The sequence below is a fragment of the Cololabis saira genome, chromosome 4 (genome assembly GCF_033807715.1).
Source record: "Cololabis saira isolate AMF1-May2022 chromosome 4, fColSai1.1, whole genome shotgun sequence".
Taxonomy (NCBI): Eukaryota; Metazoa; Chordata; class Actinopteri; order Beloniformes; family Belonidae; genus Cololabis; species Cololabis saira.
This window is the reverse complement of record NC_084590.1, coordinates 49,294,115-49,347,240: the sequence shown is the minus strand read 5'-3', so window position 1 is coordinate 49,347,240 and position 53,126 is coordinate 49,294,115. Positions and strand designations below refer to the sequence as shown.

The window sequence follows — 53,126 nt, the reverse complement described above, 5'->3', positions numbered from 1 at the left end:
CCTGATAAGAAAACAAGACCAAACAAAACAACTAAAAACACAGAAACATTAACACAGATCAAACCACAGAAATATAAAGATAAAACTCAAATGTCAAGTGGGCAGGTGTAATTTCAGGTGGAATTTAAAGCTCCTCTCATTTGAGATCAGTTTGAGGGTTAGGGTTAGGGTATATTATTATTATTATTATTATTATTATTATTATTATATATTAGGGTTATATTAGGGTGGGCAGCTCATATGAAAAAGTGTTTTTACCTAAATGATTTTTAAAGCTCAAAGGAATGAAACGTACCAGGCTGCCTGTAGTGCTGTGTGTGTGCACGGCTCTCACGGGGTTAGAAAGGTCAGCCAGACAGGGACGCGCACTTCTGTTTACTATTTTATGTGCAATGACCATTTTGGTCTGCACTGCCTTCTGTTTAACATTTAAGTAATTTACTTTTTTTTTAAATGTATTTATTTATTTTTAATTTTTCTTAAATTTAATTAATTGTTTTTATTATTTGTTTCTTTTACATTTTTTGTACATTTAAGTTATTTACTTTTTTTAAGTTATTTATTTTTAATTTATTTATAATTTTTTTTATCTATCTATATTTTTTATTTATTTATTTTTGTACATTTAAGTAATTTACTAATTTAAAATGAGCGATTTTCAAATGAGTACAAGGATGTAGTTTTAAAATGACTAACTTATTTTGAGCGGTCTGCAACTTGTTTTTAAGACTGCGCCGAATTACTGCACCAGATTCAGTCAAAGTTAAGGTATTACGAGTCACGGAAGTCTGTGTAGTTTATCTGAGTGGGCAAGAAAATTAGAACTTATGCTGGCGAGCTGGGCCGGGCTCCACGGTGGAGCTGGTCCGGGCTCCACGGTGGAGCTGGGCCGGGCTCCACGGTGGAGCTGTGCCGGGCTCCACGGTGGAGCTGTTGGGCTCCACGGTGGAGCTGGTCCGGGCTCCACGGTGGAGCTGGGCCGGGCTCCACGGTGGAGCTGCTGGGCTCCACGGTGGAGCTGGACTGGGCTCCACGGTGGAGCTGCTGGGTCACCATCCTCACCACGAGACACGGAAAAAAACACGTAAAACTAACACTAAACTAAACTCAAACACAAAATTCACAAACAATTATGATCCAAAAAAGAACATTAGGAAAAGAAAAAACTAACAAAGTTTGCAGACACACCTCCACCACCGAAGAAGAAAGAAAGAAAGAAAGAAAGAAAGAAAGAAAGAAAGAAAGAAAGAAAGAAAGAAAGAAAGAAAGAAAGAAAGAAAGAAAGAAAGAAAGAAAGAAAGAAAGAAAAAAAGAAAGAAAGAAAGAAAAAAAGAAATGACAGAAAGAAATGACAGAAAGAAAGAAATGACAGAAGGAAGGAAGAAATGATGAAAGAAAGAAAGGAATGACGGAAGGAAGGGAAGGAAGAAAGAAAGAAAGAAAGAAAGAAAGAAAGAAAGAAAGAAATGAATGATTGAAGGAAGAAAGGATGGAAGAAAGAAAGAAATGACAGAAGGAAGAAAGGATGGAAGAGAAAGAAAGAAAAAGAAAGAAAAGAATAGAAAAAATTCAATTAAATGAAAAAATAAATAAAATGAAATGATAGTGATTAAAGTTTAATCAGATGTTTAGTTTTATAAACTGGTACCGAGGATCATCAAGCCCCGCCCCCTCTACCCTGGCCCCGCCCCCTCGGCCTCTCATTGGCTGAGCCCGGGCCGGTGGGCGGGGCCTCGGTTTGAACCGGGTCCCGCCTCACGGAGGTGTCAGGTTTCAGCCGCGGCTCCAGCTGTCGACACCGTTAGTTAGACGACCATTAAACAACAAAAACAACCAATAAAACCAATAAAACCCTCCAGCGGTCGATGGAGCCGGAGAACCGCAGCTAATCCCGGTGTCATGGCGGAGGGAGCGGACTGTGGAGCCCCCGGAGCCCCCGGGGGGAGGAGGCGGACAGCCAGGAGGAGCCAGCCGAAGAGGAGCTCCGGCAGCCGGGTAGCGTCGCCGCTCCGCCCCGCTCTCCGTTCCGGGATAAAACATCACTTTTTACTGTGTTTTTGTTGCACTTTTTGGATTTTCTCCCCAAGGGAAACCTGTATTAACATAAATCTTTAAACTGTGGGAGTTTTTTTCGGCTCTAAATGGGCTAAACTCCCAGCGACGCAGCAAAAGTTTTCCCAGCAACAAGCTAACTAAACGCTGTAAAGCTGATTTATGGTTCCGCGTCACACCAACGCACAACCTACGTGCGCCTCGCCGCGTTCCGTACGCCGTCGATTTAACGCGGAACCGTAAATCAGGCTGTAGACGGGAGACAAAACAAAACATGACACCGGTGTCGCGGAGGAATCTGCGACCTCGCGACATTTCAACAAACACCACGTTTGTTTAGTGAATTAATACTAAAGACATTAACACACTTTCACGTTTACTTTTTTTTTAAATTATTTTGTGTTATTATTTTATTTTTTTATTATACACAGAAACGGTACAAAACTTGAGGATAAAATGCAGTTACAAATTAAGGACAGTAAATTTATATATAAACATAAAATAGAAGTTTTGAATTTTAAGGAGGAAAGAAAAAAGTAAAATAAATAAATATGTAAATTATTTTTAAGTAAATTATTTTTTAATTATTTCCCTATTTAATTATTTCAGTATTTAATTAATTAATGACACATTTAATTAATTAATGATATATTTAATTCCCATTTTAATTAATTAATTATATATGTATTTATAATCCTCCATAGGGAAAAACGTTAACACACCTTCACGTTTCCTTTTTTTAAATGTTTTTTAATTATTATTAACAGATGTATACAGAAAAGGATAAAATGCAGTTACAGGTTAAGGACAGTAAATTATATATCAAAATAAAATAGAAGGCTTGAGGTATAAAGAGGAAGGGGGAAAAAAAATTGAAAAAAAATTAGAAGGAAATATGTCATTATTTAATTAAAATACAATTCATTTTAAGTAAAAAAATTTTTTTTTAATTATTTCACTATTTAATTATTTATTTCAGTATTTAATTAATAAATTACACATTTAATTAATTAATGATATATTTAATTACCATTTTAATTAATTAATTATGTAGTTATTTATTTAATTTTAGCACTAGAAATTCTCCATAGGGAAAAACGTTGACACACCTTCACGTTTACTTTTACTTTTTTTTTAAATTATTGTTATTTATAAATATATACAGAAAAGGTACAAAACTTCAGGATAAAATGCAGTTACAAATTAAGGACAGTAAATTATATCTCAAAATAAAATAGAAGGCTTGAGGTTTAAGGAGGAAAAAATAAATAAATCTGGAAATATTTTTCACATAAGCTTCTGGTTTTAACTGCTTTGGGGTTTCTGCTGTTTAAGACTGTCTGAATATGATATTCAGTGTTTCCTCTAGGAATTTTTTCAGCAGTGGGGGCATGCTTCCCGGGGGGGTGGCGGCGGCGTAAATGTACGGCGTACACAAATAACCACTTGACAGCAAATGTAACTTTCAAAACCTATTTATTGGCTTTTATCCCTGAACTTTTGAAGAACAATCCCTGAACAAAAAATAAATGTTACTTCAACTTCAACTCTAACCAGTTGAAAATGTAAAAAATAAATAAAAACAATAACATTAAATAAATAACATGTAAACATCAGCTAGATGAGGCTGTGTAGACTCAATGACCAATGCCGCGTTCCATTTGTCCTTGGAAGTCGGAATTTCCCAGTTCCCAGTCGGAATTTTCAACTGGAACGCCCCTCGAAGTGGGATTTCCTACTGGGAAAGTGGGAGAAGCTTCACCACCATGGATGTATTATAGAACTAGATGGGATATTGAAAATGGCCGCCCATTCATTTCAATGCATTTTGCTCAGCGGCGCATACGCCGAAAAAATTTCTGACTTCCGGGTTTACTTCCGCGTTAAGGGGCTCATAGAGCATGCTCAGTTGAGTCACCTCCCATGATGCTCTGGGGCCTCCCATCATGCCCCGGGGCAATGACGCGAGTATTAATATAATATGTATTAATATAATATATTAATTAATGTATATTATTACATGTATAGTATTACATATATTATTAATGTATTAATATAATATAATTACATAATATATATTAATATAATACGTCCGTGGAATGCACGGACACGGCTGTGACGTCAGGCCCAGAAAGAAACTTTTCTTTGACTTTTCTGGCCGTTATAAAACATTTTTGACGGATATAAAGTCCATGACTTAAAAATATAGAATACAAAGATTAGTAATTGCCGGTGATTACAGCTGGAGGTTCCTGTGAACAGTTTTAGAGGCTTCTCTTTTACTATTGCGGTCTATGGGAAAAAAGCTTTCTGGGCCCCACGGGATTTTTGGTTGCAGTACCGCGGTTGGCCACTGGGGAAAATCGGCGCGCCTTCTGAGTGGGAGATTCGGGGGCTGTTCACCACCCCCGAGTTACCATTCCAAGATGGCTGCCATTCCTAGTTCCCAGTTCCGATTTCCGAGGTAAATGGAACGCGGCAAAAGTTTGCACCCAGGCTCAGAGCACTTAATTTTCCTTGGCTTTTTAAAGAAGAGCTCTAAGGCTCTGTTGTAGGGAAATTCTCCCAGAGGTGGGCCATTGATGCTGAGCAGCATACATGCTGCAAGATGATCCCCCTCGCGAGTAGTTAACTCCAATAGGATCCCCCAAACACCCCACTCCCTCCCTCCCCTCCCCTCCCCCCGCCGTTGCGCTCATCATCACACAGGCTGTGCTGTGAAGGTGGAGAAATGCGGCGATGGTGCATTTGCACAATTTTTTTTTTTTTTTTTTTTTTAAATAAAATAAAATTTTCAGGCGTGGCGGCTATGATTTAATGAATGAATGTAGAGGAAACACTGATATTAATATAGCTTTGAGAACAATTATATTTGGACGTTGGCTAGCACATTTAGTACAGTGATTATGATATTTAGCAATAAATAAGAGAAGGTTGATTTAAATATAGTTTGTCTGGGCTTGTCATATCATTTTTTGGCAAAAAAGGTAAGTTTATTTGTACAGCACAATTCAACACGAGGTAATTCAAAGTGCTTTACATCAACATTAAAAACAGCAAGACACAATTAAACAGTAAATAACAAATACAATTATAAGAAAAGAGGTAAAATAATAAGCACCAGTTGTTAAAAAGTAAGGGCAGTAAATCCAGCAGGTTCATCTCATTCTTACAATGGTAAGAATTACGTTTCTATACGGTCAAAACGTACAAAGACCGGGTCAATGGCAAAAATTACATTCCTATACGGTCAAAATGTTTTATGGTAAATGTGGACCGTCTCTGCTCTTGGTCCTCTTTAAAGTCCTCCTCTGCTACCTCCGAGTCCCCCCCATCCTCCCGTCACAGTCCTAGCTAGTCCTAGTTAGTCCTAGCTAGTCCGCCGGTGCCGCCAACCCGACGTCTGACGGCCCGTTGGTCGGTGTGTTTTCCGTTTCCAGGTGACTCTGGAGAAAGTCCTGGGCATCAGCACCGTGAGCAGCTGCGGCGTGACCTCTGACCCCAACTCCGGGCTCATCGCCTACCCTGCAGGGTAAGCCCCGCCTCCTCCGAGCTAGCCTGAGCTAGCTGTTGGGAGGTGCTAGCGTCGTCCTTGAACCTCCCGTCTGGTTTCAGGTGCGTGATCGTGCTGCTCGACCCCAAGAAGAACAAACAGAGTCACATCGTCAACGCGTCCAGGAAACCGTTCTCAGCTCTGGCCTTCTCTCACGACGGGAAACACCTGGTCACCGGTGAGGTGAGTCTGGTTACCGTGGCAACGCCGGGTCACCGGCGAGGTGAGTCCGTCTGGTTACATGTGTCCATGTGTGTCCATGTGTGTCCGTGTCCGTGTTTGTGTGCGTGTTTGTGTGCGTGTTTGTGTGCGTGTTTGTGTCCATGTTTGTGTCCGTGTTTGTGTCCATGTGCGTGTTTGTGTGTCTGTTTGTGTGCGTGTTTGTGTCCATGTTTGTGTCCGTGTTTGTGTCCATGTGCGTGTTTGTGTCCGTGTTTGTGTCCGTGTGCGTGTTTGTGTCCGTGTTTGTGTGCGTGTTTGTGTGCGTGTTTGTGTGCGTGTTTGTGTGCGTGTTTGTGTGCGTGTTTGTGTGCGTGTTTGTGTGCGTGTTTGTGTCCGTGTTTGTGTGCGTGTTTGTGTCCGTGTTTGTGTGCGTGTTTGTGTGCGTGTTTGTGTGCGTGTTTGTGTCCGTGTGCGTGTTTGTGTGCGTGTTTGTGTCCATGTGCGTGTTTGTGTGCGTGTTTGTGTCCATGTGCGTGTTTGTGTGCGTGTTTGTGTGCGTGTTTGTGTCCGTGTTTGTGTCCATGTGCGTGTTTGTGTGCGTGTTTGTGTCCATGTGCATGTTTGTGTCCGTGTGCATGTTTGTGTCCGTGTTTGTGTCCGTGTGCGTGTTTGTGTGCGTGTTTGTGTCCGTGTGCGTGTTTGTGTCCATGTGCGTGTTTGTGTCCGTGTGCGTGTTTGTGTCCGTGTGCGTGTTTGTGTCCATGTGCGTGTTTGTGTCCGTGTGCGTGTTTGTGTGCGTGTTTGTGTGCGTGTTTGTGTGCGTGTTTGTGTCCGTGTTTGTGTCCGTGTGCGTGTTTGTGTGCGTGTTTGTGTCCGTGTGCGTGTTTGTGTCCATGTGCGTGTTTGTGTCCGTGTTTGTGTCCGTGTGCGTGTTTGTGTCCGTGTGCGTGTTTGTGTCCGTGTGCGTGTTTGTGTCCGTGTGCGTGTTTGTGTGTGTGTTTGTGTCCGTGTCCGTGTTTGTGTCCGTGTGCGTGTTTGTGTGCGTGTTTGTGTCCATGTGCGTGTTTGTGTCCATGTGCGTGTTTGTGTCCATGTGCGTGTTTGTGTCCGTGTGCGTGTTTGTGTGCGTGTTTGTATCCATGTGCGTGTTTGTGTCCGTGTGCGTGTCCGTGTGTGTGTTTGTGTGCGTGTTTGTGTCCATGTGCGTGTTTGTGTTTGTGTGCGTGTTTGTGTGCGTGTTTGTGTCCATGTGCGTGTTTGTGTTTGTGTGCGTGTTTGTGTGCGTGTTTGTGTCCATGTGCGTGTTTGTGTCCGTGTCCGTGTTTGTGTCCGTGTGCGTGTTTGTGTCCGTGTGCGTGTTTGTGTGCGTGTTTGTGTCCATGTGCGTGTTTGTGTGCGTGTTTGTGTCCGTGTGCGTGTTTGTGTCCGTGTGCGTGTCCGTGTGCGTGTCCGTGTGCGTGTTTGTGTCCGTGTTTGTGTCCGTGTGTGTGTTTGTGTCCGTGTGCGTGTTTGTGTGTGTGTGCGTGTTTGTGTGCGTGTTTGTGTCCGTGTGCGTGTTTGTGTCCGTGTTTGTGTCCGTGTGCGTGTTTGTGTGTGTGTTTGTGTCCGTGTCCGTGTTTGTGTCCGTGTGCGTGTTTGTGTGCGTGTTTGTGTCCGTGTGCGTGTTTGTGTGCGTGTTTGTGTCCATGTGCGTGTTTGTGTCCGTGTGCGTGTTTGTGTGCGTGTTTGTATCCATGTGCGTGTTTGTGTCCGTGTGCGTGTTTGTGTGCGTGTTTGTGTCCATGTGTGTCCATGTGTGACCATGTGTGTGTCTGTGTCCGTGTGCGTGTTTGTGTGCGTGTTTGTGTCCATGTGTGTCCATGTGTGACCATGTGTGTGTCTGTCAGAGCAGCCACCAGCCCTGCGTGTGTGTGACCATGTGTGACCATGTGTGTCCATGTGTGACCATGTGTGACCATGTGTGTCCATGTGTGTCCATGTGTGTCCATGTGTGTCCATGTGTGTCCATGTGTGTCCATGTGTGTCCATGTGTGTCCATGTGTGTCCATGTGTGTCCATGTGTGTCCATGTGTGACCATGTGTGTCCATGTGTGTCCATGTGTGACCATGTGTGACCATGTGTGACCATGTGTGTCCATGTGTGTCCATGTGTGACCATGTGTGTCCATGTGTGTCCATGTGTGACCATGTGTGACCATGTGTGACCATGTGTGACCATGTGTGTCCATGTGTGACCATGTGTGACCATGTGTGTGTCTGTCAGAGCGGCCACCAGCCCTGCGTGCGGGTCTGGGAGCTGCGTGGGGGTCCGGTAGCCGAGCTCCAGTCACACAAGTACGGCGTCTCCTGCGTGGCGTTCTCCTCCAGCGGCTGCTACATCGTCTCCGTGGGCTACCAGCACGACATGACGGTCAGCGTGTGGGACTGGAGGGTGAGCACGCGCACACACACACACACACACGCTAGCGGGGCGTTGCCCCGGCAACAATGACCCGGTCTCTTCGTCTCTCCGAGCAGAAAGGTTCCGTCATCGCCACCAACAAGGTGTCCAGCCGGGTCTCGTCCGTGTCCTTCTCCCAGGACGACAGCTACTTCGTCACGGCCGGACACCGACACGTCAAGTTCTGGTACCTGGACGCGTCCCGGGAGAGACGGGTAAACACACACCTTTATTTTTGTGTGTGTGTGTGTGTGTGTGTGTGTGTGTGTGTGTGTGTGTGTGTGTGTGTGTGTGTGTGTGTGTGTGTGTGTGTGTGTGTGTGTGTGTGTGTGTGTGTGTGTGTGTGTGTGTGTGTGTGTGTGTGTGTGTGTGTGTGTGTGTGTGTGTGTGTGTGTGTGTGTGTGTGTGTGTGTGTGTGTGTGTGTGTGGATAAGTAAATTAAGAATATTAATTTAAAAATAAAATATATATTTTATAAAATAATAATGTAATAATATATCTATATAATATGATAATGCCGAGAATAATTAAGAGAATTATTAATATATATATTGCAAAGAGAGGCAAGCACCCACCTGATGTCAGATATCCGTCGGTCCTCCGGTCTCCGTGGTAACGGCCAGTCTGTGTCCTAGCGTTGCCATCCGTCCCTTGAAATACGGAATTGTTACTTAATTAAAAATGGTTGTCTGTCTGTACAGTCATGCTAGTACAACGCTATTAAAGCAGTTTAAACTTTAAAGCATTTTGTTTTTTCATATAAAATAAACACATTTCTATGCAGTTTAGAAGTTTTGTGGATGTCCCGTTTTTTGGCGCCTGCGCTGCTGAAAATCGGGGGGTGTCGCTTATTTCTATTTTCTGAAAGGTGGCGACCCTAACCGCCGGTTCCTCCGGTCCCCGTGGTAACCGCCGGTTCCTCCGGTTCCTCCGGTCCCCGTGGTAACGGCCGGTTCCTCCGGTCTCCGTGGTAACGGCCGGTTCCTCTGGTCTCCGTGGTAACCAGTCTGTACCCCCCCCCCCCCAGGTGAACAGCACGGTGCCCCTGATTGGCCGCTCGGGTCTCCTGGACGACCAGAAGAACAGCGTGTTCAGCGGCGTAGCGTGTGGGCGGGGCCTCGCGGCGGCTAACACCTACTGCATCACCAACGCCGGCCTGCTCTGTCAGTTCGGACGCAGCCGCAACCTGGAGGCCTGGGTGGAGGTGAAGGTGAGGACCTGGAGGAGGAAATAATACCTAGAAATAATACCTAGAAATACTAACAGGAACACCTCTAGAAATACTGCCCAAAGATACTAACAGGAATACTTCCAAGAATACTGCCAGAAATACTACCAGAACTACTACCGTAAATACTGCCAGAAATACTACCAAGAATACTACCTGAAATACTACCTAGAATACTACCAGAAATACTACCAGGAATACTACCTGAAATACTACCAAGAATACTACCAGAAATACTACCAAGAATACTACCAGAAATACTACCATAAATACTACCAAGAATACTACCAGAAATACTACCATAAATACTACCAAGAATACTACCAGAAATACTACCAAGAATACTACCAGAAATACTACCAAGAATACTACCAGAAATACTACCATAAATACTACCAAGAATACTACCAGAAATACTACCAAGAATACTACCTGAAATACTACCAAGAATACTACCAAGAATACTACCAGAAATACTACCAAGAATACTACCAGAAATACTACCAAGAATACTACCTGAAATACTACCAAGAATACTACCTGAAATACTACCAAGAATACTACCAAGAATACTACCAGAAATACTACCATAAATACTACCAAGAATACTACCAGAAATACTACCAAGAATACTACCAGAAATACTACCAAGAATACTACCAGAAATACTACCAAGAATACTACCAGAAATACTACCAAGAATACTACCAAGAATACTACCAAGAATACTACCAGAAATACTACCAGAAATACTACCAGAAATACTACCAAGAATACTACCAGAAATACTACCAAGAATACTACCAGAAATACTACAAAGAATACTACCAAGAATACTACCAGAAATACTACCAAGAATACTACCTGAAATACTACCAAGAATACTACCAAGAATACTAACAGAAATACTACCTAGAATACTACCAGAAATACTACCAAGAATACTACCTGGAATACTACCAGAAATACTACCAAGAATGCTACCGGAAATACTACCTGAAATACTACCAAGAATACTACCAGGAATACTACCAGAAATACTACCAAGAATACTACCAGAAATACTACCAAGAATACTACCAAGAATACTACCAGAAATACTACCAAGAATACTACCTGAAATACTACCAAGAATACTACCAGAAATACTACCAAGAATACTACCAGAAATACTACCTGAAATACTACCAAGAATACTACCAGAAATACTACCAAGAATACTACCAAAAATACTACCAAGAATACTACCAGAAATACTACCAAGAATACTACCTGAAATACTACCAAGAATACTACCTGAAATACTACCTGAAATACTACCTGAAATACTACCAGAAATACTACCAAGAATACTACCTGAAATACTACCAAGAATACTACCAGAAATACTACCTGAAATACTACCTGAAATACTACCAGAAATACTACCAAGAATACTGCCAGAAATACTACCAGAACTACTACCGTAAATACTGCCAGAAATACTACCAAGAATACTACCAGAAATACTACCTAGAATACTACCTGAAATACTACCAGAAATACTACCTAGAATACTACCAGAAATACTACCAAGAATACTACCAGAAATACTACCAAGAATACTACCTGAAATACTACCAAGAATACTACCAGAAATACTACCAAGAATAATACCAGAAATACTACCAGAATTACTACCATGAATACTACCAGAAATACTACCAAGAATACTACCAGAAATACTACCAAGAATACTACCAGAAATACTACCAAGAATAGTACCAGAAATACTACCAAGAATACTACCAAGAATACTAACAGAAATACTACCTAGAATACTACCAGAAATACTACCAAGAATACTACCAAGAATACTAACAGAAATACTACCTGGAATACTACCAGAAATACTACCAAGAATACTACCTGAAATACTACCAAGAATACTACCAAGAATACTACCAGGAATACTACCATAAATACTACCAAGAATACTACCAGAAATACTACCTGAAATACTACCAAGAATACTACCTGAAATACTACCAGAAATACTACCAAGAATACTACCAGAAATACTACCAAGAATACTACCTGAAATACTACCAAGAATACTACCAGAAATACTACCTAGAATACTACCAGAAATACTACCAAGAATACTACCTGAAATACTACCAAGAATACTACCAAGAATACTACCAGGAATACTACCAGGAATACTACCATAAATACTACCAAGAATACTACCAGAAATACTACCTGAAATACTACCTGAAATACTACCAAGAATACTACCAAGAATACTACCAGAAATACTACCAAGAATACTACCAGAAATACTACCAAGAATACTACCTGAAATACTACCAGAAATACTACCAAGAATACTACCTGAAATACTACCAAGAATACTACCAGAAATACTACCATGAATACTACCAGAAATACTACCAGAAATACTACCAAGAATACTACCAGAAATACTACCATGAATACTACCAGAAATACTACCAGAAATACTACCAAGAATACTACCAGAAATACTACCTGAAATAATACCAAGAATACTACCAGAAATACTACCAAGAATACTACCAGAAATACTACCTGAAATACTACCAGAAATACTACCAAGAATACTACCAGAAATACTACCAAGAATACTACCTGAGATACTACCAAGAATACTACCTGAAATACTACCAAGAATACTACCAGAAATACTACCAGAAATACAACCAGAAATACTACCAGAAATACTACCAGAAATACAACCAGAAATACTACCAGAAATACTACCAGAAATACTACCTGAAATACTACCAAGAATACTACCAAGAATACTACCAGAAATACTACCTAGAATACTACCTGAGATACTACCAGAAATACTACCTGAAATACTACCAAGAATACTACCAGAAATACTACCAGAAATACTACCAGAAATACTACCAGAAATACTACCAAGAATACTACCAGAAATACTACCAAGAATACTACCAAGAATACTACCAGAAATACTACCAGAAATACTACCAGAAATACTACCTAGAATACTACCAGAAATACTACCAAGAATACTACCTGAAATACTACCAAGAATACTACCTGAAATACTACCAGAAATACTACCTAGAATACTACCAGAAATACTACCAAGAATACTACCAGAAATACTACCAAGAATACTACCAGAAATACTACCAGAAATACTACCAGAAATACTACCAAGAATACTACCAGAAATACTACCAAGAATACTACCAGAAATACTACCAAGAATACTACCAAGAATACTACTAGAAATACTACCCAAAAACACCAACAGGAATACTAGCAGAAATACTACCAGAAATAATACCTAGAAATACTACCAAGAATACTACCAGAACTACGACCGTGAATACTACCAAGAATACATCCAGAAATACTACCAAGAATACTTCCAGAAATACTACCAGGAATTCTACCAGAAATTCTTTCCAGAAATACTACCAGAACTACTACCGTAAATACTACCAAGAATACTTCCAGAAGTACTTCCAGAAATACTACCAAGAATACTGCCAAAAATACTTCCAGAAGTACTTCCAGAAATACTTCCAAGAATACTTCCAGAAATGGACTATTTTAATGGATTTGTCGACTCATCGTTGCACCGTAGTGGTTAGTGGAAATAAACATATTTACAGTCTGGACAGGAATAGTTTTGGTTTCCATGGTTACGCTTCACATCAAGGGAAGCGTAACCATCCTGAACAAGCCTGAAGGAGCACCCGAAGGAGCACCTTAAGCTGCTCCAGGGTCCGGTCCTGCCGGCGGCGTCTCACCCTCTCCCCGTCTCTCTCCTGCAGACGGCGTCGGCCAGCTGCCTGGCCGTCAGCGAGGACTTCATCTTCTGCGGTTGCTCCAACGGTCTCGTCCGGGTCTTCAGTCCGTCCAACCTGCAGTTCATCACCACGCTGGAGCGGCCGCACCGGCTGGGAGTCGACCTCACGCAGAGGTATGAGTAGCCGCCGCCATGCCGACGACACCACACTAAAATATACATTTGTTTGTTTGGAGAACCGTCCATGTAGTACCTGGATACTACAATGAAATAGTACTACTATAGTACGTAGACCTCACCAGAGTGGGTAGGACTACACAGCGACCGCCGCCGCCACAACGCAAAAATATACGTCTATATTCGTTTGTTTTCCTGCTAAATTCATCTGCGTTGAGTCGCTCTTTCAGTAGCTACCGATCACTTCCTGTTACGATGCGTTGCCATGGTGAACCGCGGTAACTGCCCTGTTACTCACTCTCTGTTTCCATAGCAACCTGCTAGCCGCCACAATGGAGAATATTCACAAAAAAATATATTTTTTTAAAAATTTTATATTGTAATATAAAAATATATATTTTATTATTAGATTATTTAGTATATTTTACATTATTTTTTAAATTTTGTATATATATATATATATATATATATTTTTTTTTTCATTTTTATTTATAAAATAAATATTTTCACTCGTTTGCGTTGAGTCGCTCTTTCCGTAGCTACCGATCACTTCCTGTTACGATGCGTTGCCATGGTGAACCGCGGTAACCCTCCTGTTACTCACTCTCTTTTTCCATAACAACCTGCTAGCCGCCACAATGGAGAATATTCACAAAAAAAAAATATATATATAATTTTTTATTTTATATTGTTGTATAAAAATATATATTTTATTATATTTATTATATTTTACATTATTTTACTTTTTTTTTAAATGTGTGTATATATATATATATATATATATATATATATATATATATATATATATATATATATATATATATATTTTTTTTTTTTTTTTTTTTTTTTTTTTTTTATATATTTATTTATAAAATAAATATTTTCACTCGTTTGCGTTGAGTCGCCATTTCCGGCAGCCGATCACTTGTTCCTCTCTGTTTCCATAGCGACCCGCTAGCCGCCCTGTCACTCACTCTCTGTTTCCATAGCGACCCGCTAGCCGCCGCGGCGCCCGGCACGCAGCACCCCGACACCCTGGCCTTGACCTTTGACCCCGTCCAGCGCCGGCTGACCTGCGTCTACAACGACCACAGCGTTTACGTCTGGGACGTCACGGACGTGAGGAACGCCGGGAAGATGTACTCAGCTCTGTACCACAGTAGCTGTGTGTGGAGTCTCCAGGTACTAAAATACTACCATAAATACTGTACTAAGCTCTGTACCACAGTAGCTGTGTGTGGAGTCTCCAGGTACTAAAATACTACCATAAATACTGTACTCAGCTCTGTACCACAGTAGCTGTGTGTGGAGTCTAGAGGTACAAATACTACCATAAATACTACCATAAATACTGTACTCAGCTCTGTACCACAGCAGCTGTGTGTGGAGTCTCCAGGTACTAAAATACTACCATAAATACTGTACTCTGCTCTGTACCACAGTAGCTGTGTGTGGAGCCTCCAGGTACAAATACTGCCAGAAATTACAACCAGAAATACTGCCAAAAATACTACCAGGAATACTGCCAGAAATCGTCCACGTAGTACCCAGATACTACGATGGGACCAACTAAACTAAATGTAATGGCAGAAATGCAAACAGAAATCTCACAGATCCACAATTAGAGAGTCTGAAATTCTGCCAAGCTAACACGTGCTAGGAGTGGTACCGTTGAAGAGGAAGGTGTATTAAAAGTACTTCCTGAGGTACTGCTGACATGACCAGAGCTGCCCGTCAGAGTCCTGAAGTATTAATACAAACCGTTCAGTAGTACATTCACCGGTAGCATCATTGTTCCCTTGTTTCCAGGTTTACCCGGAGCTGCCGGACCCGACCCGGGCCGTCCTCCCTCCGTCCTCCTTCCTCACCTGCTCGTCTGACAGCACCATCCGAGTCTGGACCACCGACCCCCCCACCGGCACCACCGGGACCAGGAACCTCTACAGCAACGTAGGACCCGCCGGCCGACAGGGAACCGGGACGGGAACCGGTACCGCGGCGCGCTAACCGGCTCCTGTTTCTGCTGCTCCAGGACCTGCTGCGGATCCTGTACGTGGGGGAGAACGAGGGGGAAACCACCGCCGCCGGGGCTGATGGGAAGGCAGGGATCCGGGTGCTGGGCATCAGTCCGGACGGACGGCACCTGGCCACCGGGGACCGCTGTGGGAACCTCAGGTGAGACGTGAGCTAGAGACGCCGAGGTAGAAACGCTGAGCTAGAGACGCTGAGCCAGCGTCGCTTCACACTGTATAAATACACAGAACAACTACAGTAAACTACTACCCGTTTTCCCATTTCCCATTTTCTTTTAGAAATAAAAATTCTCCACTCTAAAAGGATATATGAACTGAGCGCTCAAAAATAAAACTGTCGGCCAGTGACAAATACAATCAAGTCAAATCCAATCAAACTATGCATTTTTAAAATCTGCAAACCTAACTCTTTGATGAAACATCCACTTGAAAAGTATTGCAAGTTACTCGCCTAAGCTACGCAACGTGCCTATGGTACCCAAACGTGCCTAAGGGAATCGTTTACAAAATTTGCAAATGATTCCAAAGAATTGAAACACTGAGAACCGGTTCTGAACACGAGCCGGTTATCTCTGGGCTAGCTCCCCGGTACCGGTGCTGACGGCCTCTGTGCTCCTGTGTTTCTGTGTTCAGGATCTTCGGTCTGGAGTTCCTGGATGAACTCGTGAAGATCGAAGCTCACGACTCGGAGGTGTCGTGTTTGGAGTTCTCGCCCACGTCCTCAGGTGAGACGCTAGGAGTCGCTAATGTCACATGATCAATGGTTCTGGACCACGTTGGTCCACGTTGATCCACTCTGGTCTCATGTGCCCAGAGGACCTGGTTCCAGGTTCCTGGTTGGTCCAGGTGCAGGTTTGTGGTCCTCATTCCTGCTTCCTGTGGTTTCAGGTGTTCGGTTGTTGGCGTCGGCCAGCAGGGACCGATTAATCCACGTGTTTAACCTGGAGAACGACTACAGCCTGGAGAACACGCTGAACGACCACTCGGCCTCAGTCACCGCCGTCAAGTTCACAGGTAACGTCACGTTAGTTCAGGGAGTTTCAGGGCCGCTGGTCTCTGTTGGATTCTCTGAAACTCTGGATGGATCAACGCGACACCAGGAGGTGAGGAGCGTTGAGAATGAAGGTTGCTCGGTACTGTACAAGGTTAACGCCCCCTGACACGCCAGGGAAGCTGCCGATTCGAAATATTGCCATTGTCAGGAACCGTTGGTCCAAATTATTGCCATTTTCAGGAACCGTTGGTCAAAAGTATTGCCATTGTCAGGAACCATTGGTCAAAAGTATTGCCATTGTCAGGAACCGTTGGTCAAATTGTTGCCATTGTCAGGAACCATTGGTCAAAAGTGTTGCCATTGTCAGGAACCGTTGGTCAAATTGTTGCCATTGTCAGGAACCGTTGGTCAAAAGTGTTGCCATTGTCAGGAACCGTTGGTCAAAAGTGTTGCCATTGTCAGGAACCGTTGGTCAAAAGTATTGCCATTGTCAGGAACCGTTGGTCAAATTGTTGCCATTGTCAGGAACCGTTGGTCAAAAGTATTGCCAGTGTGACTCCCGGACGCCTGAAAGGGACAGTGGACACTGTCCAATGGCAATGCCTTTGTATTGTCCAATGGCAATGCCTTTGTATTGTCCCATAGCAATGCCTTTGTAGACAGACGGAAGAGCTTTACTGATGCCGCGTTCAATTTGTCCTCGGAATTTCCAAGTTCCGAGTCGGAATTTTCAACTGGAACGCCCCTCGAAGTGGGATTTCCTACTCTATAAGTCGAAGAATCTTCACCACACCCGAGTTAACATTCCAAGGTGGCTGCCCCACCTGTAAACAGTTAGAAGAGAGCTGTGCTCCTTTCTGTTTCCTCTTCATCCACCGTGTTTTGAAAGTTGCAGTAGGACCGCATATTTGTCCAGAAGCTGCTTGTATTCAGACAAGGCAAGTGCTAGAAAAGCTTTCGTTGACGTTGCCATTTGTTTTCCGACTTTGTAACTGGAACGCTGATAACTCGGCTGTGACGCCATTCCCAGTTCCGAGTTCCGATTTCCGAGGTAAATGGAACGCGGCATGATTCCAGTTCGGGGCGTTGAGCGCGTCGCTAGGTATTAATTTGGGTTAGAAATTATTTTCTAAAGTACCTCAAAAACCATTAATTGTTTGGGGTTTGGGTTTGACTATTGCAACACCTTAAAGTGCCGCCGGTCAAAGTTATTGACACCTTAAAGTGCCATAGTGACACCAATGACATTTGCAATACCTCAAAGTTATTGCAAATGTAATGTTTGATTTTCATTCTTTGGCTTCTGTATCCAGATTGTTCCATAAACTGATACCTTTTACAGAAACACAACGTTTCATTAATTTAGTCCTGAATTTTGGTTCAAAATAAAATTGTTCAGAAAAAGCTTTGTGTTCCTATGAGCGAGGGGTTTCCTGATGTTCCATCTCGTAGCAGTTCTGGTGTTGGATGTTTTCTCAGCCTGCACTGATGTGTCGTGAGCCGTCCCTGGTTCGTGATCTGAAACAGGAAACAGAAGTCCTGCCAAGGTTCTTGTCAACGGTCCCTAAAGAGGTTCCTGGGTCAGAGGAACCGGGGTCACCTGTTCTGCTACCTGTTCCAGGTGTGAGTCCGGAGGTCCGGATGGTGAGCTGCGGCGCCGACAAGAGCATCTACTTCCAGTCAGCCGAGCAGGTCAGAGCTCAAACACAAACGCCGTCGTAGAAATGTAAAGGTGAACAGCAGTCAGACCCGGCTCGGAGAACTCCAGTCAGCACCGAACCCCTCGATGCCTGATCCCAGTTCTGTCTCCAAAAGTTTGGTAGTTCAGTTTTATGTATCTCTCTGACATCAGACATCGAGGGTTCAGGTACCGGGAACCTGGTTTTTATCAGAACTGAGATGTCATCAAATCAGGTGTTCTTCTAAACCCATTATCATACCAATACCATACCGTATATAAGACGACCCTGATTATAAGATGACCCTCTTTTTCAAGAGTCCAGTTTGAAAAAAGACTTTTTGAACACCAAATTCAATTTTTATACCGAAAATAATTACAGTATACCTGAAACAAATGCTTTTTCTCTCATACCTACTCATACCTAGATCTAACATATGTATATCGATAATAAACATCTATATATCTACATGGGGTCTGAGTTCTGGGTCTGAAGAGAAAGTTCTGGATCTCACTGTCCACCTCTGTTTTTATCTCTGACTAACCGCCACTAACGTCCAGACGGCGGAGGGTTTGTCGTTCTCCCGGAGCCACCACGTGGTGGAGAAGACGACTCTGTACGACATGGACCTGGACCCGACCAGGACGCACGTGGCCATCGCCTGCCAGGACCGGAACGTCAGGTAGAACCAGAGAAAACCGTTTAAAGCTGTCAGGAACGTGTGAACCGGACGGTGAATGGAGCCGTGTGTTTCAGGGTTTACAACGTGGAGACGGGGAAGCTGAAGAAATGCCTGAAGGGCTCGACCAGCGACGAGGGAGCGCTGCTGAAGGTACGACGGGCCGGGGGGCGTCGGTACGACGCTGCAAACACCAACTAATCCAACCAACGTCCCGCCGCCAACACCAACTAATCCAACCAACGTCCTGTCACAAACACCAACTAATCCAACCAACGTCCCAACACTCACTAATCCAACCAACGTCCCAACACTCACTAATCCAACCAACGTTCCAACACCAACTAATCCAACCAACGTCCCAACACCAACTAATCCAACCAACGTCCCAACACCAACTAATCCAACCAACGTTCCAACACCAACTAATCCAACCAACGTTCCAACACCAACTAATCCAACCAACATCCCAACACCAACTAATCCAACCAACGTTCCAACACCAACTAATCCAACCAACGTCCCAACACCAACTAATCCAACCAACGTCCCAACACCAACTAATCCCACCAACGTCCCACCACCAACTAATCCAACCAACGTCCCAACACCAACTAATCCAACCAACGTCCCGCCACCAACACCAACTAATCCAACCAACGTTCCAACACCAACTAATCCAACCAACATCCCAACACCAACTAATCCAACCAACGTCCCAACACCAACTAATCCAACCAACGTCCCACCACCAACTAATCCAACCAACGTTCCAACACCAACTAATCCAACCAACGTTCCAACCAACGTCCCGCCACCAACTAATCCAACCAACGTCCCGCCACCAACTAATCCAACCAACGTCCCAACACCAACTAATCCAACCAACGTCCCGCCCCCAACACCAACTAATCCAACCAACGTCCCAACACCAACTAATCCAACCAACGTCCCGCCCCCAACACCAACTAATCCAACCAACGTCCCAACACCAACTAATCCAACCAACGTCCCAACACCAACTAATCCAACCAACGTCCCAACACCAACTAATCCAACCAACGTCTCAACACCAACTAATCCAACCAACGTCCCAACACCAACTAATCCAACCAACGTCCCAACACCAACTAATCCAACCAATGTCCCAACACCAACTAATCCAACCAACGTCCCAACACCAACTAATCCAACCAACGTCCCAACACCAACTAATCCAACCAACGTCCCAACACCAACTAATCCAACCAACGTCCCAACACCAACTAATCCAACCAACGTCCCAACACCAACTAATCCAACCAACGTCCCAACACTCACTAATCCAACCAACGTCCCACCACCAACACCAACTAATCCAACCAACGTCCCAACACCGACTAATCCAACCAACGTCCCAACACCAACTAATCCAACCAACGTCCCAACACCAACTAATCCAACCAACGTCTCAACACTAACTAATCCAACCAACGTCCCAACACCAACTAATCCAACCAACGTCCCAACACCAACTAATCCAATCAACGTCTCAACACCAACTAATCCAACCAACGTCCCAACACCAACTAATCCAACCAACGTCCCGACACCAACTAATCCAACCAACGTCCCAACACAAACTAATCCAACCAACGTCCCAACACCAACTAATCCAACCAACGTCCCGCCACCAACACCAACTAATCCAACCAACGTCCCAACACAAACTAATCCAACCAACGTCCCAACACAAACTAATCCAACCAACGTCCCAACACAAACTAATCCAACCAACGTCCCAACACAAACTAATCCAACCAACGTCCCAACACAAACTAATCCAACCAACGTCCCAACACAAACTAATCCAGCCAACGTCCCAACACCAACTAATCCAACCAACGTCCCAACACCAACTAATCCAACCAACGTCCCAACACCAACTAATCCAACCAACGTCCCGCCCCCAACACCAACTAATCCAACCAACGTCCCGCCGCAAACACCAACTAATCCAACCAACGTCCCGCCGCAAACACCAACTAATCCAACCAACGTCCCGCCCCCAACACCAACTAATCCAACCAACGTCCCAACACCAACTAATCCAACCAACGTCCCGCCGCAAACACCAACTAATCCAACCAACGTCCCGCCGCCAACACCAACTAATCCAACCAACGTCCCAACACCAACTAATCCAACCAACGTCCCAACACCAACTAATCCAACCAACGTCCCAACACCAATTAATCCAACCAACCACCCAACACCAACTAATCCCACCAACGTCCCAACACAAACTAATCCAACCTCCTCCCGCAGGTGCAGATGGATCCGTCCGGCTCATTCTTCGCCACCAGCTGCTCCGACAAAAACATCACCATCTTCGACTACGAGACCGGAGAGTGTGTGGCCACGCTGTTCGGACACTCAGGTGAAACACAGAACCTTCTTATAACCGGCACTAATACCTTTTATAACCATAACTGACCCTTTTATAACCATAACTGACCCTTTTATAACCATAACTGACCCTTTTAGAACCAGCACTAATACTGTTAATAACCGGGACCAACCCGTTAATAACCAGAACTAACCCTTTTAGAACCAGCACTAATACTGTTAATAACCGGGACCAACCCATTAATAACCAGAACTAACCCTTTTATAATCATAACTAACCCTTTTATAACCAGCACTAATACTGTTAATAACCGGGACCAACCCTTTTATATCCATAACTAACCCTTTTATATCCATAACTAACCCGTTTATAACCATAACTAACCCGTTTATAACCACAACCAACCCGTTTATAACCATAACTAACCCTTTATAACCATAACTAACCCGTTTATAACCAGAACTAACCCGTGTCTGGACCTTCTCCTCAGAGTTCATCACCTGCATGAGGTTCAGCCAGGACTGCAGACACCTGATCTCGGTGTCAGGAGACAGGTGAGTTCCTGGACACGCCCCCCGGTCCCGTAGCCCCGCCCCTCCCATGTAGCCCCGCCCCCGTAGCCACGCCCCCGGTCTCTGTAGCTCCGCCCCCTTAGCCCCGCCCCCAGCTAACCTCTTCTCCTCGTTTAGCTGCGTGTTCGTGTGGAAGCTGGACAGTCACATGACCAGCACCATGAGGAGGAGGCGGGGCCTCAGAGTCGTACCTGCAGCCGCCAGCAGGAAGCAGCCCAGCCTCAGGTGGGTGAACCGGGAACCGGGCCACAGCGCCGCCGGGCCACAGCGCCGCGGGCCACCGGGCCACCGAGCCTCATTTCCCCCGCTCTTATTTTGAAGGAGGGAGACCTTCACGGTTCCTGCGGCTCGGCCTCTTCAGGAAGAGGAGGAGGAGGAGGAAGCTGCAGACCTGAGGACTCCAGCCAGACCGGACCCGACTCCTGGTAAAGTTGCTATCGACAACTAAAATTCTGACAAAATATCGTCGTCAACGAACCTTGGAAAATGAGACGTGGAGCACTAGGAGCTCCTGGTGCCCCTGGTGCCCCTGGTGCCCCTGGTGCCCCTGGTGCCCCTGGTGCCCCTGGTGCTCCTGCACACGGTCCGACTCCTCAACGTTGATGTTTGTGTGTTCCAGTGGCGCCGCTGCTGCAGACCAACGGGAAGCTGCCAATGTGGTTCAGGAAACTGGTTAGTTCCTCCTCAGACCTGCACCGTCATCAACTAACCCATTAATAACCATAACTAACCTGTTAATGACCATAACTAACCCATTACTAACCATAACTAACCTGTTAATAACCATAACTAACCCTTTTAGAACCATAACTAACACCTTAATAACATAACTAACCCCTTAATAACGTAACTAACCCATTACTAACCATAACTAACCTGTTAATGACCATAACTTACCCATTACTAACCATAACTAACCTGTTAATGACCATAACTAACCCATTACTAACCATAACTAACCCGTTAATGACCATAACTAACCCGTTTATAACCAGAACTAACACTTTTCTAACCAGAACTAACACTTTTCTAACCAGAACTAACACTTTTCTAACCAGAACTAACCCTTCACCGTCACCCATCGTCCTCTACGCCCGGGTCACTTCCTGTTTCCTGTCTCCAGCACGGCGAGGCCAACGCCTCCTGCTTGTCGGTCGACCAATCGGACGTGGAGCCTCGTCAGGGGCGGAGCCGCTGGGCAGAGAAGCTCCACCCCCTGACCTTCTGCTCCAGCTTCTCCCCGAGTCCCACCAGGGGGGAGGGGGCGGAGCCAGGGGAGGGGGCGGAGCCTGGAGAGGGGGCGGAGCCCGAGGAGGTGGAGGAGGAGGAGGTGGAGTTCCATCCACAGAGTCTGGAGAGTCTGCTGGTGGATGAGGAGGAAGACGAGGAGGAGGAGGAAGACGAGGAGGAGGAAGAGGTGAAGGAGGTTCTGTTGTTTGTTTGTTCATTGTTTATTGCAGGGGTGGCCAACCCGCGGCTCGTGGTGCTGCATGCAGCTCTTTTCCTGGCATCATGCGGCTCTTTTCCCGGAGTCATGCGGCTCTTTTCCCGGCGTCGCGCGGCTCTTTTCCCGGCGTCGCGCGGCTCTTTTCCCGGCGTCGCGCGGCTCTTTTCCCGGCGTCGCGCGGCTCTTTTCCCGGCGTCGCGCGGCTCTTTTCCCGGCTCTTTCCCGTCTCTTTTCCCTTTTTAAAAACACAGGATGTTTTTAACAGAGTGGGAGAGTTTAATATATATATAATATAAATTAATTATTAATATTGAAGCAACACATCCCGACAGGCCGTGGTATACGCTCATTATATCACAGCTGAGCGGCGTCTCCGGCCCGACGCCAAGTGATATATTGCTTTTATAAAACGGTTACCAAAAATGTAAATATGAAAGATACACAATCTATTTGATGTAGTTTTTAATCAATCAGAAATACATATTATCCAGGAAAAATAGCCCCACTGTGGAAAACAATAGTCCATCTCTCCAGGTGTCGGAGACAGGAACTCCTCAATCCATCCATCCATCCATCGTTAGCTCCTCCCCGGAGATCAAAGTTTACAGTCAACATGCCTCATTAATTGTTAAGAAAAATAAAAAATAAACTTTAACACCAGCTACTTTTTGCTACCTGCTGTAACCGTCAACAAATCTGTACCAGTTGGTTGTTGTCATGGAAACATTGTTGCTTCCCTGACGTGGAATGATCTGCTGTGATGAGACTTTAGAGTAGAAGCCGTGGTATAAGATCATTATACCACAGTTAACAACCAATCAGATCATTATACCACAGTTAACAACCAATCAGATCGTTATACCACAGTTAACAACCAATCAGATCATTATACCACAGTTAGCAACCAATCAGATCATTATACCTCAGTTAACAACCAATCTGATCATTATACCACAGTTAACAACCAATCAGATCATTATACCACAGTTAACAACCAATCTGATCATTATACCACAGTTAACAACCAATCAGATCATTATACCACAGTTAACAACCAATCAGATCGTTATACCACAGTTAACAACCAATCAGATCATTATACCACAGTTAACAACCAATCAGATCATTATACCACAGTTAACAACCAATCAGATCATTATACCACAGTTAACAACCAATCAGATCATTTTACCACAGTTAACAACCAATAAGATTGCAGGATTCCACCTTTCCGTTTTCTTTATTTTTATGTCTCAGAGAGAGCAGGGAGTGAGGGATCATGGGTAGTTGATGGAGTGAGGGATCATGGGTAGTTGATGTGGCTCTTTGCAGTAACACAGTAACCAATCGTGGCTCTGAGCCTTCTAAACTTCTACAGTCACTTCTGTCACATGACCATCAGCGTGATCGTGTTTCCTCTCCAGCAGGCGGCGGGCGGAGACGGCAGCACCTTCATCATGTTCCCAGATTCCTCCTCCTCCACCTGCACCGACAGGTGAGCCGCTCCGCCCAGTCCCACCTCCACTTCCTGCTCCCAGTCCCACCTCCACTTCCTGCTCTCACCGCTAACAAACTCTTCTTCCTCCAGGGAGTTGGGCGTGGAGGGCGTCGCCCGCCTCCCTCCGGGGGCGGAGCCTGCGTGGGGCGCCGGGCTGAGCCCGGACTCTGCGTGCTGCGAGTGGTCGGCAGGAAGTCTGGAGCCGCCGCACGACGCCGGTCAGTCCCAGGAATCGTCTTCAGATTCTTATCAGATTATCAGATTATTGATACTAGAATACTCAGATCCTCCCTGATGTTTTATCAATAATTACAACTGAACTAAAACGTTTTATTTATGGCCCCTCCCTGCACCAAAAACCACCTGAAATGATGCAGTAAGAGCCAGTTAATCCTAATTAATGCTGCGTTTTCACACCTTCACACATCCGTCTGTTCCAGCCGTTTACGTCAATACCCAGCATACCTCTGTTATTTGTGTTGATATGGTTGCTAAGTAACGAGTCGACTACTGCAGGAAGTAACAAGCGTGGCATGGAGATCAAAAACACTGCTCTGGGATGTATTGTAGAGTTCCACTAATATTGGCTAGGGGTCATAGTGGCTGAGTCAATGGCATGCAGTAAAAATTGGGGTTAAGGTCAATATTCCGGTTACTGAAACATTGGGAATAATGTGTTTCCATGCGTGAGCTAACAGGGTTATCCCTGTATACATGGTGATTAATCATTTGGGATATCTGGATCAAACCAGCGACGCACGGAGAACATCATGACGCAATTCCCGTCATTTCCACTTCTTCTTCCTGTATCTAACACAACAACTATCCACAACAATAACAGCAGCACGGATGATAATCAACAGCCCAGTAGAAGTCGCCTTTTTCAGCGTCTTCCAGCGGAGCTTGATCTGGTCTGACGTTCCTACAAATCCTGCTTCAGCAACTTTTGGCTCACCTTCTTGTAAATCTGTCTATCCCGGTACTTTCTACTAGGGCTGCACGATTAATCGTTAAAAAATCGCGATCTCGGACTTCCGGTGACGTCATGAAGTGAATAGCAGCTTAGAAACTGTGCTCCGTCGGACAATACTTTTAAATCAGTGACAACAGTAATTGCCGTCCACATATCAGAAAGAATACATGATGTATTCGTCTACGAGACAAAAAGCTTCCAGCAAACAAGAAAATTCGAAAGAAAAAGATGATAAACAACGGAGGAGCCCCTCTAACGTTAGCTTAAATGCTGCCAGCCACACGAGCCACACGGACCAACACGAGCAAGGGTTGTTGGAGGAGCTGAAACAACTTCGAAGGGAAAACCAAGAGGGGCATAATCAAACCAAAAAGTCCCTGGACAGACTGGAACAAACAGTGGCAGACATAAAAGAACAAATGGGCGAACATGGAGAGAGAATTAAAAATTTGGAGGAACGGGCCGGCATAACTGAAGATACGGTGATGCGCCAGCAGAGGGCGCTCCGATACCTGCTTCACCGGGATATCGAACTTTCAGCCACCTGTGACGATCTCCAAAATAGACTAAGAAGAAATAATATCAGGATCTTTCAAATACCCGAGGGAAGTGAAGGAGGGAACATGGTGGGATTCGTGAAAGATCTACTGCACAAAGTGCTGAAACTACCACCAGAGCTGGATGTCAGGATCGAGAGAGCGCACCGCTCACTGCAATCCAAACCTACAGACCCGGCGGCTCCCCCCAGGTCCATCATTGTGAGATTTCTGGATGCTGCGGTTAAGGATGCAGTTATAAAGCAAGCATGGAGCCAGGGGCAGATCTTTTTCCAAGACAAGAGAATCTTTTTTGATCAAGATTACTCCCCTGAACTTCAAAAGAAAAGAGCAAAAGTCCGCGAAGTCATCAAGCAACTCAAAAAGAAAGGCGTGCAGGCAAATTGCATGTACCCGGCGCAACTGAAGCTCAAGATGGATACGGGAAATAAGACCTTCTCCACACTGACGAGGGCTGCGGCGGTGCTGAAGGACCTGGGAGTGGAGGTGCGATGTGGAGAGAGGGAACGGGTCGAGGAGGAATTAAAGGAGGAGTGGAGGAGCAGCGCAAAGAGGAAGGATCGGGGGATGCTGACGTCAGACCTGAAGATCTTTCTACAAGGAGAAGATTAAACCACCTTTAACTGCCAAGGTAGTCAAAAAAAAAAAAAGTGACTGAAATGCGACAGTAATTACAGTGATAAAGAGACAATGAATACATATAAGGCTAAGTCACTAGTGTAAAGATATGTATTGTTGTTATTTTATTTACAATTCATATGTTAAGTCCAGACGGATGCCGGTTGTTGTTTGTTTTGTTAGTTTTCACCATGAGTGGATTACACTCATTTAGACCTTTCTTACATTTAGGTGTAATATTGGTTTTATTTGCACTTTATGTGTTTTTTCCCACAGAGAGGGTAGGTCACACCTCTCTGCCCCAACACCAGCGGGGATCGGACACAGTTTGGGTTAAAACTCTGTGTTCGATTGGAAATTTGGAAGTTCGATTTTATTTTATTAAGGTTCTTTGTGTTTTTTTGTTGTTGTTCCCCCTGACACACATAGTTGACCATAAATTGTTCATGTGCATACAGTCCAGGCAGAATTTTGTATATAACATACGTTTAAATACACAGACATGTAACTTTTGGTACAATCCAGACAATGACTTATTTGAATTTTGTTAGCTATAATATAAAAGGAATCAACAACCCAATTAAAAGGAAAAAGATCTTAGGGCAGTTAAAGAAAATGCAATGTTCTGTGGCGCTGATTCAAGAAACACATTTGTCCGAATCAGAACACTCAAAGTTAAAAAGAGAGTGGGTGGATCAGGTTTATAGTGCATCATATGGGAATGAGAAAAAAAGAGGGGTGGCTATCCTATTTAACAAATCTATGTATTATAATAATGAAAAAACTTTTCAAGATAGTGAAGGCCGCTATATTATGGTGGTTGGAACAGCTGCGGGACAAAAAGTAACTATTTTAAATATATATGCACCAAATGAAGACTGCCCACATTTTTTTATGAAAATTGCAGCTCTTTTGGCAGATGAAGGGGAGGGTATTATCCTAATCGGGGGAGATTTCAATTGTACATTAAATAATAAATTAGATAGACAACCCATAACAATGAAACCCCAATCTAAAATGTCAAAAGCTCTATTAAATATGATGAGAGAGCTAGGTTTAGTGGATGTTTGGCGCTATTTACATCCGAAGGATAGAGACTTTACATTCATGTCCCATGTACACGGTAGTTACTCAAGGATAGACTATCTCCTCACTTCAAAAAAGGACATATACAGAATAAGAAACAGCAATATAGGATCAATAACAATTTCAGATCATAGCCCGGTCACTATGGAAATTAATTTAGGGTCTAACAATCATTTTAAATTTTGGAGGCTCAATGTCTCATTATTAGCAGATATTCATACAAAAAGGGAAATTCAATTAGCTCTGGTTGAATACTTTGCCCTGAATGATAATGATACTGTCTCTCCTTCGGTGTTATGGGATGCAGGAAAAGCCACAATAAGAGGGAAAATTATATCTATAGGGTCGCAACTTAAAAAACAAAGACTAGCGAAACAACTTGAATTTGAGGATGAGATAAAAAGATTAGAGAGAGAACACAAAGAAAATAGAAAAGAGGAGACGCTCAAAAAGTTGAAAGAGGTCAGGTTGAAACTGGATGAGGTATTAACATACAAAGCAGAGGGGGCTTTCAGGTACATGAGTAGAAAATATTACGAAATGGGAAATAAGGCAAGTAGACTACTGGCTTTTCAGCTTCGAAAGGCCCAGTCCAGTCGCGTAATCCCAAGAATTAGGCACCCAGAAAACAATCAGATTGAAACACACCCAAAAGAAATATCACAAGCTTTTGCAAAATATTATGAACAACTATATAAATGTCTGATCCTAGAATCAAAGACAGAGAAAATTAAGGGATTTTTAAGCCCCTTAAAAATGACCAAATTGACAGATGAAGAAGCGACAAAATTAGTGGAGCCAATTAGAGAAGATGAAATAAAAGAAACTATAGCTAAACTCAAAAACAACAAATCACCGGGAGTAGATGGCTTTACGGGAGAATATTATAAAGTTTTAGTGAGTGACCTCGCCCCGGTGTTATGTAAGGTATATAACTATGTTCTGAATTCAGGAGATCCCCCAGACTCGTGGTCGGAAGCTATTATCACAGTACTACATAAAGAGGGGAAGGATCCCTTGCAGTGTCCTAGTTATCGTCCCATAAGCCTTTTGTGTGTGGACTATAAAATATTAACGTCAATTATAGCAACCAGAATACAAAAATACATAAAGAAATTAATTAAACCGGACCAGACAGGATTTATTACAGGACGCCATGGAACAAGTAATATAAGGAGGGTTTTAAATATGCAGTCAATAGCAATTAAAAATAGACAGTCTTCGATGCTTCTCAGCCTGGACGCTGAGAAAGCATTTGATAGAATTGATCTAGAATTTCTTGAACATACGCTATTGGAAATGGGCTTTGGAGAAAAATTTACCAGTTGGATTCGTTTGCTTTATAAAGATCCCAAGTCGAGAGTGAAGATTAATGGTCATTGTTCTGATTTCTTCAGGGTGGAGAGGGGTGTGAGACAGGGAGACTCGCTGTCGCCGATCCTTTTCGCGATTAGCATTGAACCTCTAGCAGAGGCTATTCGCCAAAATGAAGAGATTCAAGGGCTGACGGATGAGGAGGGGTCGGTTCATAAAATAGCACTTTTTGCGGATGACATTTTGGTTATGATAAAACACCCACTTAACTCTATTCCAGCACTCATGCGTTGTCTTGGTGAATATGGGGAAATCTCAGGTTACAAAATTAATCAAAATAAATCAGAGGCAATGATGATCTCGGGAAATTGGCCCGTGCAACTAAATAATGTTGTCTCTTTTCGTTGGTCCAAGCAAGGATTTCGATACTTGGGAATTGTCATCACACCCCATCCCACGCAACTATTCAAAGCCAATTATGATAAACTACTTACACAAATAAGAGGTGACATGACACGTTGGGAGATCCTTCCTCTTTCTCTATTTGGTAGGGTTGAGACAACAAAAATGAATATACTTCCGAGACTCCTGTTTTTATTTCAAGCTTTACCAGTAAAAGTTCCAGTCTCTTTCTTCAAGACATTAAATAAATTGATCTCTAAATTCATTTGGCAGAACAAAAGACCCAGAATAAGACTGAAAACCTTGACCTTAGCAAAAGATAAGGGGGGTTTGGGCTTGCCCGATTTAAAAAACTATTATTGGGCTGCTCAGGTGGCTGCAATAGTGTCTTGGATAACGAAAGACGAGGAAACGGGTTGGGTTAAGATAGAGCAAAGTACGACAAAGGGGATCACATTAGGTGTACTGCCGTTTATTAGTATTAAATCTATTAACAGACTTAAGATTGAGAATGAATGGATCAAACACACCCTGAAAGTGTGGGATACAGTTAAAAAATGGTTAGGGGGCCCAAATTCAATCTCGAGAGCCATGCCGATTTTAGGTAATCCAGAGTTCCCCCCTTCAATAGGGGATGGTGGGTACCGAATATGGGCCAATAGGGGACTTATCACAATAAATCAATTATTTGATGGTACAGTGATTAAATCATTTAAACAACTTCAGGAACAATTTGGACTTGTATCAAATGATTTATACAGATATTTCCAAATAAGACACTATCTGACAAGCCACATGGAGAGAGAGACAGTTAGTAAAAGTCCAAATAAAATTGAACAATATTTTATTTCTATAATAGAGAAGGGTATCCCAAATAAAAAGCATGTATCTCAGATATATAAAAGAATCTCAACGGATACACAAAACACACTGAATATTAAGGAAAAATGGGAATTGGAACTAAATATTATAATCGAAGATAGTCTGTGGGAAGAATTATGTATGGACAGTCACAAGGGATTAAATAGTCAATTATGGAAAGAGTTTGATTGGAAATTAAAAATGAGATATTTCAACACTCCCCTGAATATTTCTTTGTTTGTCAAGACACCTTTGATTGAAATGTGTTGGAGGAATTGTGGAGGAATTGGGGATTACACACATATCTTTTGGGATTGTCCAATAATTCAGGCGTTTTGGAAAAATGTCGAAGCAGAAATAAAAAATATTGTCAAGGTAAATGTTCCTCTGGATCCTATAGTGTATTTGTTGGGAGCTGTAGCAAAGGAAACGTATAACGCAGAACAGCGATATATACTGCGGATTTTGTTACTGATTGCCAAGAAAATGATTACTGTGAATTGGAAGGACAGTAAATCACCGACAGTAACACAGTGGAAGCAGAGACTGAAGCAGGTTTACATCATGGAACAGATGACCGCAAGGCTACAAATGAAAATGGACACTTTTGACCAAAGATGGGGAGATGTTGTGTTGTATTTGGATACTGATAGAAATGGGTTGTAGTAAAAGAAGGGGAATTGTCTTAATAAGTAATCTTGCTGACTGTCTGTATTAATGTCGACTTAATATGCACTTTTTGATTGTCTGTGTAGGGGGAAATGTTCTGTTATTTGTGAAAAAGGAAAAAATAAAAAGTTATAAAAAAAAAAAAAATCGCGATCTCGATTCATGCTTGAACGCGATCTCATTTCCAAATGACAACGATTTAAAAAAAAAAAAAAAAAATACTAGGTCTATGTTCTAGGTTGTTGTAGTCCTGTCATGGTCAACTATCATGTTGTCATGTTTGTTATATTTTGTTAATGATTGTGGATTACATTTGGAGAAACATCTACCTTTCTCATCACCTGACACATATTGCACATAAATATTGTTAAAATTGTTATTGTTAAAATTATTTAAAGACAAGAGAGTTTTTTATTGTTTTTATGTTCAATGTCAGCTATTACAGCAAAAAGCGGCCAGAGGAATAATTTGTTGCCTCAGAACTACAGGATCTGTTACAAGTCCCCTTTCTGAAAGGGTGTTCAACTCGGGGAGGAACAAATATTGTTCAAAATTGTTATTATTGTTTAAATTATTCAAAGGTTTGTGTAAAGAAGACAAGATATGTTTATTGTTATTATATTTTTGTTCAGCTGTTGCAAAGTTAAAGTAATAAGTGCAATAAATTTTATATTGGAAAAAAATCGTGAGAGAATCGTGATCTCAATTCTAAGCAAAAAAATCGTGATTCTCATTTTGTCCAGAATCGTGCAGCCCTACTTTCTACCGTCTACAAATGCAGAAATGTTCATATCCTTCATTACATTTATGAAATGATTAGTCTCCTCCTGGTCTTGCGTTTCTCCGTGTTTATAAGAACTTCCTGGACTCAAAAGATCAGGATTCCTTGTGAAAAGAACATGTAGAAAACACATTCCTGTTCCTTTTGACGGGAAAATCCCGTTAGGTGTTTACATGACCAAATATTCGGGTTAGAAAAGGAGTAACCCAGGGGTCATATTCCGGTTTTTAAAAACCGGAATATGAGCAAATTCCGGTTATTCAAAGGTGTTATTGGTGTTTTCATGGCCGTGTAACCGGGTTATGGCTTATATTCCGGTTAGAAAAGGGTTATTGATGCATGGAAACGTAGTCAGTCCTTTTCCAGTTCTGGAAAGACATTTGACGCGAAGAGTCAGTGATAACCAGATCCAGAGTGTGTCCTTTGGTGTGGGTAGGAACCTCAACATGCTGCTGCAACCCAAAGGCACTCAAGCACTCTCAGGAAATCTGCTGTAAACTGACAGGAGGGGTTGTCCACATGGATATTTACATCACCAACAATGACAATGTTCAGTCACCACAACAAAGATGGAGGACTACGCTGTGCTCTTCCGTGGAGCCCCGGTGCTGCGGTGCTGCGGAGCTGCCCTGCAGGCTCTGTTGCCACGGCTAAGCCGCAGGGTACGGCGGAGCCTACGGCTTAGGGTACGCGGCGATGCGCACCATTCTGCGTTGGTGAAACGCGGAACCAAAAATAAGCCTGCAGTGTGTTCTGTTCTGAACTTCTCTATTGTGGTCATTTTGCTGCGACGTAGGGTCCCTCCGGGTCCCTCCGCCGTTCATTGTTGTGTCTAAAAATGATGCGCAGTGCCCACCCAATCACAAACGGTACAGATATTCTGTGATATTTTTTTATATGTGATATTTTTTATGGCGCTCTTCCGTGTTTACTCTGCTTTGGTTGTTCAGTAACACCGCCCCCAGCCCTGCCCCCAGCCCTGCCCCCAGCCCTTGTCGTGAGCACGTAGCCCCCAACGTAACGTGGTTCTTTTCCTAGACCAGCAAAGAGTTGGTTCTTGTGTAGCACCAGTTTTGAGAGCCAGGAGCCGGTGCTTAGGCTGTGTAAAACCAAAGAACTGGTGCTAAGTCTGGCTCTAGCCCTGGAACCAGCTTGGTGTAAAAGAGGTATATGAGATCATTTCCAGCACCGATGTAAAAAAACGGAACACAAAACAAGACGCGCATCTGGCAATAGTCATCGCAGAATAAGGTTTCCAGTGGAGCAGGTCGGCTCTAGTAATACAAAATCTGCAGAATAAAGTAGCTTTAAAAAGTCACATAAATCACAAAAATGGTAACAAAGAGCCTGCTCCAGGTCCTGGTCCAGGTTTCTTCCTCCTAAAGGGGAGTTTTTCTTGCCACTGTTTGGCTTAAGGCTTTTCTCCCACTAGGGGAGTTTTTACCTGCCATTGTTTATGTAATAATTGCTCAGGGGTTTATGTTCTGGGTCTCTGGAAAGCGTCTAGAGACAACTTTTGTTGTATTAGACGCTATATAAATAAAATTTAATTGAATTCAAGCGCAGGCCAGCGTACCCTCAGAACTAACGAGCGTGGCACCAGTAGAGGAAGTAACAAGCGTGGCACCAGTAGAGGACGTAACAATCGTGGCACCAGTAGAGGACGTAACAAGCGTGGCGTGTGATTCATACATTCATGCAGCATCTAATCAGATTTATTCCCGGGTAAATGGGGCGTTTGTGTTCAAACTAGCCAATTAAAGCCAAACCTAGGTGGCGAGCTGATTAATGGCTCTTCCCTCTACCCATGGGACCACATTCGCCCTCACCGTTTCTGTTTCCTCTTCCTCAGACACAGACTCCCTGAGTCAGGGCAGCTCGTTGGGCAGTCTCGGTCTGGACTACGACGAAGACAGGAACTCCCTGAACAACCACTTTGAGACTCTGGCCTCCAGTCTGAGCGAAGGTAAGGTGCTCCCGGTCACATGACCCTGAGCTGGCTCCGCCTCCGTCACATGACCCAGAGCTGGCTCCGCCTCCGTCACATGACCCCGAGCTGGCTCCGCCTCCGTCACATGACCCCGAGCTGGCTCTACCTCCGTCACATGACCCTGAGCTGGCTCCGCCTCCGTCACATGACCCTGAGCTCCGTCTCCCCCACAGAAAGGTTCGACACCGACCTGAAGACGCTGCAGCCTCCAGAGGACAAACACCTGCTGAACCCACGACTCAGCATCTCCACCCGCTTCCTGTCCCGCTTCCAGGACAGAATCAGGTCCGTTTACCCACAATCCCTCTGGGGACGGTAGCCGCCACTTTGACGGCTGACCTCCCGTTGTCATTGTGAGTGTTTGACGTTGTCATGGGGATTTTGTCCTCCAGGCCGTGGCCCAGCCGAGCTCCTCCTCCCGTCTCCATCCACAGCCGGATCTCAGAGGAGAGCAGCATCAGCAACAGCTCGGTAGGTGAAACCCAACCGTCCGGACGTCCGTCTGTCCTCCGTCTGTCCTCCGTCTGTCCTCTGTTCTAACGGTTTAAAACTAAAACTTGTCTCCAGGTGGCCTCCAAGTCGAGCAGCGACGTCGCCTTGGCAGATTCCACCTGCAGAGAAAACGGGAGCAGCGTTGGCGGTGAGTCGGTACCTCCTGATTCTGGGCTGTTAGCTCGCTGTGAAGAGGAATAGAGAGAATAACCACCCTGGGAAAGAGCTGGAGAGGAGGATTAGGGGTTGCCTAACCTAATCAGGGCGATGCAGTAAAGAGTTCCCATCACTGATACCAGACCAGTTCCCGGTACCTCTAGAACGACTCCCTTTTCACGCTTCCAGGAGGTGGTTTGTCAGGCGAGTCGATAATCCACTCATTGGTAAAAGTGTCATGGAGGCTGAGATGTTAGTCCGGACAGGGTTCAATGATCCATATTCTCTGTAGATTTGGTTGGTACCACAGATCTCCAAATATCACAACAGCATCACTTTTATTGTCCCTTCGCAGCACTGCTATACAGACATTTTAAGTAGTGGCCGGCAAGCCTGGCTCAAAGGCTCAAAGGCCGTCACAAACATGGCAGAAGAGGTGATCGAGTTGAAAGATGATTTATTTTACAACAATACAGACGGTCCGAGGGTCCGACCCCACCAGGTGTAACCTTGAGGTCAGCCAAGGTGTACTAGCCGTCCACCTGCTACCTGAAAGAGAAGAACAGAGACTCCTAGTGGACTGTAGGGGAACAGCGGCATCAGAATCGGTAGATCTGAGGATATTCACCATGTCTATCAATCAATCAATATTTATATAACACTTTTAAAACAACCTCTGTTTACCGTAACTCAACGGGTGTCAGCAAGGGCCGTAACTCGAGGGGCGTCTAGTGAGGAACCGTAACTCAAGGGGCGTCAGCAAGGACCGTAACTCAAGGGGCGTCAGCAAGGACCGTAACTCAAGGGGCGTCAGCAAGGGCCGTAACTCAAGGGTCGTCAGCAAGGACCGTAACTCAAGGGGTGTCAGCAAGGACCGTAACTCAAGGGGCGTCTAGTGAGGGGCCGTAACTCAAGGGGCGTCAGCAAGGACCGTAACTCAAGGGGTGTCAGCAAGGACCGTAACTCAAGGGGCGTCTAGTGAGGGGCCGTAACTCAAGGGGCGTCGGCAAGAATCGTAACTCAAGGGGCGTCAGCAAGGACCGTAACTCAAGGGATGTCTAGTGAGGAACCGTAACTCAAGGGGCGTCAGCAAGGACCGTAACTCAAGGGGTGTCTAGTGAGGAACCGTAACTCAAGGGGCGTCAGCAAGGACCGTAACTCAAGCGGCGTCTAGTGAGGGACTGTAACTCAAGGGGCGTCAGCAGGGACCGTAACTCAAGGGGCGTCAGCAAGGACCGTAACTCAAGCGGCGTCTAGTGAGGGACTGTAACTCAAGGGGCGTCAGCAAGGACCGTAACTCAAGGGGTGTCTAGTGAGGAACCGTAACTCAAGGGGCGTCAGCAAGGACCGTAACTCAAGGGGCGTCTAGTGAGGAACCGTAACTCAAGGGGCGTCAGCAAGGATCGTAACTCGTCAGCAAGGACCGTAACTCAAGGGATGTCTAGTGAGGAACCATAACTAAAGGGGCGTCAGCAAGGACCGTAACTCAAGGGGCGTCAGCAAGGACCGTAACTCAAGGGGCGTCAGCAAGGACCGTAACTCAAGGGGCGTCTAGTGAGGAACCGTAACTCAAGGGGCGTCAGCAAGGACCGTAACTCAAGGGGCGTCTAGTGAGGAACCGTAACTCAAGGGGCGTCAGCAAGGACCTTAACTTGAGGGGCGTCGGCAAGGACCGTAACTCAAGGGGTGTCTAGTGAGGAACCATAACTCAAGGGGCGTCAGCAAGGACCGTAACTCAAGGGGCGTCAGCAAGGACCGTAACTCGAGGGGCGTCAGCAAGGACCATAACTCAAGGGGCGTCAGCAAGGACCGTAACTCGAGGACCGTAACTCGAGGGGCGTCTAGTGATGGACCGTAATTCAAGGGATGTCTAGTGACTCAAGGGGCGTCAGCAAGAATCGTAACTCAAGGGGCGTCAGCAAGGACCGTAACTCAAGGGGCGTCAGCAAGGACTGTAACTCAAGGGGTATCAGCAAGAATCGTAACTCAAGGGGCGTCAGCAAGGACTGTAACTCAAGGGGTATCAGCAAGGACCGTAACTCAAGGGGCGTCAGCAAGGAACGTAACTCAAGGGGCGTCAGCAAGGACCGTAACTCAAGGGCGTCAGCAAGGACCGTAACTCAAGGGGTGTCTAGTGAGGAACCGTAACTCAAGGGGCGTCAGCAAGGACTGTAACTCAAGGGGTGTCTAGTGAGGAACCATAACTCAAGGGGCGTCAGCAAGGACTGTAACTCAAGGGGCGTCAGCAAGGACTGTAACTCAAGGGGCGTCAGCAAGGACCGTAACTCAAGGGGCGTCAGCAAGGGCCGTAACTCAAGGGCGTCAGCAAGGACCGTAACTCAAGGGATGTCTAGTGAGGAACCGTAACTCAAGGGGCGTCAGCAAGGACTGTAACTCAAGGGGTGTCTAGTGAGGAACCATAACTCAAGGGGCGTCAGCAAGGACTGTAACTCAAGGGGCGTCAGCAAGGACTGTAACTCAAGGGGCGTCAGCAAGGACCGTAACTCAAGGGGCGTCAGCAAGGGCCGTAACTCAAGGGGCGTCAGCAAGGACCGTAACTCAAGGGGCATCTAGTGAGGAATCGTAACTTAAGGGGCGTCAGCAAGGACCGTAACTCAAGCCCCTCCATGTCGTCTTGGACGCTCTCGGGCGGAGTTTTCCTCCTCCATGATTTCCAGCAGACAACAGTAGTATGTTTGTGTGTGACCACAGCGAGGTTTCAGCCTTCCACCCTTCGTAGACGAGTCTCCGCCGGGATCTCCCATCAGCCCCTGCGGCGTCCGCTACGCAGACGACACACCACTGTGCTCGTCCAGTGCAGAAAGACACTGGCAGGTGTGTTGGTGTGTGTTCAACGTGGACTTCTCTGGGGTGTCTGGTCTTCTGGGTGTTCCGTCTGCGGAGGGTTCAGATAATCACCAAGGTCACATGGGTCACCGTGGGAACAGGGTCACCGTGGGAACAGGGTCACCGTGGGAACCTGTCCTCCTGAAATCACCTGCACCTTGAGGTTCTCCGTGATGTCCGATGTCTCTGTCCTGTCCTAACGTCTCCCTCCTTCGCCCAATCAGACGTCGGCTCCAGGACTCTGACGGCCCACAACTCCGGCTCCGTGAGTCCGGTTCAGCTGGAGCGCCTGAAGACCTCGGCGCCCCCCAAACCGGGCCAGAACCCTTCAACCACAGAGGAGAACAAGGAGAACCTGGAGAACCGGGCCTCCCCCCTGCCGTCGGCCGGTCCAGACCCCCCCAGCGGGACCACGGACCCCCGGGTCCAGCGCTGCAGGTAAGAACCAGTCGGTCCCTGATCCGGGTCCCGGTGCAGAACCGAAGGTCCGGTGACCAGCTGTCTCACTGACCACGTTTACATGCAGTCAAAATTGGGGTTATTGCTAATATTCCGGTTACTGAAACATTCAGAATATTCCGTTTACATGGTGATTAATCATTCGGGAAATCTGGATCAAACCAGCGACACGCGGAGAACGTGATGACGCAATTCCCGTCATTTCCGCTTCTTCTTCCTGTATCCAAATTCAAAACAAATGCTGCTTCAACTTTTCTCTCACCTTCTTGTAAATCTTCTATCCCGGTACTTTCTACCGTCTACAAATGCAGAAATGTTCATATCCTTCATTACATTTATGAAGTGATTAGTCTCCTCCTGGTCTTGGTTTCTCCGTGTTTATAAGAACTTCCTGGACTCAAAAGACCAGGATTCCTTGTGAACAGAGCATGTGCAGAAAACAGATTCCTGTTCCGTTTGATGGGGATATTCTGTTTGGTGTTTACATGACCCAATATTCAGGTTTTAAAAGGAGTAACCCAGGGGTCATTTTCAGGTTTTTAGAAACCCCAATATGAGCAAATTCTGGTTATTCAAAGGGGTTATTGGTGTTTACATGGCCGTGCAAAACCTGGTTATTGCTAATATTCCAGTTAGAAAAGGGTTATTGAGCATTTGAAAGCTTTTTTGTTCTCATTTCTTTCGCTGACGATGTTCCATTCTCCATCACGGGGTCTCAGCCAGCAGGTGTTGGCCACGCCCACACCCGTGACATCACAGGTCGGCACGCGGAGTGCCAGCAGCGACGACACGCTGACCCAGAGCCCCGCCCCCTCTGCCACAAGCCCCGCCTCCTCCATCACAAACCCCGCCCCCTCTGCAGAGGGGGAGGGGGCTGCCGTCAAGGAGACGACGACCCCGGCCGGCCCAGGTAACGTTAGCCGTAACCGTGGTTACGCGGTGACTTTAGCCTCGTTTCTGAATTATAAACTGAAGAGTACAATTACTTTGTTTTTTACCTAGTTTATATTATCAACGTTGCCTCGCTAGGAGTCGTCTCGCTACGAGAACTTGAATGTTTTATGTTTTAAATGTTGCTGTTCAGAATGGCTGGATACAGAAGCTAAAGAATGCAAATCAAACATTACATTTAAAAGAATAATAAAAGCCAGTTTGATGAAGAAATGTCATGATAATTGTTAAGTTAGGTGGGTTTTCTTTTTTTTCTCTCTCTTTTTAGCACCGTTGTCATATTTTTTTTCTTTGAATCAAAAAAGAATCTGTGTTTGACGACAGCTATTTTGTGTTATTTTATAACTTTGTTGTAGTTTTTTTGTTTTTTTTTTAACTGCCTAATTTGTCATTTGTTTTTATTTTTTTTATTATTTTATTAATTGAATTTGATTTCTTAGGAAAAAGGGACAGATAAAATAAGTTTAGTTTTCTTTCTGTTCCCTTTCATTCAAGAGAAAAGAGATTTGTTGTAATTATATTGAACTGTTTTCTTAGAAAGAAAGAAAGAAAGAAAGAAAGGAAGGAAGTCCGTCCGACGGTTTTTGATCCATGTCTCTTCATTTTCAGTATCAGACAAATCTGGGGCGGAGTTGTCGCTCTCGGCCCCGCCCACTTCCTGTTCCTCCCCTCGGCCGGAGAAAGCCCCGCCCCCTCGGGGAGCCCCGCCCACTCAGACAGGTAACACAGCGGCTGCTTCTGATTGGTCAGACTTGTAGGACGGGAGGAGGTCGGGGGTCGGGGTCTTCCTCCCAAGAAAACAGGACGAGCTAAGTGAATGTTTGGTCCAGAACTGTGTTCCATCAGCTCAGCAGGACGTGTGTTGGTTTGTTCAGGTGGAGGTGGAGAAGAAGAGGAGGAAGAAGAAGAAGAGGAAGAAGAGGAAGATTCCCTCAGTCTGCAGCAGGTGCAGCAGGTTTCCAACCAGCTGAGACAGGCGGGGAGACGAGCCGTCCTGCTCTACAAACAGGTAACTGATCACATGACCTGGTCACATGACCCTCCGCAGGACACGCCCCCTGTGACATCACCCGGTAGGGTTGGGCGGTATGGACTAAGAAATGTATCACGATAATTTCACGATAAAAATGGCAATAAAAAAATACCAATTCAACTCCACATTTGTAACTATAAATCTATCACCACATTCATAAATATAAATAAAAAAGCAATTAAATGAGTCCACCTGTACTGCAAAACTTCTTTCTTTCTTCCTTCCTTCCTTCCTTCCTTCCTTCCTTCCTTCCTTCCTTCCTTCCTTCCTTCCTTCCTTCCTTCCTTCCTTCCTTCCTTCCTTCCTTCCTTCCTTCCTTCCTTCCTTCCTTCCTTCACGTACGTTTATCGTGAATGGTAAAATATCGTCCATTCCTACCCACCGGCTTCAGGCCTCATTTCCTTCGTACATTTAAAATATAAACTTGACAAAATGGGGCACCACCCGAGTCATCAGGGAATAAAACCTGAACAGTTAAATCAGTCTAAAGTAACTGTTAAGTCTGAGTTATGGTTCTGCGTCAAACCAACGCCGTGCCTACGCCGTCACGGTGACGCCGTCGTGAACCTTCAGACTTCTCCGTCACTCCATTTCTCCACGGTGCAGTTCCCCCCGTGACCGCTAGTTAACGATCTTTTCCTGAATGGTTTATCCAACTTTTTCCGGTCACAGTGAATCAAAGAGATAAGGACAACTATTGGATAAGGACAAAAAAATAACATCACACGTATACAAAGAAAAGAGGCTGAAAGTTCACGACTGCTTCAAACCGGAAACTGGAAATGCGTTGCTACCAAGCGAACCAATCACAGCCCTCTCTGTCTGCGTTTGGTCTGGGTCGCCTCGGCGCGTAGTTACAATTTTTAGGAGGTCAGTGACGGCGTCAGTGACGGCGTCAGTGACGGCGTCAGTGGCGGCGTGTGTTCTGCGTCAGTGACGGCGTGTGTTCTGCGTCGACACGTAGCACACACCGTAGGCACGGCATCGTTTTGATGCAGAACCAGAACTCAAGCTTTATTCTATACATGCAGCCTGTTGCCGGGGGGGGGAACAGTTGGACTATGAAACAGCTGGACTGTGGTCCTGGTCCTGGACCTAGACCTGGTCCAGGACCAGGACCAGGTCCAGGTCTCTGCTGGTCCTGGTCCTGGTCCAGGACTCTGCTGGTCCTCCCTGTTACTAAATCTGGTTTGTTTCTTCAGCTCGGTGAATCTCAGCGTCTCCAGAGATCGTCCATCCTGCGGGAGGCGCTGGCCTTCGTCCAATCAGAGCTGGAGGAGGCGCTAGGCCACGCCCCCTCGGGTCTGGAGGCGGAGCCTGTACCGACAGGCCACGCCCCCTCTGGTCAGGAGGCGGAGCCTGCAACAGGCCACACCCCCTCTGGTCTGGAGGCGGAGCCTGCAACGACAGGCCACGCCCCCTCGGGTCTGGGGGCGGAGCCTGCAACAGGCCACACCCCCTCGGAGCTGCAGGACGACGGGACGATGTCGTCTCTGCTGGAGAAATACTCAGACCTGCTGGTCCAGATGACCCGGAGAAAACTGGACCAGATCTGAACCAGAACCCAGACCAGAACCCAGACCAGAGACCAGAGACCAGAGACTAGTCTGGTCCTGGACCAGAACAAACCAGATCTGAACCAGAACCCAGAACTAGACCCAGACCAGAGACCAGAGACTAGAACAAACCTGGACCAGGACCCAGTCCTGGACCAGAACAAACCCAGACCAGAGACTAGTCTGGTCCTGGACCCGAACAAACCAGATCCTGGACCCGAACCTGGTCCCGGACCAGAACCCGGTCCTGGACCCGGACCAGAACCAGAACAGACTTTCAGCAGCACAGACTTCCACGTTTCCTGCAGACGTTGATTTGGTTAAAATCGTCTGTTTGTACAAAAACCGGTTTTTAATGTTTCCTAATAATAAAGGTTTTTTGTGTTCGTTTGTTTCTGTAACTTCACGTTGTTTCTGTCTCGTTATTAAACACTTTTAAATAGTTTCAGCATCAAACTAAATGAATTTATGTTAATTTAACCCCCAAAAACCGTCAAAATCTAATTTATTTGTTTTACAAATATTTTGATTTGTTTGAAAGATTTTGAATTTTAATGGTGACTTTGAGTTTATAACAAATGTGCTAGAAGTTTCAAATCTTTTAAATTGAGTTTTTTTTAAATAATTTTAGGTTTTTTCTTGAGATTTTAAATTGAACTTTTTCTTAGTGTTGAATTTCATGTCGTTTCAATAATTTAGTACATTTCAGGAATTTTCTTTGCAGACGAGTCTCTTTTAAAAAAAAATATTTTTCCATTATTTCCTTGAGCTGAAACTCAGTGTTGCCACGGCAACCACGATACCCGACCCACTAACTAATGTGTCAAAAATCATAAAGATCGTGCACTTGGTGACAAGTGTTTGATATTTGACATGTTAGTTATGGACATGAGGTTTTCAAAACCAACCTGTGACGCCCCCTGGTGGCCGCTGTCAGAACATTCACGACCAAAGCTCATTTCTCAGCTCTATTAGTGCTAGACTGTTGGATATTGTCCACTCTTAATTTTCAAGGTCATTTTTGGCACAAAAAAACTCTATCTCTAGAATTAAGTCAATTAGAAAGATTATATTGGGCTCTAGATCCATATTTTCACCCCCAAGGAATGTAATATTTACTATTTCCTCGACATTTCAACATTTTTTTCGAAATTTTGACTTTTATTCTCGACATTTTGACTTTTATTCTCGACATTTTGACTTTTTTTCCTCGAGATTTTGACTTTTTTTCTTGGCGTTTAGACTTTTCTCAACATTTCAAATTTTTCTCGAAATTTTGTTTTTTTTCTTGAGATTTTGACTTTTTCTCGAAGTGCATCTGTAGAATTAAATCACATAGATTATTTTCAGCTCCAAGGAATGCAGTTTTCTGTTTATGGGACAGGTCACTATCACTGTAGTGTCAATAATCTGATTGGCTGAGAACAGTGGCTTCATTCATTCATTCATTCATTCATTCATTCATGCATTCAGGCTTGAGATGAACAGAACCTCAGAACTAACTCACAGTGAAAGAATAGGATTGTAGTAAAATAACACATTTTGAATGTTCTGCAAGCCGGCCACTAATTAGTTTGTGGTGGTTTTTTAAACCTTATGTCCATAACTAACATGCCAAATATCGAAAACTTTTTTCTTCTTCTTTATTGAACACAATAAAACAACATAGAACAGTAATTAAACATCTTCTCGTAAGGATGATAGAATACTTAGTAGACATAATATGAGATGCTGTCAAATATAGAGCTATATAGAAAACAATTAACTATATATTGAAATAAAAGACAAACTATATAAAGTGTAAACTATAAAAGTATCAGTGTTTAAAATCAGGCAAACAAAAGTGCCAAAAGGAGGAACAAGGACACGTCTTTTTAGCCATTTTGTTGGAGTCTATTTTTCTTAGGGATAAGAAGAATAATTTAAAACTAGACCAAAATTCCCGGGAAATTTTGAAGTGCCACGGACTACTGCCGGATGATCGCGGGATGCACCCATGAAGGTCAAGGACTCGATACTTTGTCATTTGACACCACCCATGACTCTCTATGTCAAACCATTCAAAAGATATTGGACTATAACGTATCGGCCAATCAGAAGAAGGGGCGTGGCTAATTTGCACCAATGAGGGTCAGGGACTCGATACTTAGTCATTTGACACCACCCATGTCTCTGTATGTCAAACCATTCAAAAGATATTGGACTTTAACGTATCAGCCAATCAGAAGAAGGGGCGTGGCTAATTTGCACCAATGAGGGTCAGGGACTCGATACTTGGTCATTTGACACCACCCATGTCTCTGTATGTCAAACCATTCAAAAGATATTGGACTATAACGTATCGGCCAATCAGAAGAAGGGGCGTGGCTAATTTGCACCAATGAGGGTGAGGGACTCCATACTTAGTCATTTGACACCACCCATGTCTCTGTATGTCAAACCATTCAAAAGATATTGGACTTTAACGTATCAGCCAATCAGAAGAAGGGGCGTGGCTAATTTGCACCAATGAGGGTCAGGGACTCGATACTTAGTCATTTGACACCACCCATGTCTCTGTATGTCAAACCATTCAAAAGATATTGGACTTTAACGTATCAGCCAATCAGAAGAAGGGGCGTGGCTAATTTGCACCAATGAGGGTCAGGGACTCGATACTTAGTCATTTGACACCACCCATGTCTCTGTATGTCAAACCATTCAAAAGATATTGGACTATAACGTATCGGCCAATCAGAAGAAGGGGCGTGGCTAATTTGCACCAATGAGGGTCAGGGACTCGATACTTAGTCATTTGACACCACCCATGTCTCTGTATGTCAAACCATTCAAAAGATATTGGACTTTAACGTATCAGCCAATCAGAAGAAGGGGCGGGGCTAATTTGCACCAATGAGTGTCAGGGGCTCGATACTTAGTCATTTGATACCACCCGTGAGTCTCTATGTCAAACCATTCAAAAGATATTGGACTATAACGTATCGGCCAATCAGAAGAAGGGGCGGGGCTAATATGTATATATAATATACAAATGTAAATATTTATATGTATAATAATAATAATATACATATATATCCCATGAACCTGTCCCCAGCAGGACTGGGGATCATGTAAGGTCAAAAGGTCAGGGTTCAGATTCCTCCATTATCCAAGGTAAAGTATTATGAAGTCTGCATTGAGTGGGTCATGTGACTAGTTCTGGGTCACATGACCCGGAAGTATGGTAGTGTATATTGTATTGGAATGACTCAGCTAGTTCTTCGGATTTGACAAGCCTCAAATAACTTCACCTTGTAATCAAACTGTAGCTCCTAGCAGAAAAACAAAGACATAGAGAGAGACAGAACCCGGAAGATTCTGACAATCTTAATTTTATTCAGATATTCCTTAAAATGTGTTAGTAACGGCAATTCGAAAACAAAAATGAGATTTTTTTGAAGAAATTTTTATTTAACATTGCAGTGAATGGAGAGAGAGACAGGAATTGGCATGGCTCTTAGTCTCCCCGTTTAAATTTTGTGCACACCACGCCTGTCAAAGTCACATTTTAAGAATACCAAAATGTATGTCTACATTCTGACCAAAAATTATCTGTCCAGCTTTTACGGTTCGGCCGTGAGGTCGAGTTACAAATAAAAATTAAAGCTGCAAGCAGCGATGAACGGGCCCTCGCACTCACGGCCACCGCCCCCCATAAGCATATCAGAAACGATACCACCCACGACTTCCTATGTCAAACCATTCAAAAGTTTTAGCAGAAAAAAGGGACAACCAATCAGAAGAAGGGGCGGGGCTAATTAAGGCCAAAGAAGCTCAAGGACTCATTACAGAGTCCCATGACACCACCCACGACTCTCTATGTCAAAACATTCAATTGTTATAGCAGGAAATAGGGACAACCAATCAGAAGAAGGGGCCGGGCTAATTTTCACCAATTATGGTCAAGGACTCTATACTGAGTCCCATGACACCACCCGCGACTCTTTATGTCAAACCATTCAAAAGTTATGGCAGAGAAAAGTATTCTAGGGGGCGCTGTTGAGACGTTAGGCCACGCCCATTAATGCAAACCATGAAATATCAAATGTATCACCAAGCCTGGCTTGCATGTAAAATTTCGTGACTTTTGGAGAACTATCAAATATGGACCAATCAGATGAAGGGGACGCGCGCTTTTTCGCGTCTAGCGTCGCCACGGTAACACTTTTGAAAGAGAAAAGTAATGCGCGTAGTCGCAAGATGAAGACGCACATTTTGAGGTATAACACACCTGGGTGCACGTTACGGTTCGGGCCGTATTAATTGCCGAAGGAATGGCATAAATTGCGCCAAAATTACACAATTAATTCAAAATGGCCGACTTCCTGTTCGGTTTCGGCCATGGCGCCAAGAGACTTTTCTTTAAGTTGCAACATGATGCAGGTGTGTACCGATTTTCATGCATGTACGTCAAACCGTATTGTGGGGCTTGAGGCACAAAGTTTTCCGGGGGGCGCTGTTGAGCCATTTTGCCACGCCCATTAATGTAAACCATAAAATATCAAATTTATTGCCAGGCCTGCTTTGCATGCAAAATTTGGTGACTTTTGGGGAACTATCGAATATGGACCAATCAGATGAAGGGGGGGTGCGCTTGTTGGCGTCTAGCGTCGCCACGGTAACACTTTTGAAAGAGAAAAGTAATGCGCGTAGTCGCAGGATGGAGACACACATTTTGATGTATAACACACCTGGGTGCACGTTACGGTTTGGGCCATATTAATTCTCGAAGGAATGGCTCATATTGCTCCAAAATTACGCGATTAATTCAGAATGTTTAAAATGGCCGACTTCCTGTTCGGTTTCGGCCATGGCGCCAAGAGACTTTTCTTTTAGTTGCGACATGATACAGGTGTGTACCGATTTTCGTTCATGTACATCAAACCGTATTATGGGGCTTGAGGCTCAAAGATTTTTCTGTTTGAACCAATCAGATGAAGGGTGGGCGCGCTTTTTGGCGTCTAGCGTCGCCACGGTAATGCTTTTGAAAGAGAAAAGTAATGCGTGGTGTCAGAGGATGGAGACGCACATTTTGATGTATAACACACCTGGGTGCACGTTACGGTTCAGGCCGTATTAACTGCCGAAGGAAGGCATACATTTCGTCAAAATGACACGATTAATTCAAAATGGCCGACTTCCTTTTCGGTTTCTCGACATGACGCCCAGAGACTTTTCTTTAAGTTGCGCCATGATACAGGTGTTTACCGATTTTCGTGCATGTACGACAAATCGCATTGTGGGGCTTGAGGCGCAAAGTTTTCCGGGGGGCGCTGTTGAGCCATTTTGCCGAGCCCATTAATGCAAACCATTAAATATCAAATTTTTCGCCAGGCCTGACTTGCATGCAAAATTTGGTGACTTTTTGGGCACGTTTAGGGGGGCAAAAAGGCCTTCCTTTTGTCAGAAAAATAATAATAATAACGCGAAGAATTCCTACAGATACAATAGGGCCTTCGCACTGTAAGTGCTCGGGCCCTAATTATGGTCATTTTTTCAGGGTTCTGCTCACTCTGATCAATTAAAACCTCCACTCTAGATTTGAAAAAGGGGGTTTTTTAGTCCTCGCTTGAAGGCTCATATCTTGAAAAGTGTACATTTTAGGAAAAAACAGTCCGGGGTTTGGAGAGAGAAGAGAAGTTTTCCTCCGTTTTGAAGTTTGAATGACGTTTCTACGTGCAAGTATGAGAAAGATACGTGACTTGGAAAAAAGGTGAATTTTGTCTTTTTTTTCTCAACATTTTCCCATCCGCTTTGAATGGCGCCATTGAAATGCATGGGAAAACAGTTCCCCATTAGTTTGGAAATTTGGAAATGTTTTTGCACTTCGTGCAAAAACTATTCGTGCCATCGTTCTGAAAATCCAGAGGACTGTAGTTAAATTCAGGGCCTACAACTTTCTAAATCGGTTCAGAATTTTTCGAGTAACGGTATGCGAGTGGTGAGGCCCCAAAGTTCACGCAATGCGTTCCGGATGGGGCAAAAAGCGCACGTTTGTGCACGTTGCGCAAAAACGTGCACGCCAATCGCTTATAAAAGTCATACCAATTGATTCTCGATTAAGTCGCACGTTTCTACGTTTTTACTTTTTGAGTTTTCTCAAAGCTGTGCGACTAGTTACGCGCCGAAGTTTATACGGAAGAATATGGAATAATAACTAGACCAAAATTCCCGGGAAATTTTGAAGTGCCACGGACTACTGCCGGATGATCGCGGGATGCACCCATGAAGGTCAAGGACTCGATACTTAGTCATTTGACACCACCCATGACTCTCTATGTCAAACCATTCAAAAGATATTGGACTATAACGTATCGGCCAATCAGAAGAAGGGGCGGGGCTAATTTGCACCAATGAGGGTCAGGGACTCGATACTTAGTCATTTGACACCACCCATGTCTCTGTATGTCAAACCATTCAAAAGATATTGGACTTTAACGTATCAGCCAATCAGAAGAAGGGGCGTGGCTAATTTGCACCAATGAGGGTCAGGGACTCGATACTTGGTCATTTGACACCACCCATGTCTCTGTATGTCAAACCATTCAAAAGATATTGGACTATAACGTATCGGCCAATCAGAAGAAGGGGCGTGGCTAATTTGCACCAATGAGGGTCAGGGACTCCATACTTAGTCATTTGACACCACCCATGTCTCTGTATGTCAAACCATTCAAAAGATATTGGACTATAACGTATCGGCCAATCAGAAGAAGGGGCGGGGCTAATTTGCACCAATGAGGGTCAGGGACTCCATACTTAGTCATTTGACACCACCCATGTCTCTGTATGTCAAACCATTCAAAAGATATTGGACTTTAACGTATCAGCCAATCAGAAGAAGGGGCGGGGCTAATTTGCACCAATGAGGGTCAGGGACTCGATACTTAGTCATTTGACACCACCCATGTCTCTGTATGTCAAACCATTCAAAAGATATTGGACTTTAACGTATCAGCCAATCAGAAGAAGGGGCGTGGCTAATTTGCACCAATGAGGGTCAGGGACTCGATACTTAGTCATTTGACACCACCCATGTCTCTGTATGTCAAACCATTCAAAAGATATTGGACTATAACGTATCGGCCAATCAGAAGAAGGGGCGTGGCTAATTTGCACCAATGAGGGTCAGGGACTCGATACTTAGTCATTTGACACCACCCATGTCTCTGTATGTCAAACCATTCAAAAGATATTGGACTTTAGCGTATCAGCCAATCAGAAGAAGGGGCGGGGCTAATTTGCACCAATGAGGGTCAGGGGCTCGATACTTAGTCATTTGATACCACCCGTGAGTCTCTATGTCAAACCATTCAAAAGATATTGGACTATAACGTATCGGCCAATCAGAAGAAGGGGCGGGGCTAATATGTATATATAATATACAAATGTAAATATTTATATGTATAATAATAATAATATACATATATATCCCATGAACCTGTCCCCAGCAGGACTGGGGATCATGTAAGGTCAAAAGGTCAGGGTTCAGATTCCTCCATTATCCAAGGTAAAGTATTATGAAGTCTGCATTGAGTGGGTCATGTGACTAGTTCTGGGTCACATGACCCGGAAGTATGGTAGTGTATATTGTATTGGAATGACTCAGCTAGTTCTTCGGATTTGACAAGCCTCAAATAACTTCACCTTGTAATCAAACTGTAGCTCCTAGCAGAAAAACAAAGACATCGTGAGAGAGACAGAACCCGGAAGATTCTGACAATCTTAATTTTATTCAGATATTCCTTAAAATGTGTTAGTAACGGCAATTCGAAAACAAAAATGAGATTTTTTTTAAGAAAACTTCATTTAACATGGGAGTCAATGAAGAGCAAGACAGGAACTGGCGTGTCTGTTGGCTCCCCCGTTAACATTTTGTGCACACCACGCCTGTCAAAGTCACATTTTATGAATCACAAAACCTATGTCTATATTCTGACCAAAAATTATCTGTCTACCTTTTACGGTTTGGCCGTGACCTCGAGTTACAAATAAGAAATCATGTTTTTTTTTCAGTGTAACTACACTCTAGCAAACTGACTCCCGTGCTCTAGATTTGAAAAAAAGTGATTTCCAGTCCTCGCTTGAGGGCTCATATCTTGAAAAGTGTACATTTTAGGAAAAAACTGTTTCGGGTTTGGAGAGAGAAGAGAAGTTTTCCTCCGTTTTGAAGTTTGAATGACGTTTCTACGTGCAAGTATGAGAAAGATACGTGACTCGGAAAAAAGGTGAATTTTGTCTTTTTTTTCTCAACATTTTCCCATCCGCTTATAATGGCGCCATTGAAATGCATGGGAAAATCTTCCCCATTAGTTTGGAAATTTGGAAATGTTTTTGCACTTCGTGCAAAAACTATTCGTGCCATCGTTCTGAAAATCCAGAGGACTGTAGTTAAATTCAGGGCCTACAACTTTCTAAATCGGTTCAGAATTTTTCGAGTAACGGTATGCGAGTGGTGAGGCCCCAAAGTTCACGCAATGCGTTCCGGATGGGGCAAAAAGCGCACGTTTGTGCACGTTGCGCAAAAACGTGCACGCCAATCGCTTATAAAAGTCATACCAATTGATTCCCGATTAAGTCGCACGTTTCTACGTTTTTACTTTTTGAGTTTTCTCAAAGCTGTGCGACTAGTTACGCGCCGAAGTTTATACGGAAGAATATGGAATAAATAAATAATAAATAATAAGCCTGAGCAATAGTATTAGTGCCTCGTGCTGCGCACGAGGCACTCCTCCTCCATTGAGCTTGCGCATCTCAATGGAGGAGGCGTGCCACGTGGCGCAGCCGTGGCACTAACTAGACAAAATTCCCGGGAAATTTTGAAGTGCCACGGACTACTGCCGGATGATCGCGGGGCTCGATACTGATTAATATACTGATTAATATGACATCATCCATGACTCTGTATGTCATACCATTCAAAAGATATTTGACTATAACGTATCAGCCAATCAGAAGAAGGGGCGGGGCTAATTTGCACCAATGAGGGTCAAGGACTCGATACAGATTCCAATGACACCACCCATGACTCTCTATGTCAAACTATTCAAAAGTTATTACAGAAAATATGTAATAGGCTAATAGAACCGCTAACAAGACCGCTAACGGGACCGCTAACGGGATAGCTAACAGAACCGCTAACGGAACCTCTAACAGTATCGCTAACTGAACCGCTAACGGGATCGCTAAAGGGATCGCTAACGGGACCGCTAACGGGACTGCTAACCGAGCCGCTAACGGAATCGCTAACCGAGCCGCTAACAACCGCTAACGGAACCGCTAACGGGACCGCTAATGGGACCGCTAATGGGATCACTAACGGAACCGCTAATGGGACCGCTAACGGGACCGCTAACAGGATCGCTAACGGGATCGCTAACCGAGCCGCTAACGGAATCGCTAACCGAGCCGCTAACAACCGCTAACGGAACCGCTAACGAGACCGCTAATGGGACCGCTAATGGGATCGCTAACGGGATCGCTAACGGGACCGCTAACGGGATCGCTAACGGGATCGCTAACGGGATCGCTAATGGGACCGCTAACCGAGCCGCTAATGGGGTCGCTAACGGGACCGCTAACAACCGCTAACGGGACCGCTAACAGAACCGCTAACAGAACCGCTAACAGGACCGCTAACGGGATCGCTAACAACCGCTAGCGGAACCGCTAACGGGACCGCTAATGGGATTGCTAACGGGACCGCTAAAGGGGTCGCTAACTGGACCGCTAACGCGATCGCTAACGGGACCGCTAACGGGATCGCTAACGGAATCGCTAACTGAACCGCTAACGGGACCGCTAACCGAACCGCTAACGGGATCGCTAACTGAGCCGCTAACGGGATCGCTAACGGGATCGCTAACAACCGCTAAAGGGACCGCTAACGGGATTGCTAACGGGACCGCTAACGGGGTCGCTAACTGGACCGCTAACGGGATCGCTAACTGGACCGCTAACGGGACCGCTAACGGGATCGCTAACAGGACCGCTAACAGAACCGCTAACGGGACCGCTAACACCAATAACACTACCATCCCATAATAAACACCTACCATCCCATAATAACACTAACATCCCATAATAACACTAACATCCTATAAAAACACCTGACATCCCATAATAACACTAACATCCTATAAAAACACCTGCCATCCCATAATAACACTAACATCCTATAAAAACACCTGACATCCCATAATAACACTAACATCCTATAAAAACACCTGACATCCCATAATAACACTAACATCCTATAAAAACACCTGACATCCCATAATAACACTAACATCCTATAAAAACACCTGCCATCCCATAATAACACTAACATCCTATAAAAACACCTGCCATCCCATAATAACACCTATCGTGTGTGTGTGTGTGTGTGTGTGTGTGTGTGTGTGTGTGTGTGTGTGTGTGTGTGTGTGTGTGTGTGTGTGTGTGTGTGTGTGTGTGTGTGTGTGTGTGTTCATCTAAGGTTAAAAGGTCAGGGTTCAGATTTCTCCATTTTCCAGGTTATACTATGAATTCTGTACTGAGTGAGTCATGTGACCAGTTCTGGGTCAGTCTAATCAGTACAGCTGAGCTCTGGTTGCTAGGGGCAACAAGAACCTGATACAGAGGGAGCGGGAATGACTCAGCTGGATTTTCGGTTGTGACAAACCTGAAATCACTCCACTTTGCGCTCAAACCGTAGCTCTTAGCAGAAAAACAAAAACATTTTGAGAAACGGAGAACCTACCAGATTATCTAAATGTTATTTTCATACAGATATTCCTTAAAATGTGTTAGTAACGGCAATTCGAAAACAAAAATGAGATTTTTTTTAAGAAAACTTCATTTAACATGGGAGTCAATGAAGGGCGAGACAGGAACTGGCGTGTCTGTTGGCTCCCCCGTTAAAATTTTGTGCACACCACGCCTGTCAAAGTCACATTTTATGAATCACAAAACCTATGTCTATATTCTGACCAAAAATTATCTGTCTACCTTTTACGGTTTGGCCGTGACCTCGAGTTACAAATAAGAAATCATGTTTTTTTTTCAGTGTAACTACACTCTAGCAAACTGACTCCCGTGCTCTAGATTTGAAAAAAAGTGATTTCCAGTCCTCGCTTGAGGGCTCATATCTTGAAAAGTGTACATTTTAGGAAAAAACAGTTTCGGGTTTGGAGAGAGAAGAGAAGTTTTCCTCCGTTTTGAAGTTTGAATGACGTTTCTACGTCCAAGTATGAGAAAGATACGTGACTCGGAAAAAAGGTGAATTTTGTCTTTTTTTTCTCAACATTTTCCCATCCGCTTATAATGGCGCCATTGAAATGCATGGGAAAATCTTCCCCATTAGTTTGGAAATTTGGAAATGTTTTTGCACTTCGTGCAAAAACTATTCGTGCCATCGTTCTGAAAATCCACAGGACTGTAGTTAAATTCAGGGCCTACAACTTTCTAAATCGGTTCGGAATTTTTCGAGTAACGGTGTGCGAGTGGTGAGGCCCCAAAGTTCACGCAATGCGTTCCGGATGGGGCAAAAAGCGCACGTTTGTGCACGTTGCGCAAAAACGTGCACGCCAATTGCTTATAAAAGTCATACCCATCGATTCCCGATTAAGGCGCACGTTTCTA

General features: G+C 44.4%; 1 protein-coding gene across 1 annotated transcript; it reads left to right on the top strand.

Moving 5' to 3' along the window:
- The first annotated feature begins 1,632 nt into the window (after positions 1-1,632).
- On the top strand, positions 1,633-41,849 carry wdr62 (WD repeat domain 62). The gene is made up of 33 exons (XM_061720602.1): positions 1,633-1,995; positions 5,493-5,584; positions 5,668-5,788; positions 8,031-8,198; positions 8,285-8,422; positions 9,235-9,417; positions 13,278-13,426; positions 14,419-14,611; positions 15,239-15,379; positions 15,462-15,604; positions 16,096-16,187; positions 16,351-16,476; positions 18,078-18,148; positions 18,696-18,817; positions 18,892-18,967; positions 21,122-21,233; positions 21,694-21,757; positions 21,893-22,000; positions 22,097-22,200; positions 22,395-22,447; positions 22,899-23,039; positions 23,079-23,192; positions 24,647-24,717; positions 24,811-24,938; positions 33,834-33,947; positions 34,145-34,256; positions 34,364-34,442; positions 34,539-34,611; positions 37,691-37,904; positions 38,645-38,835; positions 39,486-39,596; positions 39,752-39,885; positions 41,112-41,849. Exons 1-33 carry the CDS (start codon positions 1,900-1,902, stop codon positions 41,463-41,465), a joined length of 4,188 nt encoding a protein of 1,395 aa, XP_061576586.1. The 5' UTR covers positions 1,633-1,899; the 3' UTR covers positions 41,466-41,849.
- Positions 41,850-53,126: the final 11,277 nt, after the last annotated feature.

What these genes read in the sequence shown, in the direction of transcription:
- wdr62 (XM_061720602.1), top strand. Translation starts at nt 1,900, where the DNA reads ATGGCGGAGGGAGCGGACTGTGGAGCCCCCGGAGCCCCCGGGGGGAGG. An exon ending in TGCCAGGACCGGAACGTCAG is followed by an intron (nt 18,818 to 18,891) that starts GTAGAACCAGAG and finishes CGTGTGTTTCAG; the next exon opens with GGTTTACAACGTGGAGACGG. An exon ending in CAATGTGGTTCAGGAAACTG is followed by an intron (nt 22,448 to 22,898) that starts GTTAGTTCCTCC and finishes TCCTGTCTCCAG; the next exon opens with CACGGCGAGGCCAACGCCTC.